The 63,835-nt window shown below is 42.2% G+C and overlaps 3 protein-coding genes across 4 annotated transcripts; 2 read left to right on the plus strand and 1 right to left on the minus strand.

Moving 5' to 3' along the window:
- The first annotated feature begins 10,882 nt into the window (after positions 1 to 10,882).
- FKBP4 (FKBP prolyl isomerase 4) lies at positions 10,883 to 23,730 on the plus strand. Its single transcript, XM_052701812.1, has 10 exons — positions 10,883 to 11,587; positions 12,614 to 12,758; positions 13,979 to 14,121; positions 17,699 to 17,819; positions 18,336 to 18,492; positions 19,804 to 19,894; positions 20,214 to 20,297; positions 20,702 to 20,887; positions 21,271 to 21,510; positions 23,067 to 23,730. Exons 1-10 carry the CDS (start codon positions 11,504 to 11,506, stop codon positions 23,142 to 23,144), a joined length of 1,329 nt encoding a protein of 442 aa, XP_052557772.1. The 5' UTR covers positions 10,883 to 11,503; the 3' UTR covers positions 23,145 to 23,730.
- Positions 23,731 to 26,967: 3,237 nt separating this feature from the next.
- ITFG2 (integrin alpha FG-GAP repeat containing 2) lies at positions 26,968 to 42,502 on the plus strand. 2 transcript variants are annotated; one of them, XM_052701810.1, is made up of 12 exons: positions 26,968 to 27,154; positions 28,160 to 28,255; positions 28,722 to 28,763; positions 31,135 to 31,303; positions 31,591 to 31,730; positions 32,099 to 32,247; positions 33,374 to 33,468; positions 35,849 to 35,902; positions 37,311 to 37,402; positions 38,261 to 38,378; positions 39,004 to 39,177; positions 39,319 to 42,502. In XM_052701810.1, the coding sequence occupies exons 1-12, from the start codon at positions 27,059 to 27,061 to the stop codon at positions 39,477 to 39,479; spliced, it is 1,386 nt and encodes a 461-aa protein (XP_052557770.1). In that variant the 5' UTR covers positions 26,968 to 27,058; the 3' UTR covers positions 39,480 to 42,502. The 2 variants fall into 2 exon arrangements, with proteins under 2 accessions (XP_052557770.1, XP_052557771.1); XM_052701811.1 differs by lacking the exons at positions 26,968 to 27,154; positions 28,160 to 28,255 and having other exon boundaries at positions 28,762 to 28,865.
- An 8,110-nt stretch (positions 42,503 to 50,612) lies between these two features.
- Positions 50,613 to 58,381, minus strand: NECAP1 (NECAP endocytosis associated 1). The gene is made up of 8 exons (XM_052701813.1): positions 58,072 to 58,381; positions 55,769 to 55,869; positions 55,513 to 55,617; positions 55,055 to 55,136; positions 54,222 to 54,330; positions 53,952 to 54,138; positions 52,822 to 52,915; positions 50,613 to 52,690 (listed from the first exon to the last, which is right to left on the minus strand). The coding sequence occupies exons 1-8, from the start codon at positions 58,266 to 58,268 to the stop codon at positions 52,642 to 52,644; spliced, it is 924 nt and encodes a 307-aa protein (XP_052557773.1). The 5' UTR covers positions 58,269 to 58,381; the 3' UTR covers positions 50,613 to 52,641.
- Positions 58,382 to 63,835: the final 5,454 nt, after the last annotated feature.

The following is a 63,835-nucleotide window of genomic DNA, read 5'->3' on the forward strand; positions in this document are numbered from 1 at the left end:
CGGCCCAAGTGCAGCACCTTGCTTTTGGCCTCGTTGAATGTCTTTAGGTTCACATGTGCCCAATTCTCCAGCCTGTCCAGGTCCCTCTGGATGGCTTCCTTTCCCTCCAATGTATCAATTGCACCACTCAGCTTGGTGTCATCTGCAAACTTGCTGAGGGTGCATTTGATGTCCAGCTGGAAATGGCTACACATTCAGTTCAGCTTTCGCTAGTTACTTCCAGAGGGAATTTTTATTTCCCCATCTTGACTGGGTGTGTAAGACAGTTGGTACCAAAGCTGCTATGTCTACAATTATTCTGCGTTCTATAAGCCCTGCTACTGGCCTGCGAGAACATAGCACGCAAGGATAGAGAAAGGAAAAGAAATACAAGCTCCAAATGGCTTGCTTGGCCTTCTTGGCTATGGGGTGCTGCTAAGATACATGGAAAGTGTCAGCACATTTACAATCTTAGTGATAAATCTTACCTTGAGGATAAAAGCAGAGTGATGATGCAATGATGATGCAATGCTAAGGCAAAGCTCTGCAGGGCCAGCGAGATTTGTGTTACTGTTCCAGTACCACCTGGTGGGACAGTCTAACCAATGCAACCCTTCTTCAGCTCTCCCTCTCTGAGAAGGCTTTACCGCATTCCTCTACTGTGGATGAAGAGCATGTGAGGACAAGGGGCTGAGATCAGAGTGACCCTAAGTTTATAACATGGATATGGGGAAACTTACCTGACTACCCCCTTGCTTGCTTGATGATTGTGGTGGTTTTCCATTTTTCTACTTTTTGTTCCATGCACCCTTTCTTTCATAAGAGGGAGATAAAGTGCATTCCATTTCACAGGTCAGAGATGTAGCTAAACTGAATTCAAGGCTGTTGAGCTCTGTGCAATTTCAGACAGCACTAACAATGAAACATGGAGAGTTGTTTCTGTGGGAAGGTATTATGTGACCACTTGTTCATGTATATGCAATGTGGTCACTCTAAGAAACTAAATTTCACACCCTTGTTTCTGAAAGAGGCCACTGAGTCTGATCAGGACTTGGATTTGGCCCAGTTTTGAATCAGATGTGCAGCTATGGCAAGCAACTGCGGTATCTGGATCTGGTCTCCAGCAGCTTCTGCCCTCAAGACTTGTTCTGATCCAAAAGAGGAGCAGGGTGAAGATGCAGTTTTTTCATTAAAGGCATGACATAAAGCTGTGAGATAACACATGTGATCGTGTCATCTGTTGGCTTTGGTTTGATAATTTGTTAATTTCGTTCCTAGCGGTAAATAAATGAAATATATCCTTTCTTTTCTGAAAAATTATCCATGGAAAGAAGTGTGTTGAAGCTTCTTGTCTGCTTGAACATTCCCTAGGTACAGCTCTTCATGCTTCTATCCCCAAACTATGTATATCTGTTGGATTTCAGATGCCTGTCATCATAGGTGATGTATTTCCCTTTCCACTGCTGACTGAGTTTGAGCTCCCTCACCTCAGATAGCTTTGAGACATACTTCAGTTCTGCTTGAAACCCTCTCTAAAATTTGGAAGGAACTGGGGTGGGTGTGCTGAGGAATGCACAAATCATTTTGTGGAAGAATGTCTCTTTCTCACATATCCTACTTTTCCTTTCCTTCACTGTGACCTGCATAGTACTATAAGTGTAGCGTTTTGGAGAGCTGCTGGGCCAGAATATCACTTTAGGTGGTTCCAGTAAAGATAAAATGTGTTTCTTCTGCCTCAGACCTGACTGATAACGTGCTACTATCTGCTGGAAATCAGTGTGGCCTTCCAGTTCTACTTCTGTTTTAGTCTGTGTTTAGTCTTTTGTGTTAGTCTGAGTGCAGGAGAAGAAAGCCTACATAAAGTATCCCACTTTTGTCTAGAGGAACACCGTCAGTACCAAGGGGCTTTGGGAGCTGGCAGGAGAATGGGTCACAGGAAGAGAGAATCACTTACAGGGAGGTGTTTTTAAGTCGTGATAAGTACACAAGCCTGGACAAATAGAAGGGTAAAGAGACAGCAACATTCACTACAGAACAGAAGTTTTTGGAGAGATTGATATTAATTATAAGCTTAGAGAGACCTCATTCAGCATGAAACTCCCAGGTTTGGCAGCAATAGAGCACGCTCTATTTGGTACTGCAGCATGGAGGTAAAGATGTAGTAGATTGGCAAGTTTATGTCCCCAGCAGTGATAACAAACTACTTATCTATTTGTTCATTTATTTACACATGCATAATTTTGCTCCTCTGGACCTTGCTGTTCTATATGATCCTCTATCTCAAGGAGGAAGCAATGAGCCACACACAGAACTTCTGTGGACATTTCTCTTAGCATAATGACTGCAGTATGCACACTGATTGGAACATGCCTATTGGGCAGAAAGCCTAGTGAAGGCGCTATTTCTCAACAGTGGTGTTTAAATAGCACTAAAAGTGTATTTGTTTAGTGTGTTAATTACTTTTCATGATACCAATCCACTAATCATTTCCTGCAGCCCAAGACTATGCCTGTCCTCTAACCTGTAGGCCATCACTCCTTGAAACAAACTCATGGATCTTTTCCACCTCTTCATCACCACAGGCTTTGCAGCAACACACACAACTTTTTCTTCAGATCTGTTAGCTCACAAGAAGTCTTCTCCTGGCTCAGGAGAATGAAAAAATCCTGCATCATGGTTTTATGATTTTGTTATCAGTATTCCACATCATAGCATTATGTAGTGCACTGGGAGTTAAAGAGTGCTCCAGCTCCATGGACTGTTGATGATACTGGTTCTCAGAAGAGAACAAGAACCACATATCCCAGAAGACTTTTACTATTCCATTTCTGTTTTCCGTTCAGAGGGAGCAACATCCTCTCAGCTCTTTTCTTTGTCTTCAGCCTGGGCTCTGCTGCTGCACTTAAGTATACCTGAATGGTTACTGAAACTTAGGTATGTTTTCAAATTTCATGCCAAGATTTCAGTCAGAGTAATCTTACTACTGTCCATCCCCATCCAAGCTACAACCGATGCACAATTTCACGGGAGGGAGGGGTAGAAAAAAAAAAAAAGCCACATTTCCTGGGATTGCTTTAAACTGTCCACAATGAAAAATAAATAAATAAAAAGGGATCTAGAATCAGTAGAAAAAGAAGTTACAGTGTAGCTTCACGAGCTTATTGCTGCTGAAACATCTCCAAACGCATGAAGCATTTCAGAGTCAAATTCAAGGTCTAGTTGCAGATTTTATTAGAACACACAAAATCTTACTCAGACATAAGGAGATGGTGTAACTGTTCCTTCTCAGCCATCAGAGCTGTTGCTTGATGTCAGAGTTTAACCCTGAATGATACTTCCAAGGGATACAGCACACAGTGTTGTACTCTTGTGCAAGAACAGTTCCTGGGGGTAAAATTGGAGCTCTGAACTTGATAGACTTGAGACTGATGGCAAGTAATCGAATGGGAGACAGGAAGGTGAGTCCAGCAGGTAGCTGTGGGGCTGAAAATGGGGAGGGGGAAAAAAAAAAATAAAAAAAAAATTAACTCTACTCTCTGCAGAAGAATGGAGCCTAGTTAATATGTTACAAACCTGTGGAAAGCCTTGCTAAAACATAACCCCCTGCCAAGAAACTGTGTTTTGTTTCCCTACATTCCCATTGCTGTTCTCTCTTCCCTCTCCACCTGTGTTCCCCACCTCAGTAAACTAAGTCCTTCCATAAGTGCCTGTTTTCTCAAACATGCTCTTCATCTCAGCTCCTCCCCGCCCACCCCCCCCAGCACTTCCAGGTACCTCTAACAGTGCTATTTCTATCCACGTATGAACCAAAAGACCAGGCACCAAGGCTGTTTATAACACCAAAACCCAACATTTTTCACAACATTTTTATAATTGCAGAGTAAGTGGTTGGCATACATTTCTCAACAGAGAGACAGAAATTGGCTGTGGCAGTTTATCACACATTTTGTTCCATTTCTATTGGCAATCTCAACTCTTTGCTATCTAAATTGTGTTCGCATTAAAATAGGGGCTCTCATGTTCATTGGACTTCAACAATTGTGCTTAAGAACCAATGGGAATATCCTAGACTGCATCAAAAGAAGTGTGGCCGCCAGGGGAAGGGAGTTGATCCTGCCTTCTCTACTCTGCACTGGGGAAACTTCACCTGAAGCACTGCATCCAGATGTGGAGTCCTAGGAGACATAGACCCATTGGAGCACATCTGGAGGAGGGCCACAAAAACCATTCAAGGGATGAAACACCTCTCCTGTGAGGATAAGCTGGGAGAACTGGGGCTGTTCAGCCTGGAGAAGAGAAGGCTTCAGGGAAACTTGATAGCAGATCTTCAGTACCTAAAGAGGGGCTATAATAAGGAAGGGGACAGACTCTTTAGCAGGGTCTGTTGTGATGGGACAAGGGGAAATGGTTTCTAACTTGAAGAGAAGAGATTTAGGTTTGAGATCAGGAAAAAGTCTTTTACAGTGGGAGTGGTGAGGCACCGGCACAGGTTGCCCAGAGATGTGGTGGATTCTCCGTCCATAGAGTGTCCATAGAGACACTCAAGGTCTGGCTGGACCAGGTTCTGAGCAACCTGATCAAGCAGTGCATGCCCCTGTTCAGTGCAGGAGAGTTGGACTAGATAACCTTTATAGGTCCCTTCCAACTCAAACCATTCTATGATTCTATTTTCAAATTCCTTTATCAAATCAGAAAGCATGGCTGTGTATCCTTCACTATTCAGAGCACCGTGGTTAGCCAGTATTTCAAAGTGCATAGAATTGTTTGCTGTCACTTGAGCCAGCACTGCCTTCTCCATGCCCTGCTTTCAGCACAGCATTAATAGCACAATGAAGGTTTGGTTGTTGCTGAGCAATGGGTGCACACCCAGGGCCACTCAGTGAAGAAAAGCTGCCACCTTCACAGCGTGGGTAGGGGTTGAGCCATGCTGAGCTGCACGCTGTTCATGAACAGCAGGGTGGACATGCCTGCCTACGTGCAAGAAGTAACCTCATCCCAAATCCATGTACCATCCTGAAGCCATAATCACATCAGAAAATAGATTAACTGGCAAACCCGATGCAAGATATGTGAAACGTGTAGATGGTTGGTGCCTAGGGAATGTCATTTATTATAATGTGACTAAACCTGAAGTAACGTGCAGGTCGATTACTTTACCTTACTTTTTTTTTTTTTTTTTATACATGCATACTAGATCTTACCAATTCAACGACTCATGACTTAACTTCATGTGAGCAATATGTAAAAGAAGCATTTTACCAATTCCTGAATTTGAAGCATTTATTTATGTTAAAATAGTGTAAAAGAATGTAGATTGCGAATGCCATTTGTAGTTGTGCTTGAAAAACCTATCCCATTTGTTTTTTTGAAACTTTGCAACAAAGATTAGCGAGCCTTATTTTGGCATTATGAATCTCTGAACCCTAGAAAGGCGAGGACTTCAGTAGATAAACTCAAAAGTATAATAAAACTCAGAATGAACTGAATCAGATTCTACAATCAGCGAACATTAAGGAGTTACAATTACAATACAAACAAACAAGAGATTAAGGCAAAGCAGACTACGATAACAGAAGAGAACAGACAGAAAGCTTACCTGTATCCTAGGCTCACTTACAAAACTCCAGCAGAGCAGATCTCCAGAAGAGATCCTTCCCTAGTGGTAGCCAGCTCTTAAATGGGTCTGGAAGAGGTGCAGCCAGGCTCCACCCCTTCCAGCAGCACGGGTGAATTGCCTTCACCTGTGCTCTTCTGGCTGACTCATTGCTTGCCTCAGGTGATCAGTCAGAGGTTCAGGCTGTGACTCAGCAGTTCCCATAAACAGACCTCAGGGCGAATGCTGTTAAGTGTTAATTCATCCATTATTAGTGTCATTAGTGACAATTCTGATATAACTAATTGTAAAGTTCATTTTGGTATAAACTTAAGAAATTAACCCAAAAGGTTTGGGCATTGCCTGCTGTGATTAAGTATGAGCAATATGAGCTTTTGCGAAAAATTTCCAAGCTCACTGAAAAGGGGAAGAGGGGGTGTTAATTTGAAGAAGTAATTAAAGCCAGGATCCACATATACCAGGCACAATTAGCCTAAAATGTGACAGACATCAAGATGTTCCCCTTTGTCTTCCTTATCTATGTGTACAGAGACTTCTAAAATTGTCATTGCACTCCACAGCAATCTTTGGGACAAAAGGTGTCTTGGGAAAAAGTGAAGGACCTCCTTTTAAGGACTAACAATAGACTGACAATGGACTATCACCATGCTAGAAGGAACTGAATGATATCGAAGATCACCAAATAAGGCTATGTCTGTTGGACAGTCATTGGAAGTGGATACGATAATGAATTTGGGATTGTAATTACTATGTAATTAATGTGAAACTATGACCTGTTCATGAGTGATCAACTGGTGGAGTATTCTTGGAGAGTTCTCACAATGCTACCCCAGCGCTACTGGTAAAGAATGCTTTGCTTAATGGTAACAAAACTTTGCTGTTAAGTTTCTATGCATTGATTTCTTAGAATCAAAGTGTAGTTAAAAGTTCTATGACATTCTTGTACCGAAAGAAAGTGTCTACAGTAAGAGATGGCTTGAATATACACGTGAGAGCCTGGGCTCATGATAAGACAGTAACATGCTCAGGCTTTGCTCTGCAGGACAGTATTGCAGGAGCAATCAGGAACTTGGGTCACAGTCAGAGAATGCTCACATATGAACAACATTCAGAATAAAACTGTTAAGCTGGACCACTGAAGAATGGGTTCGGATTTGTTTTAACTTGAAAATGGGACAAAAAATCTTAGGACTGAACTATGTCCCACATGCTTTTCCACACCTTTCAGTACCTGCATAAGAATGAGCATCATCCAGTAGGATAGGCTAAAGCAGTAAGCCATGAAATGTAAAGACCAAACAATGTATAAGAAAGTTAGTAGGGAAAAAGAAATAAATCCAGGTTCACAGGTTCAATGGATTTAAAGCAAAAGTGAATACAACACTTACACTTGTGCATGAACCCTTAAAAAAAAAAAAAAAAAAAGCTTCTAGTAGAAATAAAGCACTGACAGGCAGCCAAGCAAGAAAGCTTGCGTCAGGGTGTCAGGGCAGACACAGTTAGAAAAAATGTACAACAAAAAAAGTCAAAGAAACAAAGATAAGCAATTGAAAGGAAAACAAAGACAGAGAAGAGTAGGTGAGACTGTAAAACTAGTAACTCTAAAATGTCACATAAAAGCTAGATTCACCAAGAACAACATCATAAAAACTTCCAATAGTTTATACTTTCCCATGGTGGCTGTTGATAACAGCCAGGGGAAAAAAATGTAATCCATACAGACAGATTGAACAAGGTTAACAAAGACAAGGTCAAGAAAGCAATTAAAAAAATGCAGCAGAATAAATCTGGCAATTGCCATCTGTAATTACTTATGGGTAAAATGTTGGTTATATTCTTCATATTGAAAAATATCAACAGGAATTGCCCATTATTGCTTCTGATGATGGCAGCTACTCACTGGTTCAGAATGCAAAGAAAAAGCAATCACTACTGTCTGAGCACATAGCTATCCAGCAATCTCAATTGCTTTCTGAAGATTAGGAAAGAATAGAATGAAAGCAGCTGATTACACCTGCTCAGGCATTTTAAAATAAATTTACATTGGAAAATGTAATCAAAATTTTAATTAAAATTTGACTAAATTCCTATCTGCCCATGAAAGTATGTAAAGACATGGATGCACAGAATCATAAGAGATATTTATTTTTAAATGACTATTTTGTCTTTTTTAAAATCTGGAACCATGATCTAAAAGGGGCAGTGGCAGTATGTATCACATAAACCATGGATGCCCAACCTTTTGGCTTGCCTGGGCTGCACTGAGCAGAGGGAAATTGTCTGGAGCTTTATTCGTGAAGGTCACTCCAAAAATAATGCCTCCTATTTATTTCCATGGAAACTACAACAGAAACAATGAGCACAGTAACACTGTCTTATAGATCAAATTCTCAGGTACAATACGCCATTTCTCAACATAGTCACCACTGTTTATTCTGCACTGTTATCACCCATAAACAGAAGCCTTGCATGCCACACTTGTAAAAACGTGCACCAGCAGAGATGACCTGTTACTATCATCACTGCTGAAACACATCATTCACTGACTTGCTGTGTTCACATCCTCTCTTCGATTTCCTTAAACGTTCAGCAAGTGTTGATTAATGTCAATGGGTACACTTCTTTCTGCATGGAGGAATTCAATGACACATCTTTGCTTCACAAACACTTCCACAGCAGAAGTCATTTGGACAAACTGCCCCTCTGCTGCCATCTTCTGCATGGCAAAAAAAAAAGTAGTAGAATATTGGTGGAGATGCTCATCCATTACAGCCATATCACCACTATCTGCTTCTCATGTTGTGGGCCAACATAATAAAATAGCAGGTATTACTTTTGGAGTTGCCTCCATAAAATATATAACATAGTTAATGTATATAAGTAATAAAACGTTTTCTAGTATTTTTTATTATAACATAAGGAGGAGAGCAACAAAACTATAAAACTAGCAGGATATTTGAACTTTTGTTAGTTCCTTTGAAACTAACACATCAGTCCAGCTCAATGGTAGTGCTTGCAATTCTCTGTGAGGTCTCAAAGTGTTTCTTAGTGATTTTTGATGAAATTTCATTTTTCCTGTGCTTCATCCTTGAAAACAGTTGTTCACAAATATACACACAACCAAAAATGATCATACGAATAAGGCATGACTGTGAAGCAAGGAATATTTTTCTCTGTTAAGATAGGGCTTATGAACATCCAGAAATGAGATATGAAAATTTTTAATTGAATGTCTGATTGCAACTGTATACATTCCATGTGAAAAATTGTAGGTAATGTATTTATGTCATCTGAAAAGTCAAAAATATACACACAAAAAAAAATAGTATTTTTGTAATCTTGAAATTTGTTCTCAAATTTATTTGTCACAATGGAAAGCACAGATATATATTTTTTTGTTGTTTGAGGAGACAGTTCTTAGCCAGTCTTTTAAAATACATAAAACTATTTGCCATAACTTGAGTTAGCACTGTACTGTTCCCTCTCCTTGTCCTGGTTTTAGCCCACTTATGATTAATAGCTCACCGATATTTGAGCGACGGCTGCACACTGACAGCTGCAAACATAGCATAGAGCAGGGGACAGGCCGCGTTGCAAATGAGAAACAACTTTCTCTCTTCTAAGTTTAAAGGACAACAAAGGACTTGTTTTGCTATATACTGCTGAAAGCAAGGATAATGGGGGTATCTCAGTGAAGCTGAGAAAGTAAAATATAAAGGGTTTAACCTGCCTGCAGGCAGCAGCTGACATCCTTAATGGCGTACACAGCAATGTGTTACAAACTGACAGCACAACATTATACTGATGGACATTTGTACCCTGGTGTGAACTACCAAGCGTAGCACCACTGCTTCCAACAACATAAAAACTGCAATTCAAAAAAAGCTATAGCAGAGCTATGTTGCTCTCTGTCCCTCTTTTATATCCAAACCTTTTTATCTCCGGCAAATCTTTAAAGGAAGGCTGCTCTGAAAGTAATGCCTGCTATTTTACTATGTTGACACATAATCAACATGTTCCATGTCAGAGGAAGTTGGTGGTAAAGCAGGCATTGAATCTTCCCACCAATATTCCATTACATTTTGTTGCCATGTGGAAGATGGCAGCAAAGGGGCAATCTGACAAAATGGCACCTGACATGGAAATTCGTATGAAACAAAGGATGCAGCAAACTGCAGACAAGCAGTAGCTAGGCTTCACGTCCTTCCAGGCAATTTCAGAGTCTTCCTGCAATTAGTTTTTTTGGGATATTTTACTGCCCAGGCTGTTCTGTGCTATCATAGACACTCATTTTACTAGCCTTTTGGCAACAACCTGAAAGCTATTGTCAAAATTTTCATTTTTACCTTTCCCGCTTGAACCCATCAAATTCTGAAATATTTCTTTCATCTTTCACCCCGTCTTGCTTTCAAAATTGTCTCTACTGTATATCTTCTTGAAAACAGGTCTGTCATGACTTTGAGGTTCTTTTCCTTTCCTTTGAGGAACTATAAACATATCTTAAAAGGCTTAAAAAGGGAGAACTCAGACTTTTTGTCTATCTTGTGATTTGCTTTCCATTTCCATCCATACCTAGTGTTGTTATGCCATTGACATAACTTACAACACCCACTACCTTTTTTTATTTTTAAGTCACCTGTGCCGCTTTTCCATAAAGCCCTCCACATATACCTCATTTTCAACTTTTGTCTATTGAACCTTAATGGAGGCCCTTAGACAGTATTTCAGCACTCTTTGAAAAGCTAATAAGGGACACAGCCTATTGCACTGGGTTTATATTACTTAAAGAAGAGTCCAGCAAACATGATTTACACACAGGTGCTAAGCTAGTATCTCCTGCCATACACCTGAAAAATAAGTTTGTTTAAGTAGATCCTTGTGACTGAAACTCCTCTCAGCTCTAGACTGCTTTGCAGGGACCTCCTATCCTTCCTTTGTTCTTCCCAAGCTCTATTTTGCAAGGACATCTTCTTGCTTTTCCTTCAATTTCATTACCTAATGAAAAGCAGATGACAAGCAAAGGTTAGTTTAACTCAGTGTGGTACGTACAGTGTGGTAGTATAAAATCTACACAAAAAAGAGAAGCCAGGAGCTGGATGACTAGAGAGAGCAGTGACTTGGGCATTAGTACTCACCACAGAATGTGCATATAGTACTGCAAAAATTCATTAAATGCCTCCATATTTTTGCTGCCTACAGTACTAAGTCTCACTGGGCCAGAAACAGCTTATATACTTCTCTCTATGCACCCCAGCAGATCAAGCCCAGGTTATGACAGCCTATTACAGGACCACCAGGTCAGCAAGCGGAGACGCCCGCACTCCACAGGCACGCTACTCACGCTCAATGCACTGTTTCCGAGCCTACTGGTACAACTTCGTCTATAAACCACCTACCAGCGCACGAGAGGACAAGCCACGACACCCATACATTTGGGAACACTACAGCAAGGCTTAGGGGAAAACACCCGAAGCCCAGCGGCTACTACTCTCTACAGACCCAGGCACCCCCATCACACAGGAAAAACTGAGCACATCGCCTGCCAAATACTCTTTTAGCCCAGTGCAGCTCAACTGCCTCTTCTCAGCTCCTCCACATCCCCGTCGGCGACGGTCTCTCCGCCCCAAGGGACGACGCGCACTTTAATCCGCCCCTACCACGGGCGGACGCTTTGCGGCAGCCCGGCCGCCTCTCTAGAAACTTCTCGGCCCCTCCCTCTCCCCCTCCCCTTCCTCCTCCTGACTGACCCCGGATCGCGCTGCAGTGGAGGTAGGGGAGAAAGTGTGCGCGGTGCTTGTTCTCTCACTGTTTGGAGCCGGAGGTGCAGCGAGGCATCAGCCCAGCGCGGCGGCCGGTGCCGACTCCACTGGGAAGCCCTTTCCTAGCGCAGCAGTGGCAGCGACAGACGGAATGACGGCGGAGGAGATGAAAGCGGACGGGGCTCCCTTGGAGGGGGTGGACATCACCCCTAAGCGGGATGAAGGCGTTTTGAAGGTACCGAGTGGCTGCGGCGGCCGCAGTCTACTACTTGGGGGCCGTGGGGTATCAGCTTTGTGCAGGGCCCTCCGGAGCGGCCTGCGAGCGGGCGCTTCTTTCGGCTTCCTTCCAACACGCTCGGGTAGGGCTGTTACCGGGCCGCTCGGCGCGGAATGCTCGCGCAGCCCTCATGGTTACACATAAGCCGCAGCGCTGAAAGCGGCTGTCTGGGCCTACGCAGGCGCTGCCTGTGTACGGGGCTACCCGTGGGAGCTGGGGACGAGGAGCCCGCGCTTTCCGTGAGGAGGTCCCAAAGGAGAGGTGGAGGGAAAAAGAAGAGGCGTCAGTCCTTGCCCCGCGTAGGTATGGGAAAGCCGGGATGAGTTCTCGGCTCGCCAGGTTGGGGGGGCGAGGGGGGAGGAGAGGGACAGATCCGTCCCACCCCCAGCACGTGGTCGGACGCTGGAATTAAAGATGGTGCCTTGGCAGTGTATGCATCTCTTCTATCTGTGTGGATAGATGGTTGTGATTAGTACTCATTTATGCAGGCATGCGACTACTTCTCACAGCCTGAAAATGGGGGCACTCCATCTTAATATCAGCATCTCTTGGAGCTTGAGATGGTGCGTTTTACGCTTGGGCCTAATAAAGATGTGCTTGGTGTCAAGAGCTGGTAGTAGTAGTTGCAGGAGTGCAGGTTACATCTATTGAAAAGATCTAACTGAACATACATAAACCAATTCTCTACTACTATCATTGCACTGATTACAGGAAAGATCCTTTCATTAGCTTTGTATCAGAATAGCAGAATAGTAACCAGAGGATTTTACAGCTGGCAGCAGAGCCACCTTTATGTTCTTCCTGCATTTGAAATGTTACTTATCTCTAGATAGACTAGTTGTAACATTTCTAGATAACCGAAGCAAACTTGCAGATCTGTTGTTGACTGGAGATGGTAAGGCACACACCTTAAGTGAATAGAACTGAAGTCCAATACGCAAATGTAGTTTTGATCATCTTAGTGTTGCTTGCTGTTTTTCTCAGGTTGTCAAGAGGGAAGGCACTGGTAGTGAGTCTCCGATGATAGGTGATAAAGTGACTGTCCATTATACAGGATGGCTTCTTGATGGCACAAAATTTGACTCCAGTCTGGACAGGAGAGACAAGTTTTCGTTTGACCTGGGGAAAGGTAATACCTTATGTTTGCTTTTGATCAATCTTAGTAATACTGAGATGGAGCTTCCTTGCACATGTGGCTCTTCCACTTATTAAAACTGCGATTTAAACTAGTTTTCAGAGCTTAAGGTTTATTCACATAGATTAAATCAGAAATGCTTTGAGATCTTTCTGAGTGGGCATGCTATATATCTGCCTCCGAATTCTCAGGACCTCAGATACAACACTCCAGGGGAAGTAGGCTCACCTCAGTGGGAATTTACTGTGAGATACAGCGATTAAAAAGCATTTAAATAGCATGTATTGGTTTTGTATTTTGTTGCCTCAAATTCAAGAAGAGTTAAGTGTGGCTGGGTACTGGGACAAGGGTGCACAACTACTGGGACAGAGTGCACAGGGGCAGCCATCAGCTGCAACTGAAGGAAAGAGGAAATGTGCACTCTCTTTCTCTAAGCTCCCTTTAACTGTTGGAGTCTCTTCATTATCAAAAACTTTTTTTTTTTTTTTTTTTTTTTTTTTTTTGTACAAAAATCCAAACATTCTACTTCCAGCGAATTTTACTATTCAATCGGTGTTTTTCACTAGGAGTTCTCCATCTACTGGCTTTTTATATGGGAGATAAATTGTACAAAGTCCTGAAATTTGGAATGATAGGAATTTTACCGAATGGTAGAAGTCAAATAATAAAAGGCAACCTGATTGAACTGAAAGGAACCATGAGTAGGAGCGCTTGAGTGAGAGGTTTTTGTTACTTTGGCTTTAGAAGGGATACTTGTTCCGCTTTCCTTCCCCTTTTGGTTATAAACAGGCACAACTTTCAGTTACCACTTCTGTTGGTCTTTGCATCTGATAAAGTACAGAGAGAAAAGGCTATTGTGAATTGTTTTCAAAATACAAGCAGACAATCTCTTATCCTAAGACCTTCCTTTTTGAAGAATATTCCCACTTGCTCACACCTGATGTTGTGCCAGGTGCTTCAGGGATGATCCGTGTCCAGATTACCTATGTTTTCTATGGGTGAAAAAGTGAGGGGAGAAGGAGAATCACTATAGAATGAAAAAAAATTAGCTAATTTTGGGTGTCCAAGTAACTTCATAACTTGATTACAGTTAAAACTGATGCATGTAAACCTGAATGAGTTTAAGTCAGTATTTCTCAGCTTTTTATACTGACAGAGCTGATTATGTCTTTCATGTATACCTAGCAATCACTATAAAAATTTGCTTTTTACAGGTGAGGTGATCAAAGCATGGGACATTGCTGTTGCAACTATGAAGGTTGGTGAAATCTGTCAGATTACGTGTAAACCAGAATATGCCTATGGCTTGGCTGGCAGCCCACCAAAGATACCTCCCAATGCTACGCTGATTTTTGAGGTAAGTGAGGTACAGTCACTAAAACTCTATGACTGAAGATCAAATGAAGAACATGATATTTCACAGTGGAAGTTATGCGATATAATTTATTTTTGGTCAGGAATGTTAGATGAATATCTATGAAGCTTCTACTTTCTTTAGTCTACCTCCTACATTTTCTTTCTAGTTTAAAATAAACTTTTAAATTTGTCTTATAAACAAACAAAAGCAAACAAAAAAACAACCAATGCCAGCATGGTTCCTTTGCAAATGGCTGTCACCACACCAGAATTTTGTACTCTTGTATTGTAAGAGTCTTGAATTGTAAGTTCTCTTTCAAATAAAACTCTTTCTTTTTGTATATGTTCTCATGTTAGGACTCTCAAAAACTGTTCTTCGAAGATTTAGTAGGTCTTACTAATCATCACATCAGCATCCAAATGTCTCTATATATTTTCTTTATTCCTCGTGATCCTTCCGTAAAATATGTTGGGGAGTGAGTGTGTAAAAAGAAGTGGAGAAACCTGTATTGTCATCAGTAGAACATTTTGGGACATCTGTCTTAGGTAAACTAAATTAGACCAGGATTATATTTGGTGATAGATATCCATCAAAATGTCAAGTAGAAATAATCTTTGTGCAAATGCATACTCAATTCCTTTTGTATTCCGTGTAGGTTTAGTTCAGTTCATGAATCTCTGGGCTTTGAACTTTTTTAAAATAAGACACTACATTGTAAACCATAGGTGTGAAAACTTCTGATTTGCCTGCACAGCAGCGAGTGAAATTTCTTGGGCTGAATATGTAGTATGTTTAATATAAGTAACAAAACTTTTACTTTTTTAGTATTTTTAAATAAAATATTTTTTTAAAGAGCAAAAAAAATATGCGACTAGTGGTATATTTGATCCTGTCTTTGTGAAACTGATGCACTGTTTCGATGGAAGTGGTTGCATTCTTGAGCTCTCAAGGTGTTCATCAGAGATTTTTGGTGAAATTTCACTCTTCCGATGCTTCATCCTTGACAATAATTGTTCACAAATGTACATGCTGCGAAAAAAAGAAATGAAGAAGACACGATTGTGAAATGAGGGATATTTTTCTCCGTTAAGACAGGTCCCACAAAAGTCTCATAAACAGATGCGATCAGATACTTGAGTTGGATATCTGATTGTAATTCTATGCATTGAAAATGCACAGGTAATGTATTTAGAAGAACTGAAAACAGAACTGCACATACAACGAAATAGGGTGTTTTCTTAATACTTAAACCTATTCTCAAGTTTCTGTTTCAAAACAAAAAGCAAGGCTGCATATTTTTCACTGTTCGCAGCACAGTGTTTAGCTGGTGTGTCAAAATGCATGAAATTATGTGACATTACTTGAACTCGCTGTAATTTAAAGTTTAATTTCAAACACTGTTATGTTTGAATCATAGCAGATGATTTGAAGCTTCATGTTTAATTCATTGAATGGAGTGGTCACATCCACCAGAAATGCTAAATCTGTGAGCCATTTTTAATCTTCATGTTCTGGCACACATTTTCATTTTGATTCCAGAAAGGACTTGATTTCATTTCTCAAATCATGTATTTTTAGTGTTCAACCTTTACTTACTTACCAGGTTCAGAAATGTAAATGATGTCCCCCTGATCAGCATCCATACATTTAAGGAACTCCTGGAATTCGTGATGATCTGATAAACTTGAACTTCATGAAATTGAAAACTTTGAATTGCATTACATATATTGGCAATTGCGTTGTCTTCCATTAATTTCCTCTTTTTTAGCAACTTGTCTTCAGTGCACTGGTGGCTCTACCAGATATGATGAAAAAGTTTAAATAAAACCACTTCATTGTAATTTTGACTGTCTCATACAAGAGATGTATTTGTGTCTTTTAAAGGCACCAGAGAAGCCATTTCCTCAGTGATGTTGTATTCATTTTCAGTACCTCTAATAGAAATGGCAAGTACAACTGTATTTAGAGTGTCATACTTTAATCTGTTGCCAAAGCAGAAAATTTGAAATCAGCAGCTTTACTTTCCAAATTTGTTTTGATAGATTTTCCTATTTCTTCAGTTTGCCTGTTTATATTCTGGTGAAACAAATTGATTTTAGAAATTTCTTTTTTATTTTTTTTTTAGTCAGGACAAAATATGTTTGATATGCTTTCCATATGTTGCTTAATAAATTGTCATTATTATTATTTTTTTTCAGTCAAGTTTGCTACCACATATCAAGTTTTTATAATGAAGTCTACTTGAGTTTATTTTTTTTGAGATGACAGGCTTTTCTTCAGTTCCACTATTTTGTGTTTACAAAAGCATTCAGTGAAACACTTTGGGTTTGGCAGCATGTTTTTGCTTAGGATGTCTTTTCAAATTCTAATCTTTGAAACTGACACTATTTTCTTAGAAGTTAACCATGGTGCTCATAATTTGTCCTCATCTGCCTGTTTCCGTTTGAGCATTCTTCCTTCATCCACAGTTTTCTTTTTGGGGGGTTCCGCTCTATTTTGAAAGGATTGGGTAGATTGAAGTACTATTGGCAATCGCTGTGCTTTGTTCACTAGGCAGCACAAGAGCATGTCATGTCCATTAGACATAGGTTTCAGTTCAACAGAATGTGAGTGGCGGACTTAACACTGCACTGTGCCCTCCTCTGGTCCTTGTTTCAGCTGAGACAACCTTAGTGGCGTACTGATTGATGTTTTGTTGTTGCTGAGTGATGGTTGCATGCCTGGGACTGGGTTGGGCTGTAGTGGGGAAGAACCACTACTATAATGGTGTGGGGCAAGGGTTGGGCCATATGTGGCCCTCGGGTTGGACCAGATTATGGTTTTGTTGTGTTTTTGCAGATACTTTATTTACACTTCTTTCTCAGCGATTGAAACTAAGATGACTAAATTATTTTTCTGTCTACATTTTTCTGAAATGCTCCCACAATACAGAAAGATAAGCATAAGTAGAGGGGGGAATGTAAGAACAATATCTCGTTCCTGAATTTGTTTTGTTGCTGGACAAAGATTTGGAATATTTTGGGCTCTTTTATAAGCCCTTTAAAGTTGATTTGAATTTGACAATAGATTAAATTAAGGATGTGATCAGAACTTAAGGGAAGGATTAGATCTTTTGTATTTAACTTTCCTGCTCCTTCTCTCCTTGCATTACTTATAACTCAGTCTTACCTTAGGATATTCTTTTATGTTTTTGTGGGGAAAGGATGCTGCTTAATAAACCAGTAGAAGCTTTTTTTGTGTGTTCTGTAGTAGTCTTTAAGTATTGTGGCTCTTGTAAGCTTTACTCAGAAGTCAGTCTCACAGTCCTTTCAATTAAAGGGTCTTATTTGTAGTATTGGAAGACCAAAGTTGCTGGAGGGAAAAAAAGCCTAAATAATCATTAGAAACTGCTCAGTAGGTTTCCATTTAGTATGTGCTAAATATGGCATCTTTGTAGTCTTGGCTGTCTAATATCTTACAGGGTATGAAGACAGTGACTGTCTTAATAGCTATAGTTTCAAAGAATTCAAGTACAAATTCTGTAAGTTGCTGACTTAAAGTGATAGAAGGAAATGCAATATTTTTCTTCCCTTCATAGATAGAGCTGTTTGAGTTTAAGGGGGAAGACCTCACTGAGGATGAAGATGGTGGCATCATCCGAAGAATCCGTAAGAAAGGCGAAGGCTACTCGAAGCCCAATGAGGGTGCTCTGGTAGAAAGTATGTATATTATACAAATAGTAAATGGGTTTACTGTGATGGAAAGTGTATTTTTCCCTACCTGCGATTTTTTTGTTCTGGAGGAGAATAATATCTGTCTTCTTTCCATTAGCAAGTAGCATAACAACTAAAAGTAAGCTTTCTTTCTCTTTATTCTAGAAAAGGTTAGATTTTCCAGCAGCAGTTGTGTTCTTCAGAGATACCAGATCTGGTACAGTGCCTATCACAAAAGTTAAAGGAGCCTAATAAAGTATATCCATTTGTTGAAGTGGGAAAAAAAAAAAGCCACACAATGCAACAGCTTGAAAGAAAAAGCATTTATTAACTAAAGAAGCAGAAGTGGAATTTGTTGCCAATAGCTGATATGCATATGTAACCCTTAAAAGGAGAAAAGACTGGTTGGGAGGGGAAGCTTTGTTCCTTGTATTGTCTGTGCTGCCTACCCCTTATCACACATAGACACCTGATTTGTATCTGGATTCTCTCTTTTTTTTTTTTTTTTTTTTTTTTAACCAGTCCAGTTTGAAGGCCGATACAAAGATCGTGCTTTTGATAGGCGTGAGCTGCGGTTTGAGATTGGCGAAGGTGATAACTATGATCTTCCTCATGGTCTGGAAAAAGCAATCCAGAAAATGGAGAAATCTGAGGAATCCATTTTCTATCTCAAACCCAAGTAAGCTGTTTGTCATCTTCTGATACTTGAGAGGGCTTATTGTAAGCATCTGGTAAGAATGATATGTTTATTTGCGCTGTTTTTCAACTCTTTTTTAAGTGCTACTGTAAACACATAATCAGACCTGAAACTTTGATTTATGGAAGATAAGAAGTTAAGATTACTTAGCCACTGATATTAGCATTGAAAAAGAAGTTGGTGTAAGTCTCTATAGTGTTGATCCTCATGAATATTACAGCAAATACCGTTGCTGTTTTTAACGTACGTTCATGTGGATGCTTCATAATGAAAGTACGCTTAAATATACAGCAGTGGTTTATAAAGACACCTGGATTAAGTAACAGAACAGTAAAAGTTCCAGTAAGCCTTCTGAGTAGCCTTTTGATAAGATATATACTGTTCAGGTGAAATGTGGTTAAGAGTATCTGAAATCCTTTGCCACTAGGAAGTGTTTGCTTGAATTTTATAGCAATTTGGAAGAAGACATTCAGGTTTTCTGTGGGAAATAAGGTGGTGTTTTGTCTAAATCTTGGATCTAACATTTCAGAATTCTGAGACCAAGAACCACCAACTCAAAGATAGGAATGGACTTTAAATGCCTTTAAAGGCAAGCAGAATTTTCCCCTTACAGTGTGAACAAATATAAAAGAAGTGGAGTTTGCACTTTTATCCACTTTATGCGCTTTATTTTATATTTATTGCTTTTATCCAATTTGAATGTGTTTGTTTTAAAGTTATTTTAAGCTGGAACTGAATTTGGTAGAACAAAGGAAAAGTAGACCTATGTTCAGTGCTTTTCTGCTAGTATGCAGTTTCTTACTGGAGTCTGAGGGCAGAACCTTTGTACTGACATTTAGTGTTAATTAGTGGATTGGCAGTATCTTGTGCACAGCTGTTCACTTACTGCTGTCTCTTTCTGGAAATAGTTAGAATACAGTCATTATAAAGGAAGTAGCCTGTCTTGGCTGACAATAAAAAGCAATATATATGCCATTTCAAAGGTTTTTTTTGGTGTTTTTTGGTGTTTTTACTTTCTTACGCTTCATAGAAAAAGCAGCAACCAAACAAGTGAAAAAAAAAAAAAAAAAAAAGGTAATGTGGAAATCAGCAAAATTAATCCTAGGTTCTCTTTTGTCTTGTGCATGCAGATTCTGGAAAATTATCTGCAGTTCTCCAAGAGTTTGTCTTGCAGTAATATAGGCAGATTTGTGTGGTTTTTACCTCCAGCTTCCTGTGTAGAGGTTTGTCCTGAATATCCGGTTTTGTAACTTTCTTCCCCCCCCTTTCCCCCTCACCTTCCCTATCTTACAGCTACGGTTTTGGAAGTACTGGGAAGGAGAAATTTCAGATCCCTCCGGATGCAGAACTACAATATGAAGTGAAACTCAAAGGCTTTGAGAAGGTGGGAATGAGGGCATACAAACTGGGAGGTATGGGAATTGTTGATGCAGCTTAAACAAGGACAAACTGAATCCTTAAAATTTTGACCTGAAAAGGAAGATGTTACTGTAGGTGATGATTACATTCTGGGAGCTTTTGATTGAAATTGTCCTTACTGGTCTCCTGTCTGTTGCTGTCAAGTTGCTGTCTTGTTCTAGCTCAGTTTCCAGAAGCTGTGCGAAACTGTTCCTTCCAAGTCTCTCTCTTGTGTGCTGTTACTGAGAAACAGCACAGTCGTATGATTTCCCTGTCAATGTCTTGAACTATTCCTGTTTGGATAGGCTAAGGAGTCTTGGGAAATGAATACAGAAGAGAAATTGGAACAAAGCTGCATGGTGAAGGAGAGAGGCACTCAGTACTTCAAGGTAAATGATAATACCCAAGAAATAATAACATTTCTTATCCATGTTATGAACTGATGATAATGATCTAAGCTTTGATCATTTCAGAGTGGTGTTCATGGTTTTATCCGTGTCATTTTATGGAAAGGACTACAGAGAAAGGTGTCTGAAAAGGAAAAAGAAAAAAAAAAAAAAAAAGAAAAAGATAGTCTTACAGTTGCAATGTCCAAATAGATTTTCTAATCCACTACCGTAGTCATACACTATGATGATAGTGCATTTTTGGTAATGGAAGTTTTCTGATTACTCTGATTAATTTTTTTTCTTTTTTCAGATCTATCGTTGTAGGTAAGATGAATGGGCAGGGGGAAGTGTCAGTAAAAACTACTATGGTGAGCTGTGTAAAAATGTAATTGCCTTGTTTACAGGAAGGGAAATACAAACGAGCAGCATTACAGTACAAGAAGATTGTATCGTGGCTGGAGCATGAATCAGGACTCTCTGATGAGGAAGATACAAAAGCCAAGAGCTTGAGGCTTGCTGCTCACCTTAATCTAGCTATGTGCCATCTCAAGTTGAAGGAGTACTCTCAGGCTTTGGAGAACTGCAACAAGGTAGCAGGGTTTATTCACTCTTAAGCTGCTCAAGCAATCTGACTGTTTATCTCTTGCTTTAGTGACTTGAGGAACACATTGGTGTGTGGTGTTCAGACTTTCTGATCAGCTGATAGTTGGGCATGAGGAAATAAAACGAACATAAGGTGCTGGATATGGCTTCTTGTATCTTTCTCTACCTATTTTTGCTGTATTTAATTTAGCTTTTTACTAAACCCTGTCAACCATGAAAATAAGAGTGGTCATTTTCTAGCAGTTGCTGACACTCTGACTTGCATATTAGTTTTAAAAAAGCAAATTAAACAGAAAAAACCCAAACACTACATTGTTCTCAAATGCTGTTTTGGGTTTTTTCTTTCTTTCTTACTCTATTTTAAATGCAGGCACTTGAACTGGATAGCAGCAATGAAAAAGGCCTCTTCCGGCGTGGAGAAGCCCACTTGGCTGTCAATGACTTTGAATTGGCCCGAGGAGATTTTCAGAAGGTGATACAACTCTATCCAAGTAACAAAGCTGCTAAAGTGCAACTAGTAACTTGTCAGCAAAAAATACGGGAGCAGCATGAGAAAGAGAAGAAGATGTATGCCAATATGTTCCAAAGGCTTGCAGACAAAGACTTAAAGGTAAGTAGCACTACTTCAGAAGATCATATGGTCTAATGTCACGTGTTAGACAAGGGATAGAATTTTTAGTATTTGGCTTACTTCTCATACAGTCAGACAGCATTCAGGTAGCTAATTGCTTTTGGGGGAGAAATAATGGGGATAGGCAACACTCAACATGATGAAACCATCTTGTTTGAACAAGACAGCTCTCAGTACTAAGGATGTTGCATAAAATCCTTCTAGTTATTTAAACTGATACTGCAACAGAGCAATATTAATAAGAAAGTAGTGATGAGGTGTAAACACAACATTCAAGAATTTTAAAAGTGCCTTTTGTCCTTGGACTGATTATACTGAGAACAGTTGATTCTGGTAGCTGAGCGACTCTGATGTGAGTGTGTCCTGGGCCTACTGTCCTTAAATGAAATGAGCGTACCTGGCAATTAAGACAACTAAGGCATCTCAGACTCTGTCAGCTGACAGCTTCTTACATCACAAATTATTTTCCTTTCCCTGCCCCTTCCCTCTGCCCCCCCATCATTCTTTCAAAATAAGGTGCATAGGAAATCAGAAATCAAATTTTCTCCCAGAGATAATCGTAGATGAATTTTATGCTTCAGCCCTGCTAACGTCATATAGTAAAGATGGGTGGGAAAGGGAAGATAATTCGTAATTCTGTGGTTAGATGGGCAAGCTGCTCTGAAGAGTTTGTTTGCTTTTCTTTTTAAAGTGTAGCAGTAGTTTTGTGCATTTAGTTCTCCTCGTGAAGAAGTATAAACAAATACACAAAAGTTCCCTGCTGATTCTGCAAGAAAAGCAGCATTATCAATGAGTAGGGTGGTTTTGTACCTGGCTAAAGCAGTCCTTGCATACTGGATCATGGGAGAAAATATTCTGTCCTTCTAGACACTGTCATATAGACTTATCCAGAGTCTTAATTGTTATTTTGTTTTTAATGAAGAGTCTTAGCAATAATTAAGGTGCAACAACCAAACTAGAATTTTTTGCATCTTGACATGTAAAATTTCAGGGTTTAATTGGGAGCTGCACTAGATGATCTCCAGAGGTCTCCTCTGACCTGTGATTCTGTGAACTGCTCATTATTTGGCTGTGCTGTGCAGGTTCCTTCAGGCAGCACAGCTGCTGGGAGTCTGGTGTATCTAGGTGCAGCACATTGCAAGATGTGCTGCTAATGGAAGAGTGGATTGCTGAAACAAGCTGTAGCCATGAAAAGTGCAAAAGGACCATGTTAACACTACTGAAATGTATGCCTCTGCCCCCTAAGAAAGACGTTGGAGTGCTGTTCTTTGCAGAAGGTAGATTAATGCACTGCAAACTACTAGAGACACTGAGAAAATAGAACACTGATTTTTGCCATCTACTTTTGCAATATACTTTAATACTTTGGTTATTGTTTTTTTGGGTTTTTGGTTTTTTTTTTCAGTATATTGTTAGATGATGTTGAGAATCAGTAGTTCTAGTGATGAGCTTAAAATGACATTTCTGGTATTGTTTCAAGTTTTGGCAATTCTTTATAATAAATGAAGACATTTGTTTTATATGTCTCTGTTTAGCCAGCTACTACTCTTCAGACCAGCCACACTGAAGATGCAGAAATGAAAGATGAGCAGAATGGAGTTGAAGATAAATAAGTTGACACAGAAGCTTAAAGAAACCAGATTCCATTAGTTTTGTAAATGAAAGAATTTCCAGTGAATTAGACCTTTATTTTTCTACCTGGTTGGACAGTGGCTTCAGAGGAGCAGAGGCTGAGCTGCCATGCCACAGTCAAGAACAGCTCTGTATGTCTGTGAAATAAGCTGAGTGGCAGCACAAATCTGATTTAATCTAGGGACTTTATTTATTCATACAGCTTCTGTTACTGTTTGGGTTCTGTCTGGATTTACTCTGCTTGGTTTATCTGCATTTTGCCTTTAGTGTTTGTGTCTCTCTTGTTCCAGCTCACTTAAATATGGGAAACAATCTGGGATTAATTTCCTTGATTTCATTTTTTTTCTGTTTTTTTTTTTTTTTTTAAGCAGTTGGCCTTTTTCAACAGTCCTCATGTGAGATTTGAGAACAAATCAGTGCTCAATGTTCTACTGCCTTGGCGTTGTCCCCTTTCCCTTCCTCCATTAAGTGTTGTAACCTTTATATGCTTCCTTTTTGCGTATTGCTGAAAGTGAAGACTGTGAAGTCACAGCTTAAGTAATAAAGCTCCAATTAAGCTCAAGGAAATTGAACTTTTTGTATTTTTTATTGGCATTTGCAAAGAATTATGAGTCTGTGTTCTTGTCATTCAGTGTTTTCTTTTCCACATAGTGTTACTGTAACCACAATATCTACTTTTTTTCTGGTAATGTTGATTCATTGCCATTTAAAAAAGCGTACGCAATTGATCGATCTATTTGCAAATGAAGAAAATGTTGCTTAAAACTGTACACAAGTCTGTAACCTGTATATTATCTGTTAGTATTTCTCTTTCCCCTTTGTGTTGTGAAACTGGACCAGAAGAGTACTGATTGATATCTGAAAGTGACTGGCTTTGAAGATAAAATAAGTGCTAATAGTAAAATACCTTGAAAGTGCTTATAATTCCTAATGAAATGCTAATGTCTGAATGATTTCAGTCTTTATTATCTTTACCTCACAAGAAAACTACTTAATATTCTACTTTTTTTTGTAGTGTTTCTTGTGTTGGCTTGGAGAATGCTGTGTGTAGAGGGGAAGTGTTATGCTTGTATTTCTCTCTATAGATATGAGGTAGAATATTCTGACTTATCCATGCTCTTCATGCTGTTCTGTAGTGTTAAACTCAGCATCTCAACTGTCCTTTCCTGAAACTTTCTAGCAGCAGGGACAAATTTATTGCTTTTCAAAAGGAACATAGTTTTATCTGTTTCAGAGGAGAGAGAGGTTGGGCCAGGGAGCTGTATGTCTAAACTGTCACCAAAGTGGTAAGTCCTGCATGACATGCTTTCCGTACCCCAGGCCCAAGATGGTAAGTCCAGCCAGTTGCTGTGTTGGAGGTAGCTTATGGATCTGTGACCTGCGCTGCTTTCTGCGAGATTAGCAGTGCCTAAGGGCCTTCAGGTTGGGAAGGGGTAGAGGAAAAGGCAATATAGTCTCTGTTAGGTTATTACAGGAAAGAAAATGCTGTAACTTTTAAGGACCAGTTTCATTTGCTTAAACATCAACAGTTACTGCAGGTGCTTTTCGTAAGTTTTGGTTAAATATTATCAGTCCTATATATTTGAAAGCTGTTTTACATTGTACTTGAGCACAAATAACTCTAAATGGAACATTTAATATGGCTCAAGTGAGGAAAATCCTACTGGTGAAACACTAATAGTTGTCCATCCTTTTAGCTTGGTCTGGGCTGCATTGAGCAAACAGGAATTGCCATGGGTTGCATACTAATTATATGAATTCAGTGTATTTAACAACCAATTTTGGAATGCATTTTTATTAAAACATAAAAAAAAGACAACAAAAGCATAAGGCTACTGGGATATTTGCCCTTGTTTTTGTGAAACTAATGCACTAATCAGGCTGGTTCATTGGGCCTAGTGAGTTTTCCAAGTGTTCATCGAAGATTTTTGATGAAATACTACTCTTCCTGTATTTCATCCTTGACAATAAATGTATGTACTGCCACAAATGATGAATAAGGTATAATTGTGAAGCAAAGGATTTTTTTGGTAAGTGAGGGCTTATGACAGTTTAGTAAAGAGACTAAATTTTTTTTTTTTTTTAGTTGAATGCCTGATTACAACTCTACACATTCCTTGTGAAAATTTACAAGTACTGTGTTTGTTGGCTGAAAATGGAGTTGCAAATGTACGAAAAAATGATTTTATTTTTTTTTTCTTTTTTCAAGTCATGAAACCTATTCTCAGATTCCTTTATTAAAACAACACTTTTGCTGTTCTTAGCAAGGGACTGTGCTTAGCATATAAAAATGCATGAGATTATTTGCCATAATTTGAATTTGCCATAATTTGATTTCCATCACTGTCATTGTCTGAAATACAGCACGGGTATCGTGATTTTCACCTTGAAGATGCATGATTTAATGGATCAGATAGAAAATTACGTACTGTATACTTGCTTTGATTGGAAGCAGAGGTGTGCATTCCCTTTTAATTCATTTGAATATGAAATAAAGCTATCAGTTAATACACATAGACCTGATCATTTCCCAAGTGAATGGAGGGATTGAGAAATACATAAATGGTGGACTGAGAATTAAGATCGGCCTAGTGAGGGATGTGGAACACAAGTCTTAGGAGGAGCACCTGAGGGAACTGAGATTGCTTAGTCTGGAGAAGAGTTTCTGGGGAGACCTGTACAATAGCCTGAAAAAAAGGAGGTTGTGATGAGGTGGAGGTTGGCCTCTTCTCCCACATAGCTAGTGATAGGACTAAAGGGAACAGCTCGAAAATGTGCTGGGGAAGGTTCAGGTTGGATATTAGGAAAAATTTATTCTCTAGAAGATCGGTCAGGAACTAGATTGGGCTGTTTTGGGAGGTTGTGGAGTCACCACCCCTGGAGATGTTAGAGTATTTAGAGAGATGCTTCAGTGCAGTAATATTGGACGGTTGGACTAGGTGATCTTGAAGTTCTTTTCCAACCTCGGTGATTGTATGATTCGATATTTAGCTCATTTAAATGAACTGTCAAATCCACCAAAATTCTAAATATATGGAGATTGAAAATGGCTCACAATCCAGAACAAATTCTCCTTTTGATTCTAGGAAGTGTTTTTTAGTGTTTTACCTTGAATCACCTTAAATGATGACCCCATAATCAGTATCCATACTTTTGAGGAACTGCTAGAACTGGTGATGATTCAGGCTCTTAAGCTTTACGATATTCACGGCTTTGATGATTTGCATGACAACCATTTTTAAAGCTTTTACACACACATTTTCTTGATGCCTGATGCAGTGACATGTTATCAAAGGTGAGTTAGAGGTAATTGCATCATTATCTATGAATCTTGCAAGTCCCTCCTTTTTACCAACAACAGCTGGGGCACCATCAGTAGCTGTATCAGGTATGTTGATAAAGGTTAAAGAAAACTTCTTTAACTTTTTTCTACTGCTTCATAAAAGATTGTATTGACTGGTAAATTACACTTATCTGTCTCTCTGAATGTATAAGTCTTTCATCCCACGCTGTTTTCTTACAGTATCTTTAAGGTATGGTTTACTATCGTAAGTAAAAATGTAAACGAGTGATGTAATTCAGCCTACAACGTAAGGGAGCGAAAACCACTCCAGGCAGTCAATGGCATACTTTCCCACTGAGCTGGAGCAAGAATCTCACACCTGGTCTACATAACAGTAGGGCTTTTCTCACGTTTTCACGTTTTCTCACTGCGAAAGACAGCTCGGTCGCGGAGCACGGAACGCCGCCTCGCGAGGTCGCAGCGTCGAGAAGAGCGCAGCCCCGCCCCGCCCCTTCTCAATGCTGACGTCATCACCCCTCGCTCGAACCCGCGGAGCCGCCATCGCCTTCCCGTCGTCCCAGGCTGGAGGCCGGCGGCGGAGCGAGCGGCGGTATGCGGTCTGTCAGCTACGTGCAGCGCGTGGCACTCGAGTTCTGTGGCAGCCTCTTTCCGCACGCCATCTGCCTGGGGGACGCCGACAACGACACGGTGCGACCGTGACGCGGTAGCGGCGGGATCTGTTCCAGGCATTGAGCCGGCGGGTGGCGCAGGGCTGCGTGGCGGGCACACTTGGCGAGCCTAGCGTGACTACGCAGGGGGCTGCAGTGCGGGGCGGGCGGAGAAGGTCGCTCGTAAACGGGATGTTAGCGTCACTGGATTACAGCCAATCAATGTTTGCGTTACCATTGGACGTCGTAGGCACTACTTGTTGTGAAGCTCTTAGGGAAATAAACTTTTGGTCCCAGGGAGAGACGTTGCCACCGTTGCACGACTGGAAGTGCAAAGCTGTGGAGAAACAGTTTGTTGCCGTGCATTGGAGTACTAATGGAATAAAGTCGAGGATAACTGTCTCTTGATCTGTGTGTTGGATGGATGTGCATCAGCACTATTAGCGTCAGCTCCACAAATGGTTGTTCTTGGAATGTCTGATTTTGCTGTAATTAGGAAGAGATTAGCTTGAACACGTATACGAAGACTGTCTCTATAGACAAATCTTCTTAAGCTATCCTGGAAAGTGTCATAGCTAGCCATGTGAACTAATGTTACACAGGGTAATGTGCTAGGGGAGTTATGTAAAAATCTGGAGTAGAGACGTAATGCAGAGGATGGCATATGTGGGCTCATTAGCAGGAGATGGTGACTATTCAGCAGTCATCTTTCAAGAAAGCCAGTTTGTTTAGCCAGTTTGTTAGTGAGGCTGAAGATCCAGTGTAAATGTGTTGTGTTCTTGCAGATTTTTTCTAGACAATTACTTTCTCCACATCTTCCTCAGATGAATGAAGAAAGCCCAAGTCAGCTGTTTAGTCTGATTGTGTAAAATGAGGACTCTTTTTTTTTTTTTTTTTCTTAGACCTTTTCTACTGTTTCAAGCTTTTAACTCTTGATTTGCTGATTCTTACCCATTTCAGATATGAGATCTGTAATTCACACTATGCTGGGAGTACTACGTTACTGCAATTGTGAGCTTCTTGCTAACCTAATTCTCTTGTACAGCTGAACGAGCTAGTGGTAGGAGACACCAATGGGAAACTCTATGTGTACAAAAATGATGACAGCAAACCCTGGACAGTACGATCCTGCCAAGGAATGGTCAGTTCTTTACAAAGCTTTTAACTGATTGGGCCTTTTAATGTATGTACATATTATTGTCCTCGATCACTGCTTAGGAACATGAAAGCTAGAGAGGAGTGGCAGTCAGAATGGCTTCTGATCCTTTTCATCTAGTGATGTAAGACCCTCTTGCTTACAGCAAGCCCTTTGGACTAGAAATTATGAGTGAAGAACTGAACAAACACAGTAATTCTGTTGGGGCTTCTCCCACCTTGAACCTATTCCTGTGCACTTTGAATTTTGGTCCAGAGCTCTGGACAGTTGTGTTGCTTATGTGTTTCTGTCCTGGGCAGTTCTTTTTGTCGTTAAAAAGGCTGTTTGAGTTCAGGAGACTACAGTCTCTTGAGGAGGAGAGGAGAGGATATGGCAGGGGTTTATCTAAAAGTGCTTCTTTGGGTTGCCTTCTCTCATAGATGGACTCTTAAGGTCTTCTTTTCTCTTGCAGCTTACATGTGTTGGTGTGGGAGATGTATGCAATAAAGGAAAGGTGAGAGCAATCAAACTCCCCCCATCTTTGTATGTAGGACAAATGGGAAGTGCTTAGGAGATTTAGTTCATGTCTGTCAAAGAGTGTGGACGAGAGCAGATGGTAAGTGTTTTCTCTCCAGGATCTGACCTCATGCACAGAATTTTAATGCTTCTATTTTAAAATTGTTTTTGGGTTTGTATGTAACCTGAATCTCATCTGTCTGTAAACACCATACAAGTCTTAGTGAGCAAAGTGATCTTATCTTTAGGAAGCTTTACTGATAAGCACATCTTTCTGTGTGAATGCCATGAGGCTCCAGGGGTTTAAGGATTACTCCCTTTCCTTGTTGGCTGTTATCCAGCTGTCCTGAGCGCTATTGCAGGTCATGGCTCTTCTGCTGCTTGACTGTATGTGTTTCAGGTCACCTAAGCAAGACAGACATAGAATAGTTTTGACTTTCAAGCAAATTCTAGTGGGTGTAGTGTGACTTCTTCTGGGGGCTTGCTATTTTTAAGAATTAAACAAATGACTAAGAAGTCAAAAATTCCACTTTAGGCACCCTGCCTAAAATATTGTGCTCCATAGGAGAGCAGAGCTGAAGTGAGGTTAGAGTAAGCCATGTATTGGAAATTGCATGCAGACATCAGCTTGATATCCTGTTTTGAAAATGATGAGCCGTTTGGACCCTTCAGGACCTGAGTGGTTTGTGAGTTTGTGATTTTTGTTATTGGTATTCCACATCATAATGTAAAGCAGTAGCAGTTAAAGAATTACTGTCCTGGTTCTGGGGACTGCCTTTTTTGGGCATTTTGGTTCTTGGAGAGGAGCAGCATTCCCTAGAGGAGTTCAGGCCCAGAGGAAGAAAGGAGGAGCTCGTGGCTCACTTTCCTGGTCCAGGGGGCTGACAAGCATGTGGTCCCCGGCTGCTTTTGCCTGCCGTGATATCACAGAATCACAGAGTGGCCTGGGTTGGAAAGGACTTCAAGGGTCATGAATCTCCAATGGCCCCTGCCACAGGTACAGCCACCAATCTCCCCATTTAACACTAGACCAGGCTGCCCAGGGCCCCATCCAACCTGGCTTTGAACATCTCCAGGGACAGGGTATCCAGAACCTTTCTGGGCAGCCTGTTCCAGCACCTCACCACTAATAATAAAGAGCTTCCCCCTGACATCCAACCTACATTTTCCCTCTTTCAACTTAAAAGCCATTTCCCCTTGTCCTGTTATTATCTACCCTTTCAAAGAGTTGACTCCCCTCCTGTTTAGGCTCCCTTTAGGTACTGGAATTCTGCAATGAGATCACCTCCCAGCCTTCTTTTCTCCATACTGAACAAGCCCAGCTCCCTCAGCCTTTGTAGGGGAGGTGCTCCAGCCCTCTGAACATCTTTGTGGCCCTCCTCTGGACCCTCTCCAACAGTTCTGTCTTTCTTGTACTGGGAGCTCCAGACCTGGACACAGTACTCCAGATGAGGCCTCACAAGGGCAGAGTAGAGAGGGACAATCACCTCTCTATCCCTGCTGGCCACCCCTCTTCTGATGGAGCCAGGATGCCATTTGCTTTCTGAGCTGCAAGAGCACACTGCTGGATCATGTTCAGTTTTTCATCCACCAGGACCCCCCAGGTCCTTCTCTACAGGGCTGCTCTCAAGGACTGCTCCTTCTGGTCTGTATAAATGCCTGGGATTTCTCCGGCCCGAGTGCAGAACTTTGCAGTTTGTTGTGTTGAACCTCATTAGATTCACCCAGGCCCACCTTCTGAGTTTGTTGAGGTCCCTCTGAATGGCATCCCTTCCTTCCACCATGTCAACTGCACCACTCAGCTTGGTGTCATCAGAAAGCTTGCTGCACTCAATTCCACCATCTATGTCACTGATAATGATGTTAAAGAGCACTGGTCCCAAGACAGACCCCTGAGGGACACCGCTCATTACTGGCTTCTAGTTTTGGACGCTGTTTCTCTCATTTTCTCTCATTTTGTTTGATTTTGTTGGATGTAGTAAATTAATATTACTCCTCAGATTGTTGCTGTTGCTCTGTTTTGGTTTTTTTTTTTTTTAGACCCATCTACTATTTCCCTCCCCCCACTTTTCTCTCTCTCCTGAGGTGCTGGCCCGCATGTGCCATGCCTCATTAGTCACAGGGCTGGGCCAGACTAGCTGTAAACAGTTAATACTTTTTTTTCCTACCTCTCTCGTTTTGTTTTGTTTTGTTTTGTTTTTGTTTTTGGGACTGTGACCCCTGTCACAGACACAGATCTGGAGATACCTCTGTGACAACTGGCCAGAAATAGTCTCTTTTTCCCTTGTAGCAGTCATTGATCTTCCCTTGCCCTGCTACAATTTCTAAAAGAAAAAAGTAATACAAAGACTGTTCGCTTTTTCTCTTAGAATCTTGCAGTGGCAGTGAGTGCAGAAGGTTGGTTTCATCTTTTTGATCTGACTTCCCCTTCGAAGCACCCAGATGCTTCAGGCCACCATGAGCTAGCAGAAGAGCAGAAGCTAGTGTTCAAGCAGCATATTCCTGCCAACACCAAAGTCATGCTAATCAGTGACATAGGTGAGTGGGACAACAAGGATGGGAGTTCAGGGTGAGGGGATTTGGGGGCAAGAAGTGGTAATGGGGAGACAGAAAGCGTATGAGCATGTAGAAGAAAATGACTACCTAGCTGAAACAGTTGCTTTAACAAGACTGTCCAGTCCTTGAGCAAGAATTTACAAAAAAATTCCAAAGTGTGAGTTCTTGTAATAGGGTTGGGATCCTCAAGGATGGTGCTTAATGGATGTTGGGGTTTTTGCAGTTATGAAGGCCTAAGAGAGCCCTTCTGTCTCCTGGTTTCCCTGCAGATGGAGATGGGAAGTGTGAGCTGGTGGTAGGTTACACTGATAGAGTGGTGCGTGCCTTCCGCTGGGAGGACTTGTCGGAGAATTCAGACCATCTCTGTGGGCAGCTGATCCTGCTGAAGAAATGGTTGCTGGAAGGTCAGGTAAGGATATGGGAAGAGGTACGAGTTCTCAGTCCTATCAACAAAGTAATTGTCATCTTGATGGCTTGAAAGGAGATTTGCCTAGCAGTTGCCCTGTGCACGCAGGGATGCTGGTGTGATGTTCATTAGCTTCTCTCACTTGACTAGAGAATGTTTTCCACTAAGGGCGTTCCTAAGTGGCTTTTGCTAGGTGAAGATCCGTTTTACTTGGATATTTTGCCTGTAGCTGGCTTTGTTCAGTTTATGCTCAGCTTCTATGAAAAAAATCTGCTGTAGTTAGATTTAGGTACAAGTTGCACAGTGGAAACTTCTAGGTTATGTAAGGTTTTCAGTTCAACTCTATCTTTGTTTATCCTGTGTCAGTACAGGTGGATAGCCTTTCTGTGAACCCAGGCCCTGATGGCTTACCAGAGATGATGGTGTCCCAGCCAGGCTGCGGTTATGCCATTCTGCTGTGCACCTGGGACTCCGAGCAGCAACCCATGATAGAGGGAAGAGACAGCTCTTCCCCTAGCAGGTGAACAGTGATTGCGTGGAGTAGATGAGGAGATTCTACTGTAGATGCCTGTCACAAGAGGGCACCACGACCACTGCCTTTCTGAGGGATAATGCTGTCATCCTAGTGAAGCCAGTATCTGCAATGAACTACCTGCTGAGAGTTCATGACTTAAGCTTGTTGACACCCAAGTGCCCATGAATTCAGGTCTCTATGCTAGAGAAGAATATTGTTTTTGTTGTGTCCTGCTCTTCTTCTCGAGTTGGCCATGGAGTGAGTGACCTAGATCTCTATAAGGAGAAGGAGTCAGGGGAGCTGTCTGATGGTGGGACGGGTGGCATCTGTAAGGCTGAGCCAAGGCCAATTAATCTGAAGCCCAGGAAAGACACTACTGGTTTCTTCCAGATAGGGCAGGATTTCCTAATAAGAACCTGGCAGCCAGTGCTGTAAATTACAAGCAGAGAAATCAAGATGGGCAGTGAGGTTATTTTCCCTGTCCCTAGAGGCACCACTGTGAGAAAATCAAGCATTCCTATGCTGTTCTTTGGGACAGTAAGGCAGACCCAGAAAATGTGCAGGATGGAAGCTGGGCAAGTCTTGATGTCTTAGAGACCTTAATGAAATGTAAGTATCTTCCTGGCCAGAACTGAGGCCCAGACATGATCTCTGACTCACTTGGACAGACATAGACAGAAAGTTTTCCTGAATGAATAGCATTCAGACACATGTGACAGAAAATAAATTTAAAAAAAAATAAACAAACACCAATCTCCTTGTTCAGAATAGATGTTTTATTGACCTACTTGAGTTCTTTCCACTTTTCTGATGCTACAAATCACTAGGTCTTGTTTTTTAATCATTAGCAAATTTCTATCATTCCTGAGATGGTGTGCTTTCTTTTCATTGCTTTTTGTCAGCAAATAATCCTTTTACTGATGATTGAAATGTCCCCTGCTTAGAGCAATCTGTCATTTTTTGCTTTGGGAATAGCATATTGTTCTTGAGTATTTCATTAAGGGCCTGTGCACAGACTCTATCCATCTGTGGACTTGGAGAGTTCTGGAGTATTCTGCTTTTCAGATTGTCCTGACACAGGACCAGGCATGATCTCATAACCTTTCCTGATGCCTGCCTCTTTTCTCTCTAGAGAGGCCCCTGTTCGAGATGTTATTCTCCACCAAACATCTGGTCGGATTCACAATAAGAATGTTTCCACTCATCTGATTGGTAGTATTGGCCAAGGTGAGAAATTAAGAGCTTGCAGCCTCTGCCTCAACAGTTGCCTGTGATATTTTTTCAATGTCAGTCCAGTGTGAAATTAGATTTCCAGAGGCTGAAAATTAAAAACTTCAGGAGTTAGATGCTAGAACAGAAGGATTTCATCTCCTGTTGGTCTGCCTCCAAAGAACAGCTAAACGTTTGTTTTTGAACTTTTTACAGACTTTAGACCTTCCCTTGTTATTCGTCACTCAGCACAAGTTTACCTGCATCCTCTGCTTGCTTACATTTACTCATCTTGAACGTCTATGAAGCCCTTCTCCTGCAGATATACTAGATCCTTGCTTTTGCATGACTGCAGCTTCTGCCCTCTTCTTAATTACCTAGATGCATCTCTTCCTTTCCACAGCATCATTTTTAATTTCTTGCATTTGAGCACTTGATTCCTCTAACAGCTATATCCTGCCTTCTTTTGCCTGTGGATCCCAACCCCTCCAGAGCTGCTTCCACATTTCATTTTTATTGCTGTCCTTTGTCTCCTTTCAGTTTATACTGTTCAACTGTTATCTATAGCTGCTGGCTTCTCTCAGCCCTAACCTACTGCTTTTGTATCCAAGCATTTCTTACGTGCTGCCAGTGCTTCCCCCATGAAACTGGCTGAATATGCTGAATGTTGTACATACAGAGCATGCAAGTTTCACACTCCCTTGTTTATATGCTCCATAGTGCAAGGAAGAAGATTCAAAGCAACCCATGCTTTTTCCCTCCATGTCTGCAACTGGCTGGAATTGATGTGCATTTGAATTATCATCTGCATTGCTGTCTGCGGAGGAATTAGGCTGTGTAGTGTGATTAGAGTTGAGGGAGAAGGACAACTGACCAAACACTCCCCCCATCCCTTCCCTGCTCCGCAAAGTACAGCTCCTACCCAGTTGCTAAGCTTGTCATATTTTCAGCATTTCAGCTGCTGTGAGTACCATGATCACTGGAGCATGAAATCACTTATTTCACTGCATACAAAACCTGCAGAATAAGGGATGAGAAGTTTGTAAAAAGCCCCTTGGTGCTGGAACAGCAGTAGTGAGACAGCTAAAGTATGTCATGCTGACCAGTTTGTAGAGGACACAGCAGATCATTTAGAACAGAGTGCGTCTAGATGAATGTCAGCTACAGGCAGTATAGCACCCAACCAGCTAACTGTATAGAACCAGCTAACCCTATAGAAATAGGGTACTCTGTGTTCTGAAGTGTTGTAGCCTGGAGCTGTGCATGGTGGCGCAAGTAGGCTTACAGTATAGTGTCATTTTGGGAAAGCTGTATGGGAAGACCATGAAATTCCTTTCAGTTCTGCTGTCTTGCCACTGACTGCCACGTTTCCTGGGTTGCTGCAGACCTCAAGGAGACTGTGCCTCCTTCAACATTGTCAGTGCAAACATAAAATGCAGCTGTAGTTGAAAACAGCTCTAGCCTTCTGCCACCAAGTGTGATATCACTTCCAAAACTTTTATCTTGCATGTCTCTTCTGACTAGTGGACAGGTAGAGAGTTTACTGAAGTGGTGGTCAGGAAAGTCATGTCTTTGGGTTTTGCTAGTCCTGTGCACAATTGTGTGATACGCAGGCTTTGGAGAGGAACTGTTTGTTTGCAGGAAGTTCACAGCTGTGGGAACTAATAAAGCCAGGTCTGGGTGCACGAGCATTGAGACAGATGTCTAATCTACCCTCAAAGCAAGAGCTCTGTAGCATCTGAGCAGCATTTGCTGAGTGGGAACCACAGTTTCTGTTCAGTTTTCATCTAGTGGAAATAATAATATTGGTAGCATGATCTCGGCAGACTCGTTCAGGAGCTGACATGAAGGTGCTTTTGTGCCGCTTTGACTGAAATGTAGTCCTTCTAGCGGGATCTGCTTTTTCTTCTTGTTTCTTGAACAACTGAAGGCAACATTCCTATCCCTGAGGGAAGCAGTGAGGGTATAGTTGTGATATTCATTTAGCTTAGGCTATTATCCACATTGTCCCTTTGTGATTATTGTGCCTGTGTTTGTGCATTTTTGGAGCGTATAGAGGGTTTGATGATGTTAACTGCAACCAGAACTGCTGAAGGTCTGCATACATTTGGCATAAATTCCTGGAAGCAGTCAGCAGAGCCAGACATGCCCATATCAATGCAAACTAAAGATGCTGGATTCTTGAGTTTACACTGACAGTTGTGCTCTACTAATAAAAGCTGGCATGAGGTAGGATTGGTTGCAAGACTGCAGATACTTGTTACGCAAAGTTGTAAGACTGGATGAAAAAGGAGGCAATATGGGTCAGCTTGTTGTTTTGCATCTTTTTTTTTTCAGGAGAGGGAAGGAACAATGCTCATAAATAGGTTTCAACTGTAATTCTCTTCTGCATTTACAGGGTACTCCAGTGTGGGTAATGGCTCGGGTCTCTTTGCCCTTTGTACGCTTGATGGTAAGTTCTGCCACTGTCCCGGAAGAAGGGCCTGTGAGAAAGCCCAAGGCTTGTCCTTAATTAAAAGTAGGGAACAAGTGTGCAGTGCTTTTGATTTTGAAACAAGAGGGAACTGGGCTTCAGAAATGTTTCCTGATGCACACAAAAGAATTTGACTAGCTCCTTCTTCTGACATTTGTTTTCTTCTTTTTTCAGTGTCTTATTAGTATCTCCCTTTTTTGCTGTTACAATCTCTTCATCTGTGGATTTCAAAGCATTTTACAAACATTTATTAAACATATGGCACCGTGGCCTATGGGGATAGAACTGTTAAAGCTTGGCCCAAAACGGAAAGCTTGAAACTAGAATTAGCATCTGCTTACTCCTAAGCTGCATTGCATGCTTACCCAATACTTAAACTACTGTTTAAGATGCCAATTTGGCAGTGCAGTGCATGTAAACAAGAGCCTGTAAACCATAGCAGAGATATGCCTTTGTATTTGAAGGGATTTGTGTTGTTTCTAAAAGTATTAAAGGAAATGGATGCTGAAACTCAAGTATTGTTAGTGAAGAGCTTGCCTCACACTGGCCTGGAGCCATATTTTTCTGCTCCATTGCAGACTGAGAAGTGATAGGACAGACTAATTAACTGAATGGAGGGATTCTGTTCAAAAAGCAGCTGTGTGGAGACAAGGTGCTGTGTGTCCCTGTTTCCAGGTAGGCAACTTGGCTTATATGGGCTAGATGTCCATCTGCTCTATGATGTTCTGCTAGGGAGTTTCTGAATCTTGTTTGGGCCTTAACTGTGAAGCTGCCTCAATGGGCAAGGCTTCCAGTCACACAATGATTCCTTCATGAGCCGTACTGAGATTGGAGGGCATAGTGAGGTTAGATTCATGTTTATGTTATATGACCTTCTGTCTCAGGTCTGCATCTCCCACTAGCCTCCATGGTATTTTCACAGTACCTCTGGAAAATAGGAAAATGGTACGAGGTAAGTGTTTAGAATGATTTTAGCATCCAGGAGGCCACTTCTATACTACTAGCCAGTAACTTTTCAGCTGATACCAGTTCTCTTGAGATTGTATGATCCATGGGACATGATGAGAGGATTCTAGTTTACGTGGTCTCATGCGAGACCTGTTGATGTATTGTATCCAGGGATCGTGTTTGAACAGTTTCTTCTTAGGGTGCAAGCCAATTAGTAGAGCTGCTGCCATTTCTTCCTGTTTCCTTTTGCTTTGCTGAAAATGCAATCAACTACTATCCCTCCCAGAAATGAGATTCCTGTCAGCTACAGTCTGTACTATGCTCTCCCCTCCATTAGCAGACCATGAGGGCTGAAGAAGTACACAGGGCCCAATGTTAGCAGATATTTAATATTTAAGCCTTTTAATATTTTCAGGACAATCTTTTTTTTCCTCTTCAGGGACACTGAAACTCATGGAAGGGGCAGACAAGCTGCTCTGGTCTGTGCAGGTTGATCACCAGCTATTTGCGCTGGAAAAGCTGGATGTTACTGTGAGTACTATGTGAATAGGTCTGAGAGTGAAGGAGTGAAGACAAAAGTTCAACATAACTTTTCTATGTTTAAATTTTGGAAGGGCAGAGATAGTATTGCAGCAGCTGAGGCACGAACTTGGAATGATGCAAATTGTTTATTGCAGGTTCTAACATCCCTTGTATACATTCACAAGTTTTCTCTTTTAACTTTCCCACCACCTTTACATGTCAACAAAACATTCCACTAACACTCCTTAACTGCACACAGGCAGTTATCCAGTCAGAGCCATGAGTTGTCTCTGGTAACAAGTTCTTCCTCCAATCAAGGCCATCATCACGAGGCCATCACACAGCTTACTTGACTTTGCTTTTTTCTTCTTCTGGAGATGTCCTTGGTTCTCAGTGTTGCTTTCTCTTCACGTTCACAGCTGCTGCTCTGAATAGTCTTTCTTGTATTCCCACAGAGTATGACTCAGCTGAAAAAATGCTGGGATTATTGCAGGATGATACACTGAAAGCTCTGACTGTGCCAGCACATTCTACACTCGTGTCAGTCTGCCTTCCTCCAAGAGTTTGAGTTGTGTCTGCCTATTTGACCTAGTGAGCACAGTGCCTTGCTATGAATTTTTCCATCCCTGAACTGCTCTTTTATCTCATTGCAAAATCAAAAAGTTTTGCAAATTGTCAATACTCCAATTGACAGCCTATGGGCTCATAGGATACATAAGGATTGTAATAGAGAAGGAAGAGTTGATTTCCAAGTTAATGAGTGTTATCTTGTTCATTTAATAGTGCTCTACCTCTTGAATAAGCAGAAAGATTATTGACTGCCTCTGGGAGTAGCTGATGTCTGTGCTAATCCTATGGTTCCTGCAGGGCAATGGACGTGAGGAGGTAATTGCCTGTGCATGGGATGGCCAGACATATATCATCGACCACAATCGCACAGTTGCCAGATTTCAAGCAGATGAGAATGTCAGTGCATTCTGTGCAGGTGAGGATTTTGACTGCAAAGCCAGCCCTCACAACATTTCTCCATAAAAGTTACTGCTCTCCTCTGGGGAACCTGTGATCTTTTGTCTGTCTGCAGTGGGGAATAATTTTCCTGGGGTGTATATTCTGCAGGAAGAGGCACAGTTAGTCTTCCCACTGATGGAATCTGGGAAAAGCAGAATGAGTGGGGGTGATGCTGGGGTATGGCTGTGATTGGTTTAGTTTATTTTATTATTATTTTTTTTTCCTTTCTTTTCTGTCCAATCTGAGAGTGCTATCAGTGTTTTCTTCTCCATTGCTTTTTTAATTTGTAGTCTTCTAAGCTGTTCTCGCTTGAGATACAGACCCCCATGGAGCCAGCCTGAGTCTTGACTTTGCTAATTTGTTTCTCTTAGACTTGTAAAAAGCAGCTTGCAAATCCACAAGCTGCATACATTAAAGACAGTTTAGAGACAACTGAAATGTCTCAGAGGGGCTTAACACAGCCAAGTCCATCTCTGTTCTTTCCATGAATGTGCTTACTGCTCTCTGCTAACGTCTTTGTTGTCTTATCCTGAGAAGTTACCTATTTGCCTTCTCTGTATTTTGAGAAGTAGACAGATTTTCCATATTTCTGTTCTTTGTAGGCCTATATGCATGCAAACAAGGAAGCAACAGTCCCTGCCTGGTTTATGTCAGCTTCAATCAGAAGATCTACATCTACTGGGATGTGCAGCTGGAGAGAATGGAGTCCACCAACCTTTTAAAAATCCTGGAGAATGACCCAGAGTTTGACAGTCTACTGCAGGAGCTGGGTGTAGGTGAGTGCACAGAATGAGGGATGTACAAGAAAAAAGAGAGGAAGAGCTGCTGGTGCTAGAGAACAGGAGGGTACTTCTTCAGGAGAAGGGCTACTTAATCTTTTGAGAATCCCTGCCAATTGTCTTTTTCTTTTTCTATAGAAAAAAGTGATGTTTCTGCAATCCAAGATCTGATTTACAAAACACTGTATTTTCCTGAGAAACTACAGCCTAACAGCTCTTTGCAGTGTCAGAATCCTGGAACAGACTCCTCTGCCCACCACCACACTGTCATCCAGAATCCCTTACAAGATTCAAGGTGAACATCTGCCATCCCATTGGAAACTCTCTTCTGACTGGAACTGAGCATTCACCCTGCATGATAGTATTCTCAGCTTGTCTCTTCTCTCTCAGCTGAATTTGGATGGGAGTAATAGACTCACCTGCTGTATTACATCCGTATCTTCTCCCATTTGTATAATGTTTTATTGGGCATGCGTGGAGCAGTCCCTTCACCATTATGGCAGCCTGAGAGGATTGTGTATGAGATCAAATATTATTAATTTGGTGCTTTTGTGTTAGCAAATGATAACATTTAAAGATCTTGAAAGCTGCTTTTTGAAAGCTTTCTGTGCTATGCTCTGCAAAATATCCAAGAGCTGTTCCTAACAGGGAGAATGAATTTTGTGTGGAGGAAAAGGATATCTTGCCATTGGGTCAAAAAATCTGTTGCTCTTTTTTGGGAGAACAGGACTTTTTACATAATATTGCAGCTTGTTTTTTGTTTTGCAATTTCCATTTATAAATTAATGAAATATTTATAGAGGACAGCATCAGTCCTCTGTATCTTACGGCTGTGAAAATTGAAGCACAAAGCAATAAATTGATACAACCTGCTTTGTCACAGTGAGCACTCCTGTTACTTCTCAGCATTCTTGCATCTCTGACTACTGTGTAACTACACTGGAAGTTTTTCTCCATTTTAGTGACCTCTCAGAAGTATTTTTGCATGCTCCCATATAATACTAAGTGCTTGTGTATAACTGGACTAATGAGGCAGGAGCTCTGAAGTTGCAGTAGTGCTTTGGTACCAGTGTTGCTCAAACTAGTGGAAGTTTTCAGCAGCAGGGCTTGAATTTGTTATCTGTGGAGAGTTGACAGTGCAGGAACCACATATTATGTAGAGGTGGGATGAACAGGCTGGTTTCTTTGTACTCTGAGATACGTTCCTAACCCTATTGCTACTTGATTTTAATCTTCAGAATTAGTGGACCTGACACAGGGACCACAGTGGAGCAGAGTTCTGCAACGCAGGTTGCTGAAAACATGTAATAAAACAACAGGCACGTGTGTCTTAGCATGTGCTGTTCTATCCCTAAAGCAAACTGCTGCTCTTCATCTATGATGGGTTGTGTATTTCCTCCTCATACATCCTTAATTCTGTGGCCTCTGCCTCCTACACTGGGGACATAAACAGGATAATTATAAATAACACCAATGTCTGAGTTCTCACTCATGTTTTGCACAATCTGGCATGTGTACAGCTTTATAGGTAATGGACTGTTATTGTATGTGCTTGATGAAAATGGAGCACTACCACAACTTGTGCCTACCGTGGCCCCACTTGACATCTTGTTTGTCTTTAGTAAGGCGTGCTGTTTCCACAGAAGTACTCTTCTTGATCCCATGTTGGGATCTCAGATGTTCCTGCAACAATTGCTTGGAACATTTCATTTGTGACTAGTTGAGCTAATATGTTAGCTGGGTCCTACAGGCTATTGCTGCACTATTGCATTAAAACTTCCTAACCCATAACAGCAAAAGAAGATTGTCTATGCTCATTAACAGAGAACAACTCTGTACTGGCAGTTTATGCCAAATAGGTATCTTTCTTAGCAGCACAAGCACGAGGAGGGTACAAATGGTTGTATGACTGAAACTGATTTATGCAAAACAAATTTTGCTATACAGGTCAAATGAACAGATAGTTCAAATTGATCTACTGTTGAGATATTGATTTTATTTTAGTCAAAACAGGAAAGCATTAATGTAGATGAATGACATTTTTCTAGGAACCATCTTAAAAAGAAAATATGACAAAACACGTATATGTTGCAACTTGTGAAGCTTAGGGCTTTTCTCCTGTTGGATATCATTGCTTTGTGCAGTGCAAGCTCAAGAATGCTTCTTTGTGGAGAACAGAGGTCAGAAGGTATGGACGCTGTGTATCGTGGGTGTCCAACTTTTTTGCTTGCCTGGGCCATACTGCGTGAATGGGAATCATCTTTTGCCACATGTAAAATATGTAATAATGTATAAGGTTTCATAATCAGACATGATAAATTTTTTGAGCTGAATATTAGATTGCAGCTGCGTACAAAATTCACAGGTAGTGTATTTAGATTGATTGAAATGGAATCCCAAATACAAAAACAAAAAAAGTTTGTTTTTCTTTAATCTCAAAGCCTATTCTCAAATTCTTTTTTCAGAAAGGAAAGCAAGGCTGCATATTTCTCACTGCTCACAGGACTGTGTTTAAGCCAGCATATCAAAATGCATGAAATTATTTGATGTAGCTTGAGCTTGCCATAATTTAAATTTTATTTCAAACACAGTCATGTTGGAAACACAGCAGATGAGATCATTTTCATCTTGAAGCTGCATGTTTAACTCATTTAAGTGAGTGGCCAAATCTGTCAAAAATGCTAAATCTGTAAGCCATTTTTAATCTTCACATTCTGACACAAATTTTCCTTCTGACTCCACAAAGGACTTAATTTCATTTCTCAAATCATATAATATTTTTAGTGTTCTACCTTTACTTAGCCACCTAGCTTCAGAAAAGTTAATGGTGTCCCTATAATCAGCATTCTTACTTTTAAGGATTTCCTGGAATTGACGATGACTCAATCCCTTATTATGAAATACAGAGCTTTGATGATGTTTTTGAATTATATTATCAATTTTTAAAGCTTTCTCACATACATTTTCTTAATGTTTGATGCAACAGTATTTCATTGTGTGATTTTTCTTGTGGCAACTGCATTATTTTCTCTTAATTTTATAAGTCCCTTTTTTTTTTTTTTACCAGCCATTGGTAGGGTGCTGTCAGTAGCTTTAACAAATATGTTGACAAAGGTTAAAGAAAATTACTTGAATGTATTTTTTACTGTTTCATACAAATGGGGAGATGTAGTTGTGTCTTTTAAAGACACCAAATTTTCTTATATTCACTTGGCTGTAGTCTGGCAAGACAAACTAATTTTAGAAAAACCTGCTTTGGACATATTATGTGTGCCGTGCTTTCCATGCATTGCTTAATAAACTCTTCAGTAAATGGTTTTAATTTTTTTGCAGTCAGATTTGCTTTCTTAAGTTTATACCAAAATGAACTTTACAATTAGTTATATCAGAATTGTCACTAATGACACTAATAATGGATGAATTAACACTTAACAGCATTCGCCCTGAGGTCTGTTTATGGGAACTGCTGAGTCACAGCCTGAACCTCTGACTGATCACCTGAGGCGAGCAATGAGTCAGAATTTAAGTGCACAGTCCCATTTAAGTGCTGACTGCCACCAGGATGGATCTTCTTCTGGAGATAGCTCCTTGTGGTGTTTACTGCGAGCCTATGACACTGATGAGTATTTCCATTGATTTTTATTATTTTTCCACTGTGTAATCTTACTAAGCGTAACCTCGGTATACCTATTGATTGTACACCTATTGATTGGACAATTGTACACCCATTGATTGTACACCTACATTACACAATCTGTGCACAAGAGCAATAAGGTGCACAGGTCATCAGGAGAGCAGAAAATTTCTGTATTTGGTAGATATAATTTCAATGATGGTCGAACTGTCAAGAGAGATGTAATAAAAATGTTTAAACCATGCTTCTGTAAACTTGACCAGAGATCAGTTTTATATTGTTAATGAAAATGTTAGAATGGTTAAGTTATGATGGCTGTGGGAATGAAGGCAGATTCAGGATGTTGCTGAGGACACCTTCTATTGCTGCAGTTCTGTTTTATGGCTTGTTCTACACCTAGGTCCAGCCCCTAAACTGCACCCCTGACATGCACCCCTGAAATCACCACAGGCAGCCAACCCAAGAGTCACCATGTTCTCAATAACAGATACGAGCCATGATTTCCTTGCAGGGAGCACTTCTTCAGGGCTAGCCAGATCTTAGCTACTTGCCACCATTCCACCCATCCCAACTGCCTGGATTCCAGCTTGTCCCTGGAGAAGATGGACAAGACCAAGGACTACCAGAAGCCCTGCAGTGAAGGGGTTCAGCAGCAGGTGGTATCACATTGTTAAAGGTTAAACTGAACATGCATTCCCTAGTCGCACTTGTTAACAATCCAGACATGCTTGCAGGCAGGCTAGAAGAAACAGGGAGCACTGCACTCTCTTACATTCTGAAAGCACAAGGCTCAGTAAAAAGGCCACAAAATGCAAACAATGAATTTATTCAGTGAATGTCTCTTCAGACCGCTTCAAGGATTAAAAATCCTGCCTCTTAGGAAAGCCAGCTGCCTCCACCACGTCATGCATTACTGCTGCCATCCTATAATGCCTGGGAAAGAAAAGGCAAGCTATTGCATGTTATTTTGTTAGCCTGCCCCAGACACAAGTGATATAGACCTCAGTCACAAATGGATAAACATAGTTATGCAATCAAGTGCTACAATCACAGACTGCTGACAGATCTTCCTGTGCTCAGAGACAACTTCAGTGAATTTTCAGGGGCTGAAGCCTGGATATGGACACACAGCTAGCTATAGATAACAGCAGTTTGAAAATTAAGCTGACTTTCAATAACTACTACATCCTACAGTGTGATTTTCTTGATTATTAGCATGAACGTAATTATTACCTTGTGTATTGGACTTGCTAGTTCACAGTCTGAACCAATGATTGAGCACCAGGTGAGAAGGCGTGGCTAACCAAGGGAGCAAGCAGTGCATCTGAATGACCAGAAGTCATGGACCAGGTCCACACCTCCTCATTTTCACGTAAGAGTTAGCAGCTAAGGAATGGCATGTCTATCTGGAAACTGCCCTCCTCAAGACTCCATGAGCCTTTGGAAAGGGTGAGCCACTTCTTTCTGCATCACTTTCTAAACTAAATCTTACTGAATGCAAGTGTGCTCCTTATTCTAGTAGAAGGCTCTATCACCTCCTTCTATTGATGCATACATGGGAAGTGATCTAAAACTGTCTCTAGACTGAGAATCTATTGTTCACATAACATAACATAACAAGTACCAACATATTTCATAAGCCTTGAGCCATTGTCTCTGGAGGTGTTTAAGAAATATTTAGATGTGGTACTAAGGAACATAGTTTAGTGGGAAAATATGGGTGGTAGGTGGATGGTTAGACTGGATGATCTCAGAAGTCTTTTCCAACCCTGGTGATTCTATCATTCATTAAAACATGTTAGCACCCTTTTAGAGCTCAGCAGTTTTATGCTGTTTTAAAAGGATGAATCACTTCAGGTTCAGATTCCATTCCCCAATCAATAAAGCTCATACTGATTTTATTTCGTATACATGTCTGTGTGTTCTGTTTGCTTATGTTTTGTGTCTTCTAATGGATGTCTTCATCTCCATTTCTTCACGAGTCTATACACAGCAAGAAAATTCTATTATAGCTTGAAAGTCCATGCTTGCAATATATATATAGTGTGGCTGTAGTAGGAGTAGTTACTGCACAGCTGTGAGTGGGGTCTTCCAATCACAGAACACAGAATTGATAGATGAGAAGCTGGACATGAGCCCAGAAGGCCAACTGTGTTCTGGGCTACATTAAAAAAGAGGTGGCCAGCAGGGAGAGGGAGGTGATTGTCCTCCTCTACTCAGCTCTTGTGAGGCCCCATCTGGAGTACTGTGCCCAGGCCTGAGGCCCCCAGTACAGGAAGGATGTGGAGCTCTCGGAGCTGGTTCACAGGAGGGCCACTAAGAGGGTCAGAGGGCTGGAGTACCTATCCTACAAAGGAAGGTTGAGGGAACTGAACTTGTTTAGCTTAGAAAAGAGAAGGCTCCAGGAAGCTTCTGCTGCTAGAATACATGCCTCTAACTCGACTGCACTGCCAATCACAACCCTCTGAACTCAGCCAGTTCTCAACCCACCTCACTGTCCATTCACCTGTCACGCACTTCCTCAGCTGCTCTATAAGGATGCTGGGGGAGACAGCATCAAACACCTTGCTAAAATCAAGGTAGATTACATCCACTGTTCTCCCCACATCCACCCCACCAGTGAAGGCCTGGAGTATGCCCAGAGAAGGGCAACAAAGCTGGCACAGGGTCAGGATTACAAATCTTTTGAGGAGTGGCTGAGTCAACTGGATTGTTTAGCCTGGAGGAGGCTCAGGGAGACCTTATAGCTCTCTACAACTACCTGAAAGGAGGCTGGGGCAGGGTGGGGGTCAGTCTCTTCTCTAGTACAACTAGCAGTAGAAATAGAGTGAAGGGTCTCAAGTTGGACCACGGGAGGATGGTGGTCAAGAAACATTTAGATGTTATACTAAGGGACATGGTTTAGCAGGAAAATACTGGTGATAGGTGGATGGTTGGACTGGATATCTTGAAGTCTTTTCCAAACCTTGGTGATTCTATGATTCTAAGCTGTAAGGCATTCCCTCAGCACTCTTTTCTCCAGACTGTCACAGATAACTTCTCTGTCCTGTAGATCCAGATAAAACTAAAGACTGTTCCTGGTGAATCCAGAAAGGAAGAAAGGATTTACATTGTACATAGAGCTATGCTACAACGTAACACACTACCACTAGCAGGCCCCACCGTGAGGAAGGGCATGAGGACGTGAAGAGCTCCAGGGAGGACAAAGGTCTCTTCCTCATGAACTGTTTTTCAATTATCTGTGCTTCCGGGCTGCACAAGGAAGAATATAAGCCAGCACCTTCCATCGCTATACCTCACCTGAAACTTCTCTTAATCCAAAGAAACTGGTCAACTCTTTTTGCTTAAAGTAACTACTAGAAGGTTAGTCAAGCTTTACCACAAGACATGACCCTTCATTTTCTGCCTGCCAGGACCTACCCAGTAAATCCACCACATTCATCAAAAAACAATAACAACTTCACTCCTAGATCTAAAGAAAGAAAGAACATTTTTCTAGGCCATTGTTGGCAATCAAACACCTGGATTAAGGTAAGACTTCTCACCTTTACCCAGACCACAACAACATTTCCGTGATACCTTCAAAACTACTAGAATTTTGTTGTCTGGCAAACACTGAGCAAACGCAGCTGTGCAAAAACAGATGACAGTGAGTAGTCTTGATCAGGCTACAACTACAAAAGTGTCAGGGCTCCAAGCATACGTTCCTAGAATCATAAATACATAGGGTTTGAAGGGACCTTAATGATCATCCAATTACAACTCTGCACAGGCAGAGTTGCTATCCCCTAGATCAGGCTGGACAGAGCCCCATCCAACCTGGTCTTGAACACTTTCAGGGATGGGGCAGCCATAACTTCTCTAGGCAATCTGTTTCAGTGCCTTACCAACTTTTTTTGTAAAGAACTTCTTCCTAACAACTAACCTAAACTAGAAGAGGGGAGATTTAAAATTGCTTCCCCTTATCCTATCACTACATGGTAAAATGCCAGTCTCCATCTTGTTTATAGGCTCCCTTTAAATACTGAAAGGCTGCAATGAGGCTTTCCCAGAGCCTTTTTTACTCCAGGCTGAAGAGACTGTGAGAACCCTTGTTTGTTTTTTGGTTCAAAGCTTGCTACCCAAAGTATTTCTTGTGATAAGACTGAAATATCTAGGAGATGAGAGGTGGGTGTAGGCATGTGGCAATCAACATCACCATATGGACAATTTCACATTTGAAAGCATGTCTTTGGAGCTGTTTACCTTTGGAAGGGAGTGCTCAGGACTGGAGAACTGGCAGAAGATCCAGCCAGTAAATAACACCAGCTTGCTATGGGAGACTGGGAGATGATACCACTGCATCCTGTGAAGGCAAGATTCAAGTTGATGCCTGCATACTCCCTCTTATCAGCTGGTAAGGCCAAGGAGACGGGAACTAAAGGAGTTCCTGCTGAGATCCAAAAGCCAGAAGCTGTCCCTCCAAGAAGAGCTGACTCAACCACTTTGGACTTAAGTTTGTACTGCCAGCGGAAGTTAGCGCCATGATCACTGTCATCATCAATGGAACAACGCCTGACAACCCACCACAACTGAACTATGAACCACATTGGACCCACAGTGGTGATTACCTCCCTCTTGTTTCCTACAAGAACTCCTTGCTTCTATTTCCTATATTTTTTATTGTCCTTCTTCCCTTTTCCATCTCCCTGAACAACTACAATTTGTAATAAACTGGTCAGACCAACATTTGAACCATTGTTTCTTAAACTCACATCAGGCATACATATATCAAAGAACCTCCTCTCCCTCCCATAAATTGGAGTGAGACAGGCCCAGCTCCTTCAGCCTCTCTTCATAGCAGAGCTGCTTTAGCCCTCTGATCATCTTACTGGCCCTCTTCTGAACATACTTCAACAAATTCCATCTTTCTTGCACTGGGGGCCCCAAGTTCAGATGCAGTACTCTAAATAGTGCTTGATGAGGGCCGAGGGAGACAATCACCTCCCTTGCCCTGCTGGCCACTCTTTTGATCCAGCCCAGCCTTCCAGGTTGCAAGCACACACTGTTGACTTGCATCAAGGTTTTTATCCACCAGAACCCCCATGTCTTTTTTCACAGAGCTGCTCTAAATGATTTATCCCTATCTATGCCCATGTCTGAGATTGCCCCAGTAAAGACGCAGCACCATGCACTTATTATGCCTTCTGGGGAACTGGCAGCCTGGACTGAAGTCCAGCACAAAAAACACATCCAGCTTGGAGACACCTCAGCAACACCTGTTACAATCAAAAAGATTAACGCAGTGGAAGGGCGATACAGGGGTATAACAGCAAAGGGACTAAGACAGATGGGATGGTATTACAAAGGGAAAGAAAAGGTGCTCACTCATCTCTGATGATCTAGGCTCAGAGGAAAGCCTCCACAAGAGAGGGATCTCCAACCAGATATCTTTCCACAGTGGCAGTCAGCCTTAAATAAGGTCTAAGAGGTGGAGCCAAGTACCACCCCTTCCAATTACACAGGTGAGTTGCCTTCACCTGTGCTCTCAGGGCTGACTGGGCCCTTTCCCCAGGTGCTCAATCAGTGGTTCAGGCCATTACTCAACAGTTATATCTGCGCAGATGTTCAGGATACCATCACCAGGTTCCTTGGTTATGACCATCCATACACCTCACAGTTCTGCCCATTGGCTACTCTGACCATCCCCCTCTTAGAAGCAGATTGTTTCAGTTAAGGGACGGTATGCTACTGCTCTCCATTTGCTCAGATTGCCCTTGCTGGATCAATTCATGTACCAGGCATCTTCAAGAATGGGATATTTCCCCTCCTGAATGAAACTCTTCTCTGGTGGAACAACCAATGTTTCTTTCAGCACATCGCTGCAACACATCACTGGGCCTAAGATCTTTTGAAGCTCTTCTTTCACTGGTGATGAAGACAGACTACTCCTCTGGCTATCCCTCATGCCACCACTGTGCTTGGGCCACCCCTCTCTTAGGAAGGTGGGTCAGATCTGAGACCAGAACCCAATGAGGGTGCAAACAGAACCCTGGCATTGCCACAGGCCCCTGCCAAATCCATCCTGAGTGACATGAACATTCAATTCAGCTGGGAGGGTAGAGTTAAATACACCCAATGCCTGGGCTTGTTTAACAGCCAATTTTGCCTGTTAGAAAGCCTTATGTTCTGTTCTCCCCAAGTCTCACAGTTGCCCCTTTTGTTTTTTAATTAATTTTTATAATAGTCTCAGCAGCTGCACCAAATACGGTATAAAGGAACACCAATATTGCAATATACTTCAGTACTCCTGCAGCTGCTTTGATGTTGCGGAGACTAGGAATGCCTGAACCTTATTTATTACAGTACCGGGTAGGACTTCCTGACCAAACCACCCCAGGCTCAGACCTTGCACTCTTCTGAGGATTCGTAGCCCATCTTCTTTCTTGCAGATAGGTAGTTAATGAATCTACCACCTGTCCTACCGCCTCCAATGAATCAGATGTCAACAGATCACCAATATAATGGTGCAAGTTAACATTATTAAGTTTTTCCTAATTTGCCAGGTCACATGCCACTAGGTTATGGCAATATATTGAATGTACAATACCCTTGTGGCAGGACCTGAAAGATCCACTGCCCACCTCCCCACATGAATGCAAACTGGCCTTGCAATTCTTCAGCAACTAGAATACTGAGAAATGCACTTGTCAAATCTAGGACACAGTGATAGGTTTTTATCTCCCTACTGAATGTGTCCATTAAGGAGGCAATATCAGCTACGGCTGCAAGAACAGGGATGGTATTACAAAGAGAAAGAAGAGGTGCTCAACCATCTCTGAAGATCTAGGCTCAGAGGAAAGTCTCCACAAGGGAGGGATCTCCAACCAGATATCCTTCCACAGTGGCAGTCAGCCCTTAAATGAAGTCTAAGAGAGGTGGAGCCAGGCTCCATCCCTTCCAATTACACAGGTGAGCTGTTCTCACCCGTGCTCCCACAGCTGACTGGGTCCTTTCCCTAGGTGCTCAATCAGTGGTTCAGGCCATGACTCAACAGTTACCAAACACCCTTTGCCCACAAGCTATAGCTATATCCAAGCTAAGGCTCTCACCCTTGATCCCTATCTGATCTACAGTACAGCCACAACTACGCCTGGCAATATACCCTGTTGATCTGAATCCTCATCCTCACCTGTTTTACCTTTGTGTGTAGGTTCCACAGGACTTTCCTTTTTTGGAGAAGCCACTGTCCCTGCCTACACTGCTGACTAAGCTCCCAGCTTGCTTTCCTTTTAGAGCACTCTGTCTTCGCCTTCTCCTGACAAAGGGCCCACTCAGCTCATCTCTGCAGTCAGCAAAGACTGCTTCCCATTCACAAGCACCACAGAAATTAATTCTGACAAACACCTGCAGGATGTAAAACTTCTAATGGCTGAAATATTAGTTGGCAAGGCTATCAGAAGTTCTCTCATTTGCTAGTTTTATCCACATTCTTACCAAGAAACAAATATCCCTTTAGTCAAGTGTTTTCCACGTTACTTCCCCGCCTGCCCCCATCACCACTTCGAACAGCCATAGGTCATGATTACATCCTTCTTCCACACTCATACTTCCTTGCCCAGAGGCCGAACTCAATTTGTTTCTAGAGCTGCTTTTGCCCAGTTTGTAGGTAGTAGTGTGTTTGTAGAAGAACAAGTGGGATCTTGTTTGAGACAAAGATCTTCACTCTGCAGTGCTTCCAAAACAACAATCTGACAACTTAGACTCACCATACTCTTTTCCCCAAGGTTACTTATTTAATAACGATTTCACCAATACATTTTATGCTTAATATACGTATCTTTAATTTTTGCCTTTTTATTTTTCAAATACATCATATATTATCTCCAGAATACTAAGACAACATGGAAGAGGCTCCTAATTAGTTTTAACTGGTGCTGTGAAGTCCTTGATTTGGAGAACTTATACGTAGTTGAAATGACAGGACCTGCCAATGCTGTGAGAGAGGGAGGAAGAAAAGCCAACCAGTGGAGTCCATGGCTTAGCTAGCATATTACAGCCACCCACAAAATCTGAGCAGGCAAGGAGCTTAAGTATAATAAGACTGTAGGAATGACTGGGGGGGTGGGGGAGGGTGGAAGGAAGGGAGAAACGGGGGGACACCAAGAAAGTCAGGTCATCAGGACTGAATCAGTGCTTAAAATACATCTAAGAGCAGTCTTGCCCCCATTACCATAAGAAGTGCAGAGCTATTTTCAAAAATAGTTTTACTTCCAGGCAATGGCCCCAGTGAAACATAGTCCCCAGAATGCCCTCAACATAGTAAAAAGGATAAAACAGACCTCAGAGCTTTGCAAATGCAAGGTACATACAACTAACTACTCTCTCTTTTAACATCCTCACCAGGCAATCTTAATTCCAAAGGGCACTATTTAGTTGTGTATCCTAGTTATGGAACTGTTGACACTGAGCTGGTTTGTTGTTGAAAATGGGAAGAAGCCTTCTAGTGAATTACCAAAGTGCTAGTGTTCTAGTCATTATGACCATCATCCTGGCTAGTGTTTTGGCTCAACAGCATGGAGGGGCTTGGGAGATTTTCAACCTGCCAGCAGGCTTTCCCAAATTTATCAGCTGACTTACACCCCAGATCACATCCACAGTTGCTGAAGATGAAATAGTGTACAAAGGGCCTTCAGAAACTTTTCTTTGAAGAAAATCACCAAGGAACCCAGAAAGGATAACTTGGCTGTCACAGTTCAAGATCAGGCCTACCGTACATGTCTTGCCCAAATGATATGAGCTGAAAGCATGTGTGACTGTTCCTTCACCAGAAATTAACCCCATCCCACTATGGTCCTTACTGTGGCCTGAATATGCAATACTTGTTGTTAACTTCTCATTGTAATAAGTATTGCTTGACAAATAAAGGTAAGGGCTCAGCAGAGTGTCACAGGAACATGAAATGCTAAGCAGCGGGATAACTAAATTGACATTTAGTGCAAGTAACTACCTAATTACAAAACCAGGCTTTTTCTCCCCCAAAGCTATTTCCATTTAAACAGCTCACTGACAATGAGTTTGGATGAGGGAAAAAGGAAGAAGTGAGAAATTCCTCCAGAGACTCCGCAAGCTAAGCAAGGAGCCTCACGATAGGGTGACCAGCTGCAGCTAAATCAGGGACAGCAAGTCTACTTGAGGGCTTGCACAATTCCTCCCACAGGAGCACAGGAACATCCAGTACTATCAAGAAATGCACCAAAGAAAGGAAGTGCACTGCATGCACAGCAAGATTCACTCCTCACCACAGACAGGATTAATCAAATGGCATTTTGTGTTATGACTCAGGAGAAACATGATAGCTTACAGCTTCCATTTAAAATTGCAGCTTTCAGCTCTGAAGGTCAAGCCACAGCAACTCAAGTTGCTATTGAAAGCAGATGTAGAAAGCAGTCTGCAGCCAAAAAAATTTAAAGGACGAAGAACCCAGAGACATCTACTCAAACTCCTCCTGTATGAACTTCCCTCAGGATTCTTGCTTTTCTTATGTACAAAAATAGAGTAGAGCTAGGATGTACCATGCAACAGCCGAGCGAGTAGAAGAGATCAGGCTCTCTTCCTTTTGCTCACCTTGTGAGGAGTCAGGATATTCTCTTCAGGTTCAGTGGGTTTCACTGTGGGAATCAAAAATATTAAGTTTTGACTGAAGTAAAGATCTGGCTTAAAAAAAAAAATAAAAATTGTCCAACTTGTTCTTGATTGCAGATTGGAGAGGTTTGTGCCCCCTGTGACTCTATTTGTGCCTCTAGACTCTTGGTCATCAGTTTATTCCATTCCACTGCTTTAACCATTCAGAACTGGACCCAGTTGGACTGCTGAGGAGCCTGATTAGGAACACCACTGAAAGAAAGAAAGGACAGTCAAAGGTGTACCCAAAGGTGTACCCTAACAATGCCTGTTAACTCACTGCTCCTTCAGCACATATTAGAATGTCACCCTTCCTTTGTGCAGTCCCCTTCATCACAGTTTACCTGGATGCAGTGTTGAAGTCACCCCAGACATCTGTGGTAGTTGATGTCGGTGTCTTGGATGCACATGCAGGAGCATCTAAGTCTAACAGAATATCTAAGACAGAAGAAGAGGAAAAAAAATCTGAAATCTGTCAAGGTAGTAGAAAAAACAAAAACGATGTGCAGGTATTTAAACTGTCATGTTATACAAACTACCGGATGCAGTGGCACAATCTTTGAATGGACTCCAGTTCTTCAGAAGAAGAAAGTGACAATTTTTAAGGGCCTAGTCTGCTTTAACAGTAGCCCTTTTTGTCAAGCATGCACTGAGGCTGCAGTTCCTGCTATAGAGTTATTTTCTCTTCAAGAATCATTAGGTCTCTATCTAGCATATCAACTGGCAGCTTTACAACATATTATCCCCTCCAAGGAAATCTAAGGTCTCAGCACAAGCACAGCAACCTTAACAGTTGCTATCAGCATAAATCACAAGCTGCAGCCCAGCCCTATTCAGAAGCTTGTGGTTTCTTCTTATCACTCAGGTCAGTATATCTGTGAATTCAGGAACAGTGCTATATCATTAGCATTCATCCTGTGGTCATGCATTTAATTCAGCATCCAAAAGACTCAGAAACCTCTTTGTTACAGCCCAATCTCACTATATTTTGCACCTTCTGGTCTTCATACTAAAAGCTAGCTCCTTTCTTATTTAAAGCCTCTCCAGAAGTGCTTTATACCTACACCTTTCAACAATCATGGGCTCTCTGTATGTCCCTAAGAAAAGCAAGCAACTAAGCACTTCTTTTCTGAACATTCCGCACAGCTCTGCCAGTGTCCCTCAAGCACATATAAGTTTAGAAGAATCCAACTAATTAAATACCATATCTATCTGCCCAGGTCATTTTGGCCACATCATTTGTTTTCTCCTTTTGCAAGGAGAACAGCTACAGTGCTATTTAATGGGCTAGCATTATTAAACAAACACAGAGATCTCAGGTCAAAGACAGAAAAGATCTCAGGGTACATCATGTTACATAGTTCTTTTTAAACTGCTCTGTTGATGTTACCATGAGCTTGAATGCCACTTCCCTCTACCTTCTCTACGTACCTACTAATGTTTGATAGATTGTTTGCTCTGTGCTAACATTTACCTGCATTGCTCGTGTTGCTGGATTTCAGCATGGGTGGTGGTGAGACATGGTTGGCAAAGGATGTGGAAGAAGCAGGAGGGATTGAAGGGACTGCAATTTTGCCTCCTGGCGGGGGTGGCAGCAGACTTAGGCCCCCTGATCCAGACACACGAGGCTTGGCTGCTCCTCCTTTCTTAGTTGTCATGTTCTGTATAAAAATGAAAGGACTAGTGAGAAAGATTATCCACTGGAATATCCAGAAAAAGAGGTAGGGTCAACTGGGCTCCTTACCCCAATGTTTAGTTTGATGGTCTGCCCCTCCTTGAACCCTAAATCCAATTTAGGACGTGTGTCAGCTTCCAGGGTCTCCTTGGAGATCTCAGTTTCCTGCTTCACCCACCTAAAAAAATGATGGGGAAAAGATAAGAGACTGTGGCAAATAGGAGCGGAGTTTTTTTTTAAAAAAGAAAAAAAAAAAACCACAACACAACAACACGATTTTTTTCCACAACCTGACAAATAACTATCTTGCCTTTTCAAACCAACTCCCTCACTACTCTCAGTGTAGTACAACAAAAAGCTCAAAACACCACAAAATCAAGAGACTGTCTGTAGCGTCATAGGATTTAAGAATAAGACTCCAGAGCCAGCAGGAAAGCTGAAAAGGACACGTAGGAAAGAAGGGCACGTAGCAACGGAATGAGGAAAAGGGTAGTTTCAGATTAGATGTTAGGAAGAAATTCCTTCCTGTGAGTATAGAGAGACACTGCAACAGGCTGCTGAGAGGTTGTGGATGATCCCTCCTTGGAGGCATTCAAGGCCAGGTTGGATGGGGCCTTACGCAACCTGGTCTAGTGGGAAGTGCCCCTACCTACAGCAGGGGAGTTGGAGCTAGATGATCATAAAAGTCCCTTGCAAACCAAATGAATCTATGGCTTACAGATTGGACCTTGAAGGACTCCCAGCTTACATGACAGTAGGCAATACATTCAAGCATTCCTAATCGTGACAGAGCAGGGCTTCATGACCTTCCCAAGAAAACCTCTGCTATGCAAATGAGCACCACCACCCAATACATTCCAGGGGCCAGAGGGAAAACAGCATTCCAGAAAAGCACAACTCACTTGAAGTGATCCTGCAAAGACACATTGAAGTCAAAGGCATCACCACGATCTGTGAAACCAATGCCTATAAAAGCACTTCGTCCTATCAAGGAGACAGAAGGAGTCACTGGAGGTGCCTTGTGAATGGGCCTGTGTTCATTCACTCCAAAAACCATTCTGTGCTACCTCTTTGCAACTGATCTACCACTGAAATCAGCATCTCACAGAATTTCACTGTTCCTAGCTTAGAGGATGCTCTCTTCATGCCATGTGATACTCTCAGAAGCTGAATGCTCCTCCCCAGCCCCTGGACTACATGCAACACAGAGAATCCCTCTCAGCAAGCTTCCCTTCCCACCCTTCCAGACATTCTACCCAGCCTCTTCAGTATTCCCATCACTATCTCAATCCACCACATACACACACAGCTTCATCAGGTTGAGTGTCCTCAACCCCAGCACTTGGCATACTCAACTCACCAGTCCCATCCTGAATCCGAATCACAAAATAACGGCTCGAATCCGTCACAGTCTCCACAGCAATGCCAGGATATTGGTCTATGGGAGCCTGGGCAAAAAGCTCCCCTACAAATAAAGAATTAAGTACTGAGGAAAGCAACTGTTTTTCTAAAGCATGTCCAGGACTGTCACACACAGCTATGAGCAGGCTTAGGAGCACAGGCTCACAATTAGCAACCACAGTTACAATTTCAGCAAGCCACCTTACTCCCCTTACCTGAGACCTTATCCTCTAGTTTCACATATGCAGTTTTTCCTTTGGAAGTGACACGAAGTCTCCCTGTCCAGTCCGGATGGTCCAGTTTCCAGTCAGATGCCCTGAAAAGAAAAGCAGCTGTTCACTGACTATATCTCAACCCTTCAGCCCAATCAGCTCAGCTAACGTCTCTGTTCCCAAACCTTCAACACATGAGGCTGTCTTCTCTCTTCAAACATCATACCAGATCTCAGCTCTCCTCTACTGCTGCCAGTCTACAAACATCACTCCAACTGGTCTGCCCTTCTTCCACATAAAGGGAAATAGACAACAACCAAAGAACATCAGCTCACCTCTACCTTTATAAGCTTGCAGAAGAGGAAGACTGAAGCCCAAAAACTCACTTGGAACAGTAAATCCAAAAGGGACTAAGAAACAATTTATGAGTATTTTCTAGGAAGAGCTAGCATAAAGAAAAGCCAATCCACTATTTTACCCCATTGTTGTAAAATAATATCAAGTATCTCTGAATCTAGAGGCTTCTAGGTTACATGTATCAAGTGAAATATCATACATGCAACCATATTGATTAGCCCATCAAATACACTGCTGTGAAAAAGGAAGAAAACATCAAAATACATACAAAAACAGGCCAACCAACAGGAGTTAACAAATATGTTTTAAGAAACATGAACTTCTGAGTTACTCCCCGACACTGCCAGAGCCAGTAGGTAAAGTTCAACATTTGATTATTCCATCCAGAAGGACCCACATAGGCTTGAGCAGTGGACCCAGGAGAACCTCGTGAGGTTCAACGAAGCTAAGTACAAGACCTTGCATCTGAAGTGAGGCAACTCTCACTACCAATACAAGCTGGGGAATAAAAGGATTGAGCATAGCACTGCCAAAATTACCTGGGGGTAATGGTGAATGGCAAGCTGGACAAGAGCCAGCAATGTGCCCTTGTAGCTCAGAAAGCCAGCTGTATCTTGGGCTGCATCAAAAGAAGCACGGCCAGCAGGTCAAGGAAGGTGATCCTGTCCCCTCTACTCCACAATGGGGAAGCCTCACCTGGAGTACTGCATCCAGATGTGGAGTCCTCAGTACAAGAGAGACAGACCTGCTGGAGCCAGTTCAGAGGAGGGCCACAAAAACGATCCAATGGATGGAATACTTCTCTTGTGAGGACAAGCTGAGAGAGCTGGGGCTCTTCAGCCTGGGCAAGACTCAGAGGTGACCTGATAGCAGCCTTTCAATATCTAAAGGGGAGCTACAGAAAAGAAGGAGACAGACTCTTAAGCAGTGTCTGTGGTGACAGAACAATGGGAAGTGGCTTCAAGCTCAGAGGATCGATTTAGGCTGAGTATAAGGAAAAAGTCTTTCACAATGAGAGTGGTGAGGCACTGGAACATGCTGTCTAGAGATGTGGTAGGTGCTCTGCTCCTGGAGACTCTCAAGGCAAGGCTGGATCAGGCCCTGGGCAACCTGATTTAGCTGCGCATGTTCCTGTTCACTGTGAGGGCCCTGAATCGAAGGATTGTTCCTGGGCTAAGGCACAGGCAGCACAAGATGATTAAAATCTATCAGAAGAATTTAGTATGTCATCTGTAGCTGAAGTCAGCAGAACTAGAAGTGTTATGGCCTCAGAAAGTACTTCTGATCTGCTTGCAACCAGAGAGCAGCTAAGCAGGCACTAGTGCCTATGAAAACCTGCTTCCCAAGTCCCTGCTTATTCACACAGAATATTCATGCCAGCTGATCACTTATGTGAACACCAGAGCCACATGCTGCATTAGCTGTGCCAGGTTTGCAGAGACGACAAAAGGAGGGGGTGGGGAAGGATGCACAGGACAGCAGTTACGGTATGACCACAAGCACATGCATAAAAATGGCTTTTTACTCTGCAGACCTGCTTATGGCTTCCCACCCTCCTCTGTCTCATCTAAGCAATTATGAAATCCGATAGGCCTGATGCTGCAACACGGTCTCGGTTAGGAGGCGAACAGTAACGACAGCTGCTGCACCCTGCTTCCAGTGGGGCACAAAGCACCGGCTCCGTCCAGACCACCCACCTTGCTCCCTCACCGGCAGCGGCACTGCCTGTAGCTGAACCCTGCAGCACAGACGCCACCACCTTGACGCGATCACTGACCCCGTGCAAAAATGCCTCCTCTCTTCTCTCGCCAGCCCAGCGAGCGGACAATAAGGGCTGGGCCAGATCAGGCAAGGGCAGTCAGGAGGAGACCCTTGGAGCCGCGCACAGCCCCGCGCCGAGCATCGGCCCGCTAGGCGCAGTTCGGCCCCAGTCGCCGGCACCCTCTGACCTGTATCCGCGGTTGGAGGTTCGCGGCGGGATGCGGTACACACTGACATCAGGCTTCACGCAAAGGACAGACTCGTACTCCAGCTCAGCTGCCGCCATCTCAGAGGCGAACCCCAGCACTCCAGCGAGGACTGAAGGATAAGAGCCTAATAAAACGGGGCACTTCCAACAGCCATCTTTGATGAGGTCAGACACCATCTGGAGGGCGCTGGTGAGGCCTTAATGGAATCAGGCCATGCCGAAGGCGGGGGGAAGACATCTTGGATCCTGGCAGCAAAACGCTCCGCAGGGGGCGGCCATCTTGGAATAGGTTCTAATAAAACAATAGGAGCCGGCGCCATCTTGGGTCTTGGCAGCGCCGTCGCTCCCCCTACCCCCCTCTCGCAGAGCTTGACGTGACCATGTTTGGTGCGGGCTGATGAAGTCGTGCGGGCGCTCTACGGAATACAAATTTCTTCCGATTAGCTCAGGTTCCGGACTGGCGCAGAAGGTAGTCTTGTAGGGATTGGGAAGAGCCAGGCAGGGCTCTAGAGCGATGGTGGGTGCCGGTAAGGACCCGTGGGTTGTCTCGGGGCCATATCTGTTGGCTGCGGGGCTGAAGCGCTGCGGGAGCAGAGGTTGCCCTGAAGCTACAGTAGCGTCAGGAGGAGTGGACGGGCTTCCCGACGGGGCGCCTGGGAAAGCCCCAGACCCACACTCGTCACTCAGGAAAAAGTAAACCGTCAGCCTACTATTAACGCTGTTTAAGCTTTCACCAGAAGGATGCAGTGCAGTGCCAACTGAAGCTATGATAAATAACTTTCTGCGTTTTGATACATTAACTAAATAGAGCCCCGTGAACAGCAAAAAAATATGCAGCCACACTTTGTTTTGATAAAAGGAATGTGAGAATAGGTTTGAAATTACAGAAAAAAATGCATTTCTTTGGTATATTTGCAACTCCATTTGACATAAGCACATTTTTCAAATGGAATGTATAGAGTTGCGATCAGATATTTAACTCAAAAGTCTGATTATTGCTCTTCAGACTGTTATAAGAAAAATATCCTTTGCTTCACAGTCATGCCTTATTCATGTCATCACTTCCAGCAGTACACACTTCTGTATACATATATCCTACTATCAAGAATGAAGAACAAAATGAAAAAAAACTTTGTAAAAATACTCTGAGCACCGAGAATTACCACCACTGCCATCAAAACTAATTGGTGCTTTAGTTTTACAAAAACAAGGTCTAAGATCCCACTAGTTCTATGGTTTTGTTCCTCTCTTTTTTCTAACCATCTTAATAAAAATATTAAATATTAAAATGTCTTGTTACTTGCATACATTAACTACTGTAACATGACAGAAAGCACAACAATGCTTCCCAAATAATTTCCAGAACACAGCAGAGCAGCAAGGTCCCACACCACAGCAAGTGAGGATTTGCTCAAACACTATAGCAGTGGACACAGAAATAAGAGAAAGAAGCTGCTTACCTCCAGAAAGCCTCAAACATAGAGGGATCTTCAGATAAGATACCCTCACCTCCTCTGCCAACCCTTAAATGAGTTCTGAGAAGGGGTGGATCATTGCATGCACCTGAGCTCCCGCTCCCCTGGGTTGGACCTGCTTTCCTACCAGGTGCTTAATCACTGGTTCAAGCTGTCACTTAGCATTTCCTCTACACTCCACCCCTCCATAGCATGAACCAATAATTGATCAGATTAAAGATAAACCCTTTATTTTATGGTAATCCAGTGCAAAGTAATGCTCGTACAACTGTCCATCATTATGTAGATTGACAAAGTATGAGATGATGATTGGTTTATGATTTATGTTGATGTTCCTTCATCAGCCAGTACTTGATAGTTCTCCGCAAGACACAAAGTTGCTTGAACTAAGGGAAGGTTTGGCTTGTGTTCCATCAGTCCCATGTAGTTCATCACCAGCTGTCATGCAGATCTTACAGTGACACTGGAATATGCTGATACCACTTTACTCTTGGTGATCTTGTGGACTCAAGCTCATGGAGGGCAGTACAGATGTTACAAGAGATACAAGAAGGGGTAGGTCCACCCTCCACAGCAAGATAGAGGCCATGTTCCTGCCCTGGGTCAACACTTAGGCTTGTGCTGTGGAACGTCCTGCCCATATGTACCATCTTCTCTGTCCCAATATCCGAGACTGCATAGCTATATTAGGTACCAAAGGGGGAGTTCTGATTTGCCAGAGGGACATGATTAAGGTCCCCATAGTGATGAAAACCAGAATGTTGACCCAGTGTCTGCAAACCGTGTACACACTGCTGGGGGAATTAGAAATCCCTCAACCACCACCAGTCTCCCTTAGGATAGCAAATAGGCCACACCATTTTGGTCCTTCTTGCAACCTTCAAGGCCATTCTGTTCTATGGGTACCTGGTTCTAAGTTTTCAGAGGCCGGAAGATTATTTTCATTGCCAATTTGGGGTCTTACCTGGTTACTGGTGCACATAATTTGAATCCTAAGCAGGGAGGTTCGTGTCATCTGCAATATCTTCAGGGCACTGTGTCTGCCATCTTTAGGCATGAAAATTCATGTCCTGCAGAGTTTCATAGAGCCTCTTTGTTCACCTCTGCAGGGACTGAGAGTCTGTCTTCAAGACAGCCTTAAGACTGCTGTTATAGCATTCAATAAGGCCTGGCCCTGTCAGATTATGTGGCAGGTGGAATCTCCAGTCGATGTTGTTTTCTTCTGCCCAGCATAGTACCACTGCACCAGTGAAATGAGTCTCTTGGTCACTTTCAATGACTTGAGGTGTCTCCTAGGCAGCCATCAACTTGATGAGAGCCCTGATGGTATATGCCTGGTTTGCTCTTGGCACTGGATAGGCCTGTATTAGCCTGCTTGCTGTGTCAGCGCAGGTCAGGGCATATCTCACCCCCCTCAGACCGAGGAAGGGGCCCAAAGTAATCAACCTGCCACCACTGGAGAGGATTGTGTCCTCTAGCAAGATGGGCTGTTGTTTTGGGCAACAATCTGTCTCACCCTAGAGCAAGCATTGTAATCTCAGCATATCTGACAACATCAGAGAGTTGTATGAGCAGCCCCCCATGCTTTAGCAGCTGCCCACAGTGTCCTTTGTCCTGCATGCTGCATCTTTTGTTGTAACCAGCGAGCGATGTTCTCAGAGGGTGAATTTTCAGTCTATCGTACTCAAGCCTGTATGTCAGCTTCACTGTTTCCTTGTGACCATGAAGACTGGTGACCAGAAACATGGTAGACATGTATGGTCCATATGTCTAACGACATATCTCTACCCCATATTTGTCAGATATGAATAGTCCATTCATGGATGGCCCACTGTGCAATCCAAAGAGTGAGTCCCCAGTACACTACCTAATTATCTGTGCAGATATTCAGGACATCATCACCAGGTTCCTTGGTTATAACCGTCCACACGCCACACAGTTCTGCCCATTGGCTATTCTGATTATTTCCCTGTTCAAACCAGATTGTTTGGAGGGATGGTATGCTACTGCTCCATACTTGCTTGGATTATCCTTGCTAAACCCATCTGTATACCATACATCTTCATGAGTGGGATATTTCCCTTCCTGGAGACTCTTCTCTGATGGAGCAACCACTGTCTCTTCTGGTGCATCACTGTGGTACATCACCAGGCCTAGTATCTTCTGGGGCTCCTCTTTCAACAGTGATGAAGACAGACTTCTCCTCCAACTGAGATAGGCAACCCATTGTGCCACTGTCTGTGCTTGGGCACCCTGTCTTAGGAAGGTGGGTCAGATCTGTCACCCATCCCTGAGTTGGCAAGGTCATCTTAACTATAACTTCAGCTGTTTGTGTTACTGGCTGTACTGCCTGTAAGGCAGAGTAGGTGGCCAGTTTTTCAATCATACTATACCTCACTTCTCCATGCCAGTCCTGAAACCAGAACCCAACTGGGGTTCAAATGGAATTCTGGCACTGCCATACTTCAACTGAACCCAGTCTGAATCACATGGAGACCTAGTTTGGCTCGAAGGGTAGGACAGAATATACCCAGTGCCTGGGCCTGTTTAAAAGCTAGTTTTGCTTGCTTGAAGGCCTCTTCTTCCTTTCCATGTTCTCATTTGTACTCATTCAATTATATGTACTCTTGCTTTTTAGGGGGTGTTTTGAAATTTTTAATTTTCCTCCAGCTGCTTCTGTAGCTGGAGGAGGGTACAATTGACTGGAAATCAGTTTTTGCAACTTGAATGCCAGCCTGGATTAAATTTTGCACATCTGTTTCTAGGATACTTGTATAGGCCCCTATCAAGATGCCTGCAGGGCAGGTCTCCTAGTTTTAGTTACAGGGAGGACCTCTGCCCTTCCATTGTTCAGACACTGTGCCTGATCTATACGTGCTCCATTTCCCCTAGATCAGCCATCAAATGGACTGGATGATGGCCTCTGAGGCCACTAAAGGGCTTAAGTACAGACACCAGTAGGCCATATGGTGGGGAGGTGCCTGTTGTAAGATGAGGTCTCTCATTCCTGCTAAAAACTTAGCCAGGTCCAGACTCTGAAAAGTGGCATCATAAATCATCTTCTTCATTCCAAGTCCTCTAATACGATTTTGAAGTTCCTCCATCGAAGCCCATGGACCAGTATTTAATGGGACATTGCTTTAATTAGGCCATGTGATTCTACAGGCAGCCATTATCCATTGAATTAGAGAATGATTCTCATCATTATGCAATATAGTAATGTGTAATCTTTGTCTGAGGACTGAATATGTGGTGATGAATGCATGTCCAGAAATCACTGAACCCCACTGTCAGCTCCTATGTCCTACAGTCTTAAGAGCCAAGCCACTACAGTCCCTTGTGCATTCTGTTTAAATCATTGTAATAAATCTGTGACTTCTACAGCCATGTACAGACACACTACCACACATAGAGTGAGTGTGGGGAGGGGGGCCACTCCTGTGGTGGCAATCTCATCTCAGGCTTTCTTAATTTGAGTAGTTATATCTGAGGTTCTCAAAGTTGGACTTCAGTTTTCTTGACTTTCCTATTATTTTTAGATCCAACCAGAATTCAAGAATCCTGTTAGCCTCAGTCCTTTTTCCTTCAAAGGATACAGTTCTAAACTTCAGAGGAGTATAACATAATGGAAAGCACAGAAATGACAGCAGAACAGCAAGATCCCAGGCTACAGTGAGTAAAGATTCACTCATACACAACAGTGAACACAGAAATAAAGGAAAAGGAACTACATACCTTCAGAAAATCTCACATATGAAGGAATAACCAAAGATGCTTCGCTTCGCTTCGCTTCGCTCGTTATGGTCACTCAGGTGCAATACACCTGAGCTCCCCTGGGTTGGCCCTGCCTTCCCACCAGATGCTTAATTACTGGTTCAAGCTGTGTCTTAGCATTTCCTCTACAACTGTATTATACATTTTACAGGGGCAGCTCTGAAAGTTATTCCTCCTGTTTTACTATATTGGCCCATGATGTCAGAACTGGATGTTGGTGTTACAGCAGGAGAGGTTGAACCTTCCTGCTAATATCATTACATTTTGTTGCCATGTGACAGATGGCAGTAGGGGAGCAATCTAACAAAATAGCATCTGACATGCAAGTACATATGAAGCAAAGGTGTGTCATTGAATTCCTTCATGTGGAAAAAAAGGCACCCATTGACATTCATCAAAGCTTGATGAACATTTATGGAGACTAACAGTGAACGTGAGCACAGTGAGATGGTAGATGCTGTATTTCAGTGACAGTGGGTCATCTCCTCTGGTGCA

The sequence above is a fragment of the Tympanuchus pallidicinctus genome, unplaced genomic scaffold (assembly GCF_026119805.1).
Source record: "Tympanuchus pallidicinctus isolate F22 unplaced genomic scaffold, pur_lepc_1.0 scaffold40, whole genome shotgun sequence".
Classification (NCBI taxonomy): Eukaryota; Metazoa; Chordata; class Aves; order Galliformes; family Phasianidae; genus Tympanuchus; species Tympanuchus pallidicinctus.

What these genes read in the sequence shown, in the direction of transcription:
- NECAP1 (XM_052701813.1), bottom strand. Translation starts at nt 58,268, where the DNA reads ATGGTGTCTGACCTCATCAAAGATGGCTGTTGGAAGTGCCCCGTTTTA. An exon ending in TCTTTGCAGGATCACTTCAA is followed by an intron (nt 54,331 to 55,054) that starts GTGAGTTGTGCT and finishes TCATTTTTTTAG; the next exon opens with GTGGGTGAAGCAGGAAACTG. An exon ending in CAGCAACACGAGCAATGCAG is followed by an intron (nt 52,916 to 53,951) that starts GTAAATGTTAGC and finishes CTTCTGTCTTAG; the next exon opens with ATATTCTGTTAGACTTAGAT.
- FKBP4 (XM_052701812.1), top strand. Translation starts at nt 11,504, where the DNA reads ATGACGGCGGAGGAGATGAAAGCGGACGGGGCTCCCTTGGAGGGGGTG. An exon ending in GAGGCACTCAGTACTTCAAG is followed by an intron (nt 20,298 to 20,701) that starts GTAAATGATAAT and finishes CCTTGTTTACAG; the next exon opens with GAAGGGAAATACAAACGAGC. An exon ending in TTGCAGACAAAGACTTAAAG is followed by an intron (nt 21,511 to 23,066) that starts GTAAGTAGCACT and finishes GTCTCTGTTTAG; the next exon opens with CCAGCTACTACTCTTCAGAC.
- ITFG2 (XM_052701810.1), top strand. Translation starts at nt 27,059, where the DNA reads ATGCGGTCTGTCAGCTACGTGCAGCGCGTGGCACTCGAGTTCTGTGGC. An exon ending in ATGTATGCAATAAAGGAAAG is followed by an intron (nt 28,764 to 31,134) that starts GTGAGAGCAATC and finishes TTTTTCTCTTAG; the next exon opens with AATCTTGCAGTGGCAGTGAG. An exon ending in AATGGTTGCTGGAAGGTCAG is followed by an intron (nt 31,731 to 32,098) that starts GTAAGGATATGG and finishes GTGTCAGTACAG; the next exon opens with GTGGATAGCCTTTCTGTGAA.